Here is a 72,089-nt window from a genome sequence, read left to right on the forward strand (position 1 = left end):
CAGTACAGCTCCTCTGCACAGTGCAGACCACCATCCGTATTCACTTCATGCCAGGTAGCGCTCCCCAGGTTCATGGGCAGACTCTGCCACCTCCATCTGTCTGGCCACGGGCAATGTACTCCCTCCCCAGCTGAGGCTCTTGATCTGTAGAGCAAGGATCATACAGCTGGGAGTGTAAGGCATTCATGAAATCCTCTGTATAAAGCCCCTTAGCACCATGCCTTGTGGGTAACAAATTAGTTACTACAGGTCTGGAACCCCATAACCAAACCCTGGAGGTCAGATGTCATTCAGAATCCTGAATTTTTCAGATATAGAAATGTAGTATGTTGCCTGTACTGTGTATTATGCAATATTCTCCGCAGGGTCTGAGGTTACACCCAATAACAACACACTGGTATTTCTGCAATGCAACACAATGTATGAATATCCACGCTGACTGGGACAGGAGTTCTGGCACCGAATGTATGAAAAGACTTTTGATTTTCAGAGCTGGGGGATGGTTGGCATTGCATCTAGAGAGCCGTGAACCTGTTATTGTCACCAGCCTCTCCATCGTTTTCCTTGAAACAGACCCTTTAGGATGAAGTACAAAGAAACAGTCGGGCCTGGGGTGAGGCCAGTCAGGCAGCATGGTGGCCGGCGATTGTGGTGGCCTCACCAGACCCTTCAGCTGTCCTCAAAGCCTCTTAAGGTTGATGGGAAGGTCCTAATTCTCCATCCCCAGCTGTTTGCTTTGCTTGGCACATCCTTCTCATTCCAGAAGCAATAGCTGGGGGAGGCTTAGGGCCAGCAGCGCGTGCTGAGGCTGAGAAGGACAGAAGGTGGATGAAGTTTCAAGTTTGCAGAAAATACACAGTTTGTAGACGGAGAAGACTTTAACGAGCAAAGAGCAATGGGCAGGGAGCCAGATGCACGCGACTGTGCTTGGCTGGGGTCGGACTTTGCTCCTCCACGTTCCACAGAATTGGCCCTGCCTCATCATCCGCTCCGAATCCAAAGGGATTCGAGGAAGAGAAGCTGTTGGAGCCACTGGGCAGGGTGGTGGGAGTGCCCTTTAGTGGTGGTCCTGGGCTCAATACACGCTAGCACAATTCCGGCCTGAGTTTGAATTCTGACCCTTCCATCTATGAGCTGGGTGCCCTTGGACAAGTTACCAAACCCCTCTGTGCCTCATCTGTACAATGGAGATAATAATAATCACACCTAATCGGTAAATGGAGCTAATAATCACACCTACCCGTCGAGTCGTGGCGAGGTTAGGTGTGCCTTGATCCACATAAACCACTGTCACGGCGAGTGGTACGTAGTCATCACTCAGTAAACGTTACCAGTTACTCTAGCAGGTGCTCAATAAACACTTGTCAGTTGCTAGCCATTAAGTGGCCAAGGCCAGATCTGAACCCAGAGCTCCTGCATTCAAGTCCAGGCCTATGAAAATCAAAATAAAAAAAAAATTAAGGGTGTTAAGGGTGCATATATTTAACAAGACTTTCTGAGGTGGAAGCTAGGGACTGAAGGGGTATGTGTTGAGGAACAGCACGTTGAGAGGCCTGTGCCCCCAAGCTGGAGCCATTCTCAGCTGAGGATGGCCCAGGGGCATGGGGCCCAACCCTGGAGTTCTGTGGACTTGGGCAGAGCTGGGCTTGGAGGCTTCCCCCGCCCCCTACCATTCCGGAAGGAGGAAGAGGCCAGTGCTGAGGGGAGGGCTAGGGACGGTGTCTTGCCGAGTGGGCTAAGCTCAGAGAGCTGGGCCCTGTCCTCCGGTGCCAGGGGTGATTGACATGCACTGAGTGAGCTGGGAGGGGCCACACAGTGTCTGCTTATGCATCCACTGATCTGTGCTGAGCAGACCTATTCACATCAGGACACAAAAGTGCTTGCTGGAAGCTTGGGGCCTTGCTTACTGACAAGATTCTGAAGATTCTGGCTTGGTGTTTTCAGCCAGAAACTTCACACACACGTGTGCACACACACACACACACACACAGGCACTCACACGTCCACTCTACATATGCGTGTGGGATGCACAATTTTACAGTATCTGGAGCGGTTCATAGAATGTTCTTGAAAATATTTATTGGTGCAAGGGAGTAAACAGCCAGAGCTGAAAAGACAGAAAGGACTGTGGTAAGATTGAACACCCAACACCCACAACCACCTTCACCATCCCAAGCAGGTGACACATTCTGTGACATTCTGGCTTTTCCCATTTGTCTTCAAGTTTGGGAGCCCAGGAGAATGTGGCCAGCAGCGTGGATGCTCATCCACTCGAGTGGTGTTGTGATGCACCCCGCCAGTGAGGCAGGAGCTCTGCCTGGGCAATGCACAAGCTCACGAGTCCTCATCCTGGAAGAGTGTCAGGTTGTGCTTCCGGATGTGTTCCAGCAGCACCTGTCCTCGCCGCTCCAGGGTCTGGAGAACCTGCGTCAGTCCCAGTCTCCCGCCTTGGCTTTGCCAGAACACTGGGTCCATCTGCAGTGACTTGAGCAGCATATTCTGTAGACACCCTGATGCAAGAACCTTCACGACAGACTCAGGAAACCTGGAGGTCAGGTCCCCCGAGCCCCATAACAGAAAGGAAAAGCAAAAATGATCTCAGAAAATTTCCATGACAGGTGAAGCCAGATGGCCAGAAATCGCACAGCTGGCAAACCCTGGCAAAGTCATCCTGCAAAGTCCCAGGGCCCACCTGCTGTCTCGTTATCAGGGAACCCTCCCGTCTACCTGCTGTGACAGCAGGCAGGGGATAGAGCTTTAGGATGGATCCCACCCCACAGAGAAGCTGGGGGAGTCACCTCTGCTATCCCAGGAGAAATGCCTCCTGCTGTGCTTGGCAAATGCCAGAAAGAGTTCTAAGAAGGCTGAGCTACCTGTCATGAGTGGGCAGGAAAGGTAGGCTGCCCAGGCTAGCTCCTCCTCTGGGGCAAGGGAAGGGCTGGCCTCCCCAGGCCCTAGCAGGCTGCCAGTGTTCCGCTGGGCCAGGAGGCCCTCTGGCTATTAGGGGTGGGGGTACTGCACCAGAAGTTGAAGGGCCTGCTGGCTGTGTCCCCTCAGCTTTCCCAGGGCTCCCCACCCCCTCCTGAGGCTCAGATCCAATAGCCTTTGTCTAAAAGACTGCAGACTTCACAGGAGCCATGATTTAAGGCTCCCCAGTCTACAGCAGGGCCATCAAGCCTCAGTCTCCGAACCCCTGTCCCACCCCGCTGACCCTCACCCATCTATGCCCTCCAGCAGCCGAAAGTTCAGCTTGTCCTCGGGGTGTTGAAGGTTGCCGGCGTTATCGATGTAGACCAGATGGGATGGGTCACTGCTCCGGACCTCAGGGAAGAAGATGGGCAGAGACAGAGGTGGGTAAGGTTGCAGCCTAGCTGGCACCCTTGGGCTCTGTCAGGGTTGAGGGGCTCAGAAGGGGGGGGACCCTGAGCTGACAGTCCCACAGTCCACCCTGCTACCTCATGGCCCCCACATGCTGAGCAGTCATCTTGCCATCTCAGTGAACCCTCCCAGCAACCTTAGAAGGGGACGGCTAGCGTTAGCTCTATCTTACAGAGTCAGGGGCACAAAGAAGTTAAGTAATTTGCACACAGTCACACAGCTGAGAAGCAGCTGGCTAGTTGCAACCTGGACCAGTAGTGCCAAGCCCCAGAGGCCCCTGTGAAACCACAAGGCAGAGGGGTCGATTCCTGTTCTGGTGGCTGAAGGCGTGAGGCGTGTGGGTGAGAACCGGCAGGTGCAGAGATGGCCTACCCAGTGGGGTTGTGGCTTCAGGGCACATCGCATACGTGCATGCTCACACACGCTCACGCATCCTGAGCACCTGCACATTCCCCTGAGCATCACCAAGAACACACAACGCCTTCCATTCCCAGGCAGCATACTCTAGCCCCACAGCAGAAGAGTTTAGGGACTCCTAAACGCTTTTCAAAACTAAAACCGGCCAAAGGGAATTCTTTAACACTTCAAAAACATGGCGTGGCATGTCTTCCACTCCCTACTCCCACCCCTGTGCACACACCCCATTCCTATATATTCTCCAGGATTCCATGGTGTTTTCCCATAATCCTCTCCATTAACCTAGGCTTAACATATGAACTTTTGCCTCCAGGATCCTAGCTTTTCCTCTTCTCTGTCTCTTCTCCCTCCTCACCCCTCTCCACACATCAGGGATCATCTATTTCTTAAAGCCCAATGACTCTTCCCTCCGAAAACTGCTGTCCTAAGGGATATGTGAAATGGCTACCCCCAGGGGTAACTGATGGATATAAAAGCCTTATCTCTCCCAGAGATAACTGCCTTTTACCAGGGAACAGGAGAGAGAGCTCTGAGGGCAGGAGATGGAGAATTCCTACCACCCAGCAGCTTCACGAGACAGCCCTGGCCTCCTGGCTGGTGTGGCCTGCCTGAAGGTAGCCCAGGGCACCGTGCTGACAGCTACTCTCTCCAAAAGCAACTGGCCAAAGTAAGGCATCGTGGATATTCAGCTCACTGGGTGGGGAGAAGGCGGAGGAGCCCTTCCAGAGGGCGGCCCCTCGCTCCTTGGACAGAAGAGACTGCTCTGTCATGGCAGTCCTGTCTCTGATGGCCTCTGCACATCGCTTCCCACCCTGGGCTCTACTTTTAACAGGAGGCAGCGCAGTGTTCCTCTGGCGAGCACCGGCCTGTGAGCTGTTGGGCCCTAGGAGGGAGCCCTGTCACTGCCGCTGACCAGCCATGCGGCCGTGGAAATGCCCTTCCCCAGTCCAGGCCACAGTTTCCACAGCTGCTGGCACAATGTGGGTGGCCGACTAGACACACAGCCCTCACACCTGCTTCTGGGAGCCCTAGGGGTTCCCTGTGGACTCTCAAGGGGACAGTGGAGTTGATGAAAACCCAGCCCCCACACCATCCCCACCTCAACCACATTTGCAAAGCCCCACTTGGGTCAGTTTTCCATACTGTGGCCTCTTGGAAACACAATTCAAACAAAGGCTTCTGCTAAAAAGAATAGGATTGGGAACCCCCAGTGTCACATGATCTCTGAAACTCATAAACTGAAGGGGGAGACACGAAAACCCGAGTCTGGGTGACAAGGGGACGTACCAGGATGTGGACCAGTCGCAGCTCGCCCGGGTTCCGGCATTTCTCCCGGAGCCCCTCTTCCACGCAGGGGTCTGACGGCTCGGGCTCAAAGCCGCAGCAGTAGCGGTCCAGGCGGTCATGGACCTATGAGGACATCCAGCCTCTGAGGGGGTGTGGCTCGATGCCTGCCTCCACCGGGCCCGGCACTCGGGCCACCTGACCCCTGGGGCCTCACGCTGGGGACAGTCCTCAGTGGCTGTCGGTGCTGGTCAGCTCGTGGCTGGCCTCCAGCTAGGGAGGGAGCTTCTGGTCTGCTCCTCCAGCCAGCTCGTCCTGCTGGCCGTGGGCCTGTCTGCTCACGCCTCAGCCCCACACGGATTTCCACTGATCCCCACTGCCGAATCTGTGTCGCTGCCCCAAACTCTGGCCTAAGGCCACTGGGCCTCCCAGTGCTGACCATCTGTCAACCAGGGGAAATTCACACACAACTCCACTTTTTCCTTACGCGGCAAATGCGACAGCAGGGATTCCTCCCTTCTTTGGAGGTAAAAGCTCAGGCCCTTGTTAGGCCTGAGTCAAAGTCAGGGAAGGAGGAAGGCATTCCCCTTACAGGCTCCTTTTACACTGGAGGCCTCAAGGGGGAATCCTCAGGCATGGTGTGGGGACAGTTCTGAGGAGTTCTGCCTCCCAGCCCCTCCAGACACACATGGAGACACACATGACATTTTAGAGTGTCATAGAATTCGCACAATAATACATCCCACGCACCTGCTTCCAGTAGCTTTCTTCAGAACGAAGGAGTTACAGCCTGCAAGTCAGGAATTAAACAGAAACACGGATACAGCCCAGCCCTGACCTACGTGAGGATGTTATCTACTGTGTGCGTCCAATGCGAGGGGGTCCAGAAGGGAGAAGGCATCAAAACAGAAGTGGCAGAGTCCTCAGGATGGGAGGGCTGGTCTTGCTGTAGGGAGAAAGACAGGAAAGGGATAGGTGGAAGCAGGAGGTGGTGTGGAAAAGGTTGGGATGTGCCAGGAAGTGGATTCCAAACAGGGTGAGGTTGGGGGCAGCAGGGGGCGTCACACGGTCGGGGTCAGTGAGCTGGAGGAGATGCACCACTTTTCCTGCCGGGAAGGAAATTTGGTTGGATACAATACCTTGATGAGTGCTAACAACAGAAGGTGAGGTCTCCATAGGACTTGCTGTGCTTGGAACAAGAGGAAAAATCCATTTGTTGCTACGGAAGGGGGAGGAGAGAGAGGAGGGGAAGAGAGAAGTGAAGCAGGGAGCAGCAGGAGGCTGAGGGTGTGAGATGTGCCCTCCCTGTGAGGTATGTGAAACAAGATCAGCTGCCTGGGATTTGTCTAAATCCTGGGAAGGTTACCAGATCCTTCTGGGTTGTGGGACCTGGGGTTTGAGTCCTTGTAAATCCCCAGGTGGTGTCAGGGTCGCAGGAGAGGGAGGGCCCAGCGACCCCTGGGCTCTACCAATCAGGATGGTGACTCACACGGGTGCTAACTCTCAGGACGCAAAGGTAATGCGGTTCCTGAAAGAGCCTTGTGTGCGGCATGGAGACTCAGGCCCCCTTCTGCAGAATGGCTAGACTAATTTAGAAAGCCTGGCAACACCACTGGAGAGGAAAGGTGCCAGCCTGGGAATCTAGAAATCAGCTCCAGGTAACATACTCTGCTTGGGGCAACTGTCCAGACCAAGGCAACAGAAGGGATAGACTCAGCGTGGAGGTGAGTGAAAGTCAGGGCAAGGGAAGCAGAAAGCCAGACGGCACCACGCTGGTGAGGGGCCCCACAGAAAGAGAGGGCCTCCTCCCTCCCTCAGTCCCCGGAAGCCTTCTGTGATTCCTCTCTAGCACGCGGTTCAGCTCTGGCAGGATCAGGGCACCTCCCTCCCTGCAGTGGTGATGATGCAGAACAGCCACAGACTTACAGCAAAGGCAGCAGTGGTTTTAGTCTGATAAAGCAACGATGGTGTCTCTCCCTCAGAGATGATGATGATGTGGTGTAATAAGAAATGTATTTGGTCTCTGTGCCCTGATCCTAGCACAGAGCTCCTAAAACCTTTGGAGTTTCCTGAGTGATTTATAATGAGCCCCTTTGAGCACACCTGAGTTTGTGCTAATGAGATGACTCAGGGGAGCCCCAGATAGCTTCAGAATGGGGGTTGGTCACCAGAAGACAAGTGAACAGAGGATAGGACCTTTAGCCCCACCTCTAACCTCCAGGAAGGATAGGAGAGCTGGAGATCGGGTGATAAACACTTGAACAACGAGATTTGGAGCACTTCCTGGTCGGTGAGCACATTCGTGTCAGGAGGGTGGCACACCCCAGCTCCATCGGGACATAAGCTCCTGTGCTTGGGACCCTTCTGGGCCTCACCCCACATACCTCTTCATCTGGCTGTTCATTTGTATCCTTTAAAATAAACCAGTAAATGTAAGTAAAGTGTTTTTCCAAGCTCTGTGAGCCATTCTAGCAAATGATCAAACCTGAGGAGGGAGTCATGAGAACCCTTGGTTTGTAGCCAGTTGGTCAGAAGTGTGGGTAGCCCAGGACTTCTGACTGGCGTCTGAACTGGAACAGTCTTGTAGGACTGAACCCTTTAACTTGTAGGATATGACACTCCAGGCAGATAGTGTCAGAATGGAATTGTGGGACACCCAGTGGGCGGTGGAGAACTGGTGTCCAAATGAAACATCACCGGGGAGCCTGGATGGCTCAGTCGGTTGGGCATCTGACTCTTGGTTTTGGCTCAGGTCATGATCTCACAGTCCGTGGGAGTCCGTGTTGCGCCTTGTACCGATGGCGCGGAGCCTGCTTGGGATTCTCTCTCTCTCTGTCCCTCCCCAGCTCTCTGTCTCTAAACAAACAAACAAACATAAAAAAATAATAAAGTAACCTATTAAAAAAAAGCCAAAACACTCAGACGACCACTGCCACTGTCACTGCCACCCACCTCTAGCTCATTCACTCCTCACTGCAGCTTTGCAAGGGAGACACCGTTATCCCACTTTACACAGGGGGACGCTGACCCCAGACACAGCAAGGCCATAAATGTAAAAGTAATATAGATGGGACTTGAACCAGGTTCTGCCTGGCTTGAAGCCCAGCCCTCTGTGTTATCCTGCCCTGCCTCCCTGAAGATCAGGAAGAGTGAGCCAGTTATAGAGGTCAAATGTGGTCTCCATCATTACTTTTCATGGGATTAATTAATTTGGTCTTACCCTTGCTAGAGAACAGCTTTCAAAACTATGAAGCAGGAAGAGGAAGAACGAGGAGACACAGAGCCCACCATCCTCCATGACAACAACTGAGGCAGCAGCAGGCATGGTGGTGTTTGGATGGCCCGTGTCTCTCTTCTGTGGTTCGCTGCTCAGCCAAACAGAGCCAGCACCGCCATCCTGCGTCCCTCTGCCCATGGCAGCCGCCCCTCCCCATAAATGGGGGTAAGTGGGACAATGTCACCTCCAGGATGTAGCACTCGTCGAAGCCACCTCCCAGGCCACCCAGCCCAGCCCAGTGCCGGCCAGTAAAAGGTCCTGTGTGCGGACCTCTGATTATTTCCATATCCCTTTGTAGGAAAATTCACATATATTCTGAAGAAATACAAAATTGATCTCTTTCGACACAAACAAGAAAATAACTATGGTTCAGTAAGCCTCACAAAACCAGATGTCCAGAAACGGGAGTGTTAAACAGTCCCAACCTCTGTCCCAAAACATTGTCTGTTTTGCAATAGTTCAAGATGGAGAAGTTGCATGTCAGACCTAGACCATCGCCCCCAACAGGTTGAGGTCAATTCTGTGAGGCCAGGTTAGGTAGGATTTCCAGGGCCGGCGGGCCAAAGACACCCACAGGCACTACTGAAAGAGACAAGTTTAGCCTAGAGACCAACGCACAAAGCCCTGGTCCAGCTTGGCCAGGGTGAAAACAACCCCCACCCTGTTCGTGAAGTGAGCACATTAACAAGACCCCTGACATGGACCATCACTGCTTTGGCTGCCTGGGCTTTGGATAACAGCAGCCACAAGTAACAGAAACACCTGATTCAAAACGCCTTCAACCGTAAGGCAAGTTAGGATCATCTGTGGCAACAAGTCCCAAGATAGGGCAGGCTGGAGACTTAGCAGCAACTTATTGACATAGTAAGGACTCGGGTTTCTTTCTGCTCTCCACTCACCACCCCCAATATTTTTTTTTAAATTTTTTTTTTAACGTTTATTTATTTTTGAGACAGAGAGAGACAGAGCATGAACGGGGGAGGGTCAGAGAGAGGGAGACACAGAATCCGAAACAGGTTCCAGGCTCTGAGCTGTCAGCACAGAGCCCGACGCGGGGCTCGAACTCACGGACCGCGAGATCATGACCTGAGCCGAAGTCGGCCGCTTAACCAACTGAGCCACCCAGGCGCCCCTCACCACCCCCAATATTAAGAGCCCAGCATAGTCTTTGGAAGCCTGCAGGTGGCCACTGTGGGTATGTGTTTCCTTGTACATGTCCAGAGAGAACGAGAGGGTGGGGGAGAGGACGAATGAGAGCAACAGAGACAGAGAGACAGAGGGGAAATGAACCTCTCCTCCAGCAACCTTCCCTTCAGCCTGACTGGACCAAATCAGGTAACACGCTCACTCCCGGACCAGTGGTGGTCAGTGGAAGATGGTGACGCACTGATCCCCAAGCCCAGGACTGGGTGGGAGGTGAATCACGACAGGGCTCTGTGTGGAAATCTTTAGCTGCAGTGTCCTCACTCCAGCTGCGAGTGAAAATGTTGATCGGGACAGGGCTGAGGAAGGAGCCCTACAGCTAGCCACCAGAGGCCTCTCTGCCTTCCAACTGGTTTTAAACCCACTTGAAGCTTGTATCATGCCCTCTCCTCCACTATGCCCTAGCTATTCGACCTGAGGTAGTTATTTAACCTCGAAACCCCTGAGTTTTCTCGTCAACAAAATGGGGCGGGGATACTCCCATGGGACTGCCCTGAGGCTCACGTAGGGTAACGATACATGTAAAGCAGGGGGTGGTTGTTGTGGAAGAACCTTCTGTTGTGTCTGCCCTGGGAGCGGCAGGCCCAAAGACCCCCAGGAATCTCAGGGGTTCCCCTACCCACACACACACACCAGGAAGCCCCAGCCTCACCCAGTGGCACAGGTCAGAGACCCAGAGTTTGAAATAAAGTGCTAACGATAGGGTAGCCACTCTCGTCTTATGGGCAGGCCTAGTTTCCAGAGTGTGGACATGTCTGTGAGACAGACACCCACCTGCTTGCTTCTCTTTGGCTGGGAGAGTAAATGCCAGGGCAGTGCTGGCAAGACCGAAACATAGTAGGTGCTCTGGATTTCATAATATGCCTGAGGCACAGCCTACCAAACCCCCTTCCTCCTGGCAAACCCTCTCCGACCCCATCTCCAGGCCATTCTGTGCAGATTTTGATGTGTGGCAGTGTATGTTTCCAGAGGAAGCCACGAAGGAATATTGGCCCATACAACATTCCTGGCTTCTCAAACTCTATACTCATTAGAATGTTTAACAGCAAGGGCCTGGCCAGGCCCAGTCGCCAGTTTGACTATATTGCCACACCGTCTGGTTCTTTTTTTCCACTGAAGAGAAATTCAGTTTAAACAGCAGCAGGCTAGCAGCCACACAAGGCCAAGATTAAGTTCCATTTCCCACATTCCCTCAGGAGTTGATTCTTTTTCCCTCTTTTGAAATAATGAGGAGTTCCCAAGAAACAAGGACGAACCTTTGCAGTTGGGTTTTTCTGACCAGCCTAGCAGTGTCACCCAATCATGACGTGGATTGAAGCTTTTGTTCACTTGTACTTGAGCAGTTGTAAAGCCCTTACTTTGTGGCAGGCGCCACTCAGAGCTTGACATGTCACAACTCATTTAGTCCCTCCCACTAGCCAAGAGGTAGATGCCATTATCATCCCCATTTCAAAGATGTGGAAACTGAGTCACAGAGGCTGGGTAACATGCCTAAGACCCCCTAGCGAGGACGTGGTGGTGCTTAGGCTCAAACCGAGCAGTCTGGCTCTGACCAGTGAGTGGGACTGTGTGGCACCAGAGATCCCAAGTCCCTTGATGGCAAAGGTGAAGACATGATTCAGTCCGATCCCCAGCACCCAGCACTTGCTTAGCACAACCGGAGATTTAGTTGAGGTTTTTTTTGAGTGAAAGAATGAGTGAATGAAGTGCCTGGCTGACTGACAGCATGGGACTGTGATGACTTAAAGCCTGCCTATCACACCCTGCCTCCCCGCCCAAGATGCCAACACCAGAAGTTTTCAGGGGGAGGCCTGGCTCTGTGGCCCCTGAACAGGACAAACGGGTGGGACAAGACATGCAGTCTGCCAAGGAGGGACACCAGGTCCAGCTGTGGGAGAGGGCGGGTCTGGGGGGGAGCCAGCATAGGGTATGAAGGGTGGCCAGAGTCCTGTAATGACCTATCAAGCTCCTGAGCCAAGACAGTTTCCTCAGCCAGTGCCTGATCTGGGTCTAATGGAGTCCAGAAGAGCCACCTGCTGTCCTGATGGCCCACGCCCCCTGTTCATGGACCTTCTCCCAAGCTGGGAGTAGTCACAGGCCTGGGTCCTTCTGGGTGGAAAGGGTGGCTCTTGCCTGGGCAGGCTCGCTGCCTGGGGCTCCAACTGCCACAGGATGGCACCATCTCTCTCCGAGGAGGCCAGTGGTCTGGTCCCACCCTGCCCTGCTGGCTGGTTAGAGAATTCTTGAGGTTTCTTCGGGGAGGTCGGAGTGGGAGAGGAGTGGGTTAATGGGCACTGCTCCCACTTTTCTCTAAGGACTCACCTTGCAGGTGCTCTCCACGTGTCCTGACAAAGAGCAATCTTCCTGGAGGCTCTGGGGAGGAACATCTGGACGCCACATCTGCCCCAAGCCCGAGGCCAGAAGTTGCAGCACCAGCTTAAGATGCAGGTCAATAGACTGGCTGATGGGCTTTGAGGAGATGCACTGAGGAGAACTAGATCTTATCTAAAAAGACATCAGTGCAAAAAACCACAGCCATCAAAAGATAAATCCACTTACAGCAAATAACGTTTCCAACTGAGAAAGCTAGGAGGAGTCACTGTCAGAACACCTTACACAGAAACCCTCACATAATACGTCAGAAGGGAAATAGTGATCTCTTCCACGGATACTTCAGAGGCATTTCATAAAATTTTGCATCCTTTCCTGACAATAAAAATTCATGTTTTAAAATGTTTATTTACTTTTGAGAGAGAGACAGAGACAGAGCATAATCAGGGGAGGGGCAGAAAGAGAGGGAGACACAGAATTCGAAGCAGTCTCCAGGCTCCGAGCTGTCAGCACAGAGCCCGATGCAGGGCTGGAACCCACGAACTGCGAGATCATGACCTGAGCCGAAGTCGGACGTTCAACTGACTGAGCCACCCAGGCGCCCCTAGAAATTCTTTTTTTTTTTTTAATTTTTTTTTAACGTTTATTATCTTTGAGAGACAGAGAGAGACAGAGCATGAGCGGGGAAGGGGCAGAGAGAGGGAGACAGAAACCGAAGCAGGCTCCAGGCTCCCAGCTGTCAGCACAGAGCCCAACGTGGGGCTCAAACCCATGAACTGAGAGATCATGACCTGAGCCGATGTCAGACGCTCAACCGACTGAGCCACCCAGGCACCCCTAGAAATTCTTTTTTTTTTTTTTTTTTTCAACGTTTTTATTTATTTTTGGGACAGAGAGAGACAGAGCATGAACGGGGGAGGGGCAGAGAGAGAGGGAGACACAGAATCGGAAACAGGCTCCAGGCTCCGAGCCATCAGCCCAGAGCCTGACGCGGGGCTCGAACTCACGGACCGCGAGATCGTGACCTGGCTGAAGTCGGACGCTTAACCGACTGCGCCACCCAGGCGCCCCTAGAAATTCTTAATAAAGCAAGAGTAATGAATAGTTCCTCATCATATCTTTAGTGGAAAACTAGGATTATGTTTAATGGTGAAACCCTAGAAGGGGTCCCGGATCTGTAGCAACAACTCATGTCCATCATTCCATGATGCCCTGGAAGCACCAGCAAATGTAATGAGGTAAGTAAGAGGCAATGAGAAGACAAAGTGCATTCATTACAGATGAAACGCGGGTATACTTGGAAAAGCCAGAGGATAAGCTGAGCAACCATTAGAAGCAATACAAAGTTAGCGTGTGGCCACTAACCAAACTGATACACAGAAATAATAGCCTTCATGCAGACCTGGGGCTCCTGGCCAGAACGTATGATGGAAAAAAAGATCCTATTTTCACATGGCCACAAGAAGATGAAATGCCCAGGAATAACCCCACATGAAAGTAAAGGAAACATGCAGATGCTTCTGAGGAACATGAATAAATGGAGAGACATATCTGCTGGGGAACGTCATTGAACGTCTGCCTGTTGACTCAAGAGCTGGACCTGGGCATGCACAGGCTCCTCGTCCCCTCCCCTGCCTTTGGAATGTGGGTTCCACTTGCCTCTCTTGCTCCCAGAGGCTGCTCCAGGGACATTGCCTTGAGATGGTGACATGGTGATGAGAACACCTGCACAGTATACATGATGGAACCCAGGTAAGGCCTCTTTATGAACTTTTAAGATTCAGCAGGTGAACACCGGGATCCACTGTCTTGTTGTTGCCCAAGACAAGCCTTGTCTGTAAGGTCTCTTTGTTTATTAAACCTGCCACCTACCAACCTGGAGTAGCCTGCCTCTTTCTTTGGTCTCTCAGTGCCTTCCACATAGAGGGGCTAGTTTCAGATTCCTGAAACCCGGGAAGGTCCAAAGTGGGTTGCGAACCAACAGTATCCAATTCTTGGCTAGAATGACTCTATATTTTAATATAGATGTAATTTCCCTCTACATTAGTCCACACAAATATAATTTGATCCCAATAAAATCCCAAAAGGACTTGGGAAGGAGGAGTAACAAGCGGACTCTAAATTTCATATGACAGTAGATACCCTGCAAGGATATCAGGAGAATTCTAAGAAAGAGAAATGAGGAAGAGCAATCCCTACTGGTTATCCACACAAAATATAGAGCCCAGCAATTAGAACTGTGACTTTGGCATATAAATGGACAGAACCTTTAGTAGAACAGAACAGAGTCCAGAAATAGACCTACATACATATGGAAATTGGCTATATGGCAAAGGCAACATTTCAGGTTGGGGAGGGGGAAAGGTTGATTATTCGACAAATGTGCTGAGACATTTGGGTTGCTATCTGAAAAAAAAAATCGTTGTTTTGCATCTTATCTCTTACTCCAAAATAACTTCCAGATGGATCAAAGAGAGATGAAAACACATGGAAGACTGAAGTTAAAAATAACCCTGAAGTGAGGATGGCCTTTTAAAGCATATACTGACCTAGAAATCACAAAAGAAAAGCTTGATAATTTTAACAACATACATTTTTTAAATTTCTGCACAGCAGACTCTAAATAAAGCTTATGACAACTGAACCTGAGAGAAATGTTACAATATAACAAAAACAAAAGGCTAAATGCCTTCCTCAAGAAAAAGCTCTTGAAATCATTAAGAAAAAGACCAACAATCCAAAAGAAAATGGGGCAAAGAATATGAACAGACAATTAAAGAAAAAACAAGTTAAAAAAATCTGGACAGGGACAGGACTAGGGTGAGGCTGAAGAAACGGAGGGAGGTGCTCGCTGTCCAAGTCACGCAGCACTGGCCCTACACCCAAAATGTCTGTGCCTTGGGCTCATAAATTCATTTTCCACTGCTGCATTACAAACTACCAGGGGCTTAGTGGCTTCGAAGAACCCATTATTATGTCACAGTTCCTGTGGGTCAGGAGTCCATCACATTTTTGCCGGGTTCTCTGCTCAGGTTCTCACCAGGCTGAACTCCAGGTGTCGGCCAGGGGCCATGTCACGTTGTAGCTCAAGGCCATCTCCTAAGCTCCTTCAGGTTGTTGGCAGAAACCATTCTTTGTGGTCGTAGCACTAGGTCCCAGGGATCTCAGGGTCCTCCTAGAGGCCTCCCCTTCCACCAGACAGTTCATAGCATGGCTGTGTACTTTCGGAAATTCTCTAGATGCTTCATCTCCTTTGAAAGGCTCCCCTGATTAGGTCAGACCCACCCAGGATAATGTTCCTTTTGATCAACTCAAGGATAAATGATTGGCAACCTGGTCGTTGGAGTGCTATTCCATCATATTCATAGGTCTCACCCATACTCAAGGGCAGGGTTTAATGCCAGTGGAGTGGGGAGCCTTGGGGACCAACGTAGAATTCTGCCCCTCATACCTCACCCTGATGGAGGTCCTGCTTTTAATATATGTAAGGATCCTCAATGTCACCCTTTACACACCTTCATCCAGGCAGGTGTTTCAGTCCTCCATAGTTGGCTATGCCATCTGTGAAATGGGGAGGAACATAGCTCCCATCTGTTGGGTCTGTTGTAGGATTTAAATGAACTCATGGGTGTGGTTTGCAGTAGACATTGCCACACAGGTGTAGGCATTTCATAAATGGTAGGTACTATGATATGTCACATCTCTGGTTGGAAGCCTGAATGGTTGGCAGTGATCACAGTTCTGGGATCCTCTCTAACTGACAGAATACCTCATGTCCCAGGAGACTAAGCCAGAGGGGTACACATGAATTGAAGACATAGATTTGGACTCAGAATAAAGAATGCACACAGGATCACAAATAAATGAAAACAGGCTCCTTGGGAAGGAAATGGACCAATAAATATTGAAGAGACTCAATAAATATTTTTTTAGAGCCAGTTCGGTACAGCAAAGAGGGCAAGAACATGCACTCTGTGGCCAGACTGCCCTGGATGAAACAGGTTGTGACTGTGGGCAAGCTCCTTAGCTCTTCTAAACCTCAGTTTCCCCGTCTGTAGAATGAAGCTAAGAATATTTTCTGCCTCTAAGGGCTGTTATGCATGAACACATGCCAAGTGCTGGAACAGTGGTTGAGAGCATCAGGCAACGTTACACATTGTCATCTGTTCTGGGAGTGCAAGTTCATTAACAGCCAGAAGGCAAGATCATGGCAAATGTTGTTTTCTACCTCTGTGGTTCTATTCTGGACCCTATAAGAAATGTAGAAAGCTTTGGGCTTCCTTTCCGTCTAGAGGAAGAAGTGGTACTTGAGGAAGAAAAACACAGCAGCACCCAGACTGGAAATCATACAGAGATCTTGGGAGTTCACTCATCACTAATTCATTCATTCATTCGTTCATAGTGCTTATCTAGGACCAAACCAAGACCTTGGCTCTGTGCTAGATGCTGATGTGGTGGTGAACAAAACACAGACATATGGTAAATACATGAACAAATAAATAAAATATTTACAAACTGCGCTGGGAATCAGAAAGGGAATCGACAGGATGCCATGAAAGAGAAAGAGAATAATAATAATAAGGGGTGGTCAGGAGAGTTGAAACCTGGGGAGCAAGAGTCAGAAGCAAGTCCAAGCAAGAAGCCCTGCACCAGAAGGAGCTGGGTGTGTTTAGAAACTGACCAAGGCTCAGTGCCAAGAGATGCGGCTGGGGACAGATGCTAGGGTCCTTGAAGAACATGGGCCCTTGAAGAACCCGATACCAAGGGCATTGAGAGGCCTTACCTTATTTTAATGGGGAAGTGTGACACAATCTGATTTATGATTGTAAAAGAAGCATTCTTTCTGTGTCTGAACGGTTCTTTATGAACTTCAGAGCTCACCTTCCAAATTCCAGCTGCTGTATAGCTTTGTCTGGGGGCTTTCTCCAGATTCTAGGGAACCCGTATCTCCAGAAGCAGCCTTCAACCAAAGATTGATGGGATATTTGGCTATAAATGCCTTGAGTCCCTCACCTCTTGGTGGGCTAATTCTGAACATGTATTTCATACCATTTCTCAGAAATTTTCTGTGGAACTAAGCCCTCCCTAGTCACTCACAGTGGTGACCTACTTTATATCATGCCCTTTTTTGATTGTCTGTCCTCCCATGTCACTTCCCATCTCCCTATGGGTGTTTCTTGAGATCGTCTTGCAGATAAACTACCGCACTGGAATCCTAGACTCAGGGTCTGCCTGGGGAAGGTCTTCTGTAAGGAGACTGGATTGGAGGGGACATAAGTGAAGGGAGGGAGACAAATCAGGGAGCTGTTGTGTTAGTCCATGTAAGAAAAGATGATGGCCTGGGCCAGGACGGTGGCAGGCAAGGCTTTCTCGGATATCAACTCTTGGGGACGTGAAGACCCTTCATAAGCAGAAGTTGCAGAAAGACTTTTATGAGCCAACATCACCAATTCTCAGTCTGTCTGAGTTTTCCACAACTCACCCACCATCTAGCCAATCACACGCCCTCTCAGAGGAAGCACAGTGTGAGACGGAGGCCCTTTAAAAAAGAAAAAAAAGAAATGTGCCCAACAACCCAGCACTTCCTACCCTGACTCTGGCCACCGAGTAGAAGGCTCTTTTAGGTCCCAGGCACAACTCCTCTCAGGTTGAATTTGACTTACAGTGAATGTGATGGTCATTAGCTTTTCCTGACCATGCTTGGCTGTTCCATCATCACTGTCCCAGGAGGAGAAGGACTTTCTACCTTTTACCAGACTGAATGCAACTCTGGCTGCAGGTGGCCCCTGACATTAAGCAGAGTTTTGTGAGCCCCACCCACCAAACACACATATACACTCTCCCACCCACTTTGTCCACCTGAGTAGAAGCAGCTTCTCACTGATCTATTCAGAAGTGGTGGGCTCTCTCTTAGTCCTACTTCTTCCTATGACACAGCCCGGGGTGCAGTGGAGGGTACCTACTCACTATTAGTACTGTATCTTTCCTAGAGAGACCAGCTTATAAACTGAGAGCATCCTCCTGGTCATACTGGCTTCCAAAACATGTTCTTGATTTATTCATTAGGAGTAGCAGATGCTGTTAGTATCCCACCCCTACCCCCTGGCACTCACTATTCCTGTACATATCGATGGCTTTCTACGGAAAGTGCCGTGGCTCTCTGCCTTAGCCCCTTTCTGGCTGAAGGATCCTGTTTGTCTGGCCAGCACATGAGCCAGGCTGCTAGTGCCCCTAGGAGGTCAATGCCCTTAGGAGCAGTCTCAGCCTCTGACAGTTGGGAGCTAGGGGGTAAATAGCCCAGCTTTGGCCCTTGAGTGAGACAACTCTGGTGCACGTTCTACACACTCGCTCAAAGTTCTCCACAGGATTGAGCCCCACTTGCCCACAGCAGTGTTTGGGCGTCATATGGAGTATATGAGGGTGTATGGTTCATGTGAATGGTATGCATGTGTGGGTGGCTATGGAATATGTGGGGACATAAGGTTCATTTATAAGTGTACAATGTATGCGTTTGGGGTATGTGTAACTGATTTCATTTTTGCCCAACAAATATTTGCTCCTCTTTCCCTTCCAGTCTGGGCAGATTGTACTTCCCTTCCCTGACATTGACTTGCTTTGACCAACGGAATACTAGAGGAAGTGACGTTAGTGGAGGCCTTAAATGTGCTTTTGCAATTTGGTTGAACTCTAGGGTTTCTTCGATTTCCCAGGAGAAGGGTTTGCCCCGGGTAACTGGTGCCCCTTCAGCCGGCGCTCCAGAATGAGACACCAAGGGCAGACGTGAATCCACCCCCCACAGCTTACAGCTAAGCTCAGTTGAGCCCAACTGACCCACAGACCCTGGAGAAAGAATTAAAGAGCTGGTATTTTAAGCCATTGATTTTAGAGAAGTTTGTTAGCATTATTTCAGCAATCACTAACTAATGCAAGGTTTTAGATGGGATTTGCAACGCACAGGGTATGATTTGTGGGGAGTATAAAGAATGTGTATGTGTGCAGTGCTTGTGTATTTTGTGTCTGGGTAGATGGTATGTTGTGATACACAGACACAAAAAAGCAAGGGTTTATATTAGATAAAACAAAACAAACAAGCAAACATACCACAGAGTGGACTGTACATGGAGTTTGTGCTCAGTCCCCAGTCAGGAGGCACCTCAGGTTCCTGTGCTGGGAAACCCACATCCTGAAACCTCGCCTCCCTCTGACTTGCCAGTGGCTTCTAGGAAGGCAGCGTCAGCCAGACAGGGGTGTTTGACTTGACTGGTGTTCAGCAAACCAAGGAAGAGGTGGCACAAGGCCAGCCAGGTAGCGTCAGACCACACACCCAACCAGCGTGTGCCTTGGCTGCCAAGACTTCCGTCCCTACAACAGGACCTGGCAGCTGAGGAAGGGTCCCACACCGCAACTCCAGGAGATGGACAGAGGGGCTCTGTGTGGAGCAGAAGACTGCTGCGTGCACTTCGGCTGGGGCTCTGCGAGGAGGCGCCTCCAGTCTCACAGCTCCAAGGCATCCCTGCAAGGGTCCCCTCTTCCTGCCTCATTCGTGGCCAGCTGAATAGTGACTCTGTGATTAAGAAGGTGAGCTCTGGAGGCAGACCATTAGGCAACCATTAGGCTTTGTGTCAACTTCAGCAGCCATGACCTCGGGCAAGTAATTTAACCTCTCGGACCTTAATTGCTCAACTTTAAATAGGAATAAATGTATATCACTTGTAAGGCTGCTATGAGGATTGGATGAGTTAATTCCTATAAAGTGTTGGGGACAGTGCCTGCTTATAATTGTGCATGTGCCACCCTCCGGGCACTGTATTACATGAACCATCTTGCATGCAGAAACCACACAAGGTCAGTGTTATTGTCTGACATGGGCCAGGCTCTCCCAGAGACAGACCTCAAGACAAGGATTCAAGCGATAGCCGTTTTGTGTGTGTGTGAGCTAATCCAGAAACATAAGCAGGGAGCAGAGAAGTAAGACAGAGAGGGTGAACAATGACCACTGCAGGGAACTCTGAGACACTTATAACACACACTGAAGAGCGATCCCAGCCAGGGAGCCAGGGCTTTCTTTATACACTGGCTCCCATCAGTCCCCGGAGGCTGCTCCTAGAAGTAGCGTGACCAGTCTTCCCTGTTTGCCCCAGGCTATAAGTCCTACGTCTGAGAAATACCTCCTTCCCAACCTGGATGGTTGACCACACTATCTGGACAGCGTTAGTTCCCCAGCACCCAGCCTGTCACATGTCACCCAGAGCAAGCCCACAGATGCAGGTGCTGGCAATTAGAAGCTACCACACATTATAATGATCAGGTCCAAGGGAGTGAGGTCAGGACATCCAGTCCCATTTTAGATGTAAGAAAAGTGATGTCTAAGAGGCAAAGTAATCTGCTCAGTGTCATACAGCAGGAAGGGGTCTGGGAGTGAGGGGTTCAAGCCCAGGTCTATCTATCAGCCCATACTGATCACTGAGCTCCACACTCCTCTTTCCACAAAGCTTAGAGACACAGACTGGAGGAGCCTGAAGTACCTCAGGAGACCAGTTAGCTCTCTGACTGGAAACAAATATCCACTGACTGACAGGTAGCATTCATGGTTCTGGGGAAGGGGCAGGAGGTGGATGTCAGAAAATAAGGAGGTAGGGCCTATGGCCAAAAGGAGAGCATGGCATGACTACTCAGCTCAGGCTGATTACTGCCATATGGGAAGGGAGGCCCAATGTTACTAAACCATCCAATGTTTCAAAGGAAGCTGGATTTTTATGGGAAATCTCCAAAGTATTACATGTTGTCTAAGAATTTTCTGAAAACATATTGTGGACCAGCCCTGTGTGGACCAAATACAGCATGACATCCCCTGGCTGCCTGATTCCTGTCCTGTGGCTCATCCACTCACCCCAGTAGGTGAATCTAGGGCTCATGTTGGTGTCTTTTTTCAACAGGCATCGCTACAGAAACGGGGGCTGGCTCAGTCTGCATCTAGTACACATATTCACCCATTTTGAGCTTTTTGTCTTTCCTTTTTGTCTTTATATCCTTCTGGACACATTTCCACACGTACGTCTCAGCTGACATCCAGTGCACAGGCCCCAGAATAGCCATGCTGTTTACAGTTAGTAAATAGCCAATGCCTGCAGTCCCCCAGTTAACTCCTGTGTCCTGACTGCCCAATCCTTCCCTAGGATCCCCAGAAACTCCAGGGTTAACTTCTGGCAGAGGAAGGAGCTCAGTTGACCTTGTGGCTGGAGTCCTTTCTCATTTTTCAGTGCCCAAGTATCATCCCTTTACCTTTCTATGTCTCTCCCTCTCCCCATTACTTCCTTTCTTTTTTAAACTCGGCAACCATCTTCAATCCTAGTTGATTCAAGGATATGACGTTATCAACAGTGATGTGCAGATAAATGTTTAACAACCAGCTCTTGGAAGTAGTGGGGAGTCCATATTTGTAGCATTTGCTGACTCCCATGGTGTAAATACTCCCACCCTGGCCAATTTCAAGCTACCAACATGACCGAATGTGGAGTTGACAGGAGATGTGCAGTAGCTCACCATCATACGATATTTACTATATAAATGCAAATAACCTAAAAAGCATAGGTTGTAGTAAAATACAGTGAAATCATTAGGAATTAATGGGTTCTGAGCATTTATTACCTTTTTTTCAACAGTAACTTATCATATTGTTAGTTGATGGAATTTAATGTTTAATAATGCCTGTGTTTCTCAACCAGGTCACAAAATTCCTGAAAATTTTAGCAATCAGCTCTTGTAAGCCCACATGAGCTGGTTCCAGCATACCACTGGATGAATAAATGCAAAAGCAGAAAAATAACGAAAACAGGTGCGTGGTGGTCAAAACACAAAGATTGGAGGGGGAGTCACCAACCATCCTCAAGCGGGCAACTCCAGTGTCTCAGTTCATCCCCAATCCCCTGCTTCTGCTGCTCTCCAGCCTCACCATGCCCAGCCCCACCTACCTGCAGCAGGAAGTCGAAGAGTGCCAGGCGTGCCCACTCGGCGTGGTGGAGGCCCAGGCAGGGGGCCTGGCTTGGCCAGCTGCAGCCGCGTGCCAACAAGGCCTGGTACTGGAGCCAGCCCAAGGACAGAGAGTTCTGGTCATCGTCTGGGTCACCCAGGTGCTGCACATCGGGCGCCCACCAGATGACGGGCCTTGTGCTGCCATCTGTGTATCGGTAGGGCAGCAGGGAGCTCCGGAAGTTCCGGGCCACAGCAGGTAGGCTCCGGTGCAGCCCCAGCACACGGTCCACGTGGAAGGCCAGGACCTCCAGCAGGTCCCCAGGCCTCTTGATCAGGCCGCAGAGCCCCTGGGAGCAGAGATGGCTGAGCCCAGAAGACATGTCCCGAGAGGCACCCGCATTGGAGAAGCCAACCTGCAGCACCTGCCCATGGCCAGGCACCCTGGCTTTGCCCACCACCTCCCCCTGGGCCAACAGCCGCAGCATTTGCACATCATGCTCTGTGAGCCACGGGGGAGCCTGCCCACTGCTCCTCAAGCCAGTCAACAGACCAGGGGTCTCAGCCTCACACCAGACAGATCCTTGCAGCTCCGCAACAGAGCCAGGCCACCGACGAGCCCCTGCAGATGGTGTGGGATGCCCTGTTTGTCGCCCACCAGTCAATCCTGGAAGATTCCTGCCTTCTGCTGGGTGGGACCGGAGGGTCGGTCCAGCGGTAGCTTTCCAAGCCTGTAAAGCCATCATGCCATGTCCTGTGAGGGGGCCAACCAGGGTGCCAGTTTCATTCTGTGCCTCTCTGATGAGACCATCATGCCAGGGGGGACCCAAGTCTTTGGCTCCTGGACTGCTAACTTCATCCTCCCCCAGGAGCACAAGACGCCGGGCACTGAGTCTCAAATCTCCTAGAGATGCCAAAGTAATGTCCCTCCTGACCCTCCCTGGATGCCTGCTGTCTCCTCCCAGGGACTTCCTGCTTCTGTCCACTGGTCCTCTGTGGCCTTGCTCCCCAGCACACATGGGGCTAGGCAAGGCCCAGCCTCTCCAGAGCCCTAGGTCTCTTGCCCGCTGCCTCCAGCCGGAGCTCAGAGCCTGCCGGCTGTGGGGGCCAAGGGCACCCGTTACCTCCTGGGGCTCCATGGGACCAGGGTCTGGGCCAGTAGCAGGATGCTGTGGGGGGAAGCGAGTGACAGCCACCGCAGACAGAGTCATCAGGAGGCAGAATGCCATCACCAGCCGCCTTTTGCCACGCAGCTTTCTCCAGAGCCAAGATGCCTGGGGGACAGGATAGAAAAAGAGAGTCTGAGACCTGGGAAAACATCCGGCCCAACCCACAAAACAATAGGAGCAGTGAATGAACATCTTGGGGGCACAAAGAGGGCAGAGATGGTGGAGTACACCTAGCTGTCTTCGAGGCAGGAATGGGCAACCACAGCCAAGTGCAGTCCTGCTTCAAAGCTGAGCTCTTGCCTTGCCTTCCCGGGCGGCCTTTGCTGATGGCTGCAGGCCGCCTTGGGCTCCTCCCCCTTGAATAAAGGGCCGCTATGACACTAAGAACCAAGCACCGTAAGCGTCTTTTTTTCACATCTGTCCCTCACCACTGAGTGCTTGGACCCTCTCTCTTCATCTCCATGTGAATCCTAGGACCCACTCCGTAAACCTCTAATCGTCTCCCACAAGCAAGCTTTTTCCCTTTTCCCTTTTTAGGGCACAGACTGCCCCACTACAGGCGCCATTGCCCAGCCTCTCCTGCAGCCAGGTGTAACCATGTGACTAAGTCCTTGCCTAGGCACTTCTGCCTGCACCACCTGCTCAAAAGGAAGTCGGATGCCCTGGCCTTTCTTGGCACACCGACGTGGTAGCAACTGCTCCACATGTGTGGGCACGGACACACTCTGGGCAGTGATTTTTTTTCCAGTTTATCTACTTATTTTCATGGTGGGGGCAGGGGAAGAAGAGAGAGAGAGGGAGAGAGAATCCGAAGCAGGCTCTGCACTGTCAGCATGAAGCCTGATGCGGGGCTCAAACTCATGGGATGTGAGATCATGACCTGAACTGAAATCTAGAGTTGGATGCTTAACCGACTGAGTCACCCAGGCACCCCTGGGACAGTGATTTTTAAACACATTGTTCCTGGGCCAGTAGCATCAGTATCCCTGGGAACTTGTCAGAAAGGGAAGTTCTCAGGCCCCACCCCTCTTCTCCAAGGTACCTACACTGCTGTGAGCCAGCAGGTAGGTCTATGTCCCAGGACCATGCAGCCCCAAGGCTGAACACCCTGCTTGAGGCACGACAGGGTGGGGACCAGGAGGCTTAATCGCAGTGGGGAAATCAGATGAAAGCAGGTTTCTGATTTCTCTCCACTCCAGTCAAGGGACACAGGGCAGGGAGACAAAGCCTAGAGAAGATCTTCCTCATAAATGTGGGCTATCAAAACCTGGAGTCCATCTGGAATCTCTCTCCTCTTCATGGTCTACCATAGGCTAAAGGTTGAGGAGAGGACTTTGTGTGCTCTGTATCTCCCCACCCCCACATATGTACACATATATACACAGACACATACATGCATCCATACACACACACTTCCACCAAAATAGCTCTGTGTTCTTTCACCAGGTAGGTTTGGTCCATTTATGTTACTTGATATGCTGTGCATGTTTAGTCTTTGTTTTGTCATAAATTTTTATGGCATATCTTTGTACTTCTAATTTGGAATTCTTTCAGTAGGTTTTCAGTTACCTTTACTTTTGTTTTGTGGTATACACCTTGATGATCGTTTGCCCTTAATCATCTACCTCTTTGAACAGTAGCTCTGAATCCCTAGTATGAACAATCATAAAATTAGTACCTGCCCTCTCCTCTGTCCCCTACCACTCTGTTGTTATTCAATATTAATCACTTGCATTATCTATTTTGATGTTTGTCTTTGTACAATGTAATTTCTTACATTTCTACTACATCTGGCAGCTTTAAATGATATCCCTTGGTTCTCAGCTGTTATTAATAAACAGCATATTTTTTTCTTTCTGCCATCTTTTCTTGGATTCCCCCTTCCAAATTTGTATATTTGTATTATTTTTAAATTGTTAGAATATAAAACTTGTACCTTCTATCCCACTAGTCCAATACTCATATGTGTTCAGGTCTTAGCTCTTCAGTGAAATACATTCTTTGCATGCTCCCTTCCCCTTTGCCCTAGTTTTTCATTATTTCTTGGTTAGCTGAAGCCAAAACTCCATAATTTTCTTAAGCAGTGCGCATGTGAACAAAATTCTCTGAGTTCCTTCATGTTCAAAATCGTTTTTCTATAGCATTCATACCTGAAAGAAATCTTGACTAGAAATAAAATATTTTGTCACAGTTTCTCTGAATGGCTTGTGGGTCCTGCTCCACTGAATAGATGGATGTTATACCCTGCCTAGTTGCCATAAGAATTTTCTTTTTCTCTACATTTTTTCCAGCTTTACTGAAGTATAATTAACAAATAAAACTGTATATATTTAAAGTGTATACTTTGATATACATATACATTATGAAATGATCACCACAGCCAAGTTATTTAGCACACCTGTCACCTCACATAGTTACCTTTGTGTGCGTGTGTTGAGAATGCTTAAGATCTACTCTCCGCAAATCTGAAGTGTACAATATGGTATTCTTAACTACAGTCACCTGCTGTACATTAGGTCCTCAGAACTCAGCCACCTTATAACTGAAAGTCTCTATATTCTTTGACCAACATCTCCCCATTTCCTCCCTCTCCCAGCCCTGGCAACCATCATTCCACTCTGTTTCTATGAGTTTGACATTTTATTTTTAGGTTCCACATACAAATACCATACAGTATTTGTCTTTCTCTGTCTGGTCTATTTCACTTAGCATAATGCTCATGGTCCACCCATGTTGTCACAAATGGCAGGATTTCCTTCTTTTTTTATGGCTGAATAATATTGTGTTGTGTGTGTGTGTATGTGTGTGTGGTGTGTATATATATATATATATATATATATGTGTGTGTGTGTGTGTGTGTGTGTAATATATAATATATAAAATATATAAACATAATATATATTATATATATATTTTTTTTTCTTTATCCGTTCATCTGTCAGTGGACACTTAGGTTGTTTCCTTATCTTGATTATTCTGAATAATGCTGCAATGCGCATAGAAGTGGAGATATCTCTTCAAGACACTGATTTCATTTCCTTCAGGTATATACACACAAGTGAGATGCCTGGATTGTCTGATAGTTCCATTTTTTTTTTGGCTTTTTGAGGAGCCTCCATTCTGTTCTCCACAGTGGTTGCACCAATTTACAATCCCATCACCAGTGCAGAAGGGTTCCCTCTTCTCCACATCCTCCCAGCATTTGTTATCTCTTGTCTTTTTGACAAGAGCCATTCTGACAGGTGTGAGGTGATCTTTTGTTTTCTTTGAGGTCCAATGATGTAACTAGAATATATCTTGGTGTTGACTTTCCTGGGTCCGTTTTTCTTGGTGTGATACACTTTGTTAGAAAAGGTAGATTTAAATAGTTTTTTTCATCAAAGTTTTCTTAGACTAAGTTTGAAGTATGATTTCCATTCCACTATTTTATTTTTATTTTTTTTGCCAGGATCTTTAATTACATATATGTTGGATCTCCGTTGTCTGTCTTGTGGATCCTTCCATCTTTTCTCTCTAATCCTTTCTAACTATTTTCATTTCAGTTTGCTCATGTTTCTCATGTCTATATTCTGTCTGGCTTATTATGTTTTCTCCTCGGGTACTTTCTCTCTTTTTTTTTAATGTTTTTATTTATTTTTGAAGGAGAGAGAGAGAGAGACAGACAGAGCACGAGCAGGGGAGGAGCAGAGAGAGAGGGAGACACAGAATCCGAAGCAGGCTCCAGGCTCCGAGCTGTCAGCACAGAGCCTGATGCGGGGCTCGAACTCACGTACCACGAGACCATGACCTGAGCCGAAGTCGGACGCCCAACCAACTGAGCCACCCAGGCGCCCCTTCCTTGAGTACTTTCTAATTTCTACTTTATTCCAGTTAATTTCTAGTTTTCCCCATTTCTTCCCAGATCATATTTCACCTCTTCCTGCTATCTTACCATTTTTTTCTTGAGTTCTTGCATTTCTCTTTTGTAGTGTTCCTTCAGAGAGGATTTTTTTTTCATTGAGCTTTACAAATTCATAGTGAAGCGATTGCTCGAAATTTTCACCTGTTTCAGGGTGACTGACCTTCATCTGTTCATAAACTTTGCTGTTCATTGTTTCCTTTTTTCCTTACAGTGTCTCCGTATGGATGCCAAACTCTTCTTAGAAGTTGGATGAGTCCATCGAAAGAGGTTCCTATAGACGGGCCTGAGGTGAATCTGAAATCGCGGCCAGGCTGCTTCCTGCAAATCAGCCTTGTGAGCATGGTTCTTCGTGTGTCCTCTCCTCTGCCTCTCTCATCTTAATGGTCCAGGTGGAACTGCTGGGCAACCACAGTCACCCTCATCTTCACAGCCTCTTTTGCAGACAAGACGAGATAGAGACCTTGCTTCACAGCTATATTTGTATAGGTGCTTTCTGGGATCTGCCACCCCTGGGCTCTCTCCTCCCCTCTCTCACGTCTCCCAACACCGCTCTGCATGAAATTGACCGCTTTTTTACACAGCTCCCAAGGATTCTGGTGTCTCCTGAGTTAGCCTTAAAAGGAATTTTCATTTTGTCTTCCATTCTCTTTGTTGCTTTCAGATGGTTTCCAGGAGACAGTGGCAAGCATGCAGTTTATGCAGCCACGTTCATAGTAACAGGCCTTGGTGGCACATTTTTAAGAAGAAAGGAACATGCCCTAACAGAATGCAGTGACTAGGGCAGGCCACAGAACAATCAACTTTTTCCAATGTCTATGGTCAGGAGCCACAGTACCCAGACAGCTCTGGGAAGTCCAAGAGTTTTGCTCCCTCTGTACATTTTCACAAGATCTATTCACTAGCTTTGTGGAAACTGAATGCCTCCTGCAGGTATGCTGACCACTTAGCACCCCCAAGACACCACCCTTAAAGAGTGCCGTGGAACAGGAAGAGAGGTGGCCCACCTCTCACAGATTTCTAGGAGTCAGAGAGAGGGGAAGGGATCACTAGGTCAACCAGAAGTTCTCTGCTTTATATAATTTACTCACCATCTCCCCCACCTCTAAACATGTCCCTCCTTCAGTTTCCAACCTGCTGAAAGGTAGCACCATCCACCCAGATATCCAAGCCAGAAATGTGGCCCTGATCTCCACTCCACCCTTGCCTCTGCCTCCTATATCCAAGTCCTACAAATGTTCCCTCCTAAACATCTCTTGAATCAGTTCAGTTCTCAATGGCCACTCTGTCTCCCTAGGCCCAGACACCCTCTTCTTTACTAGGATACTTAATTGGTCTCTCCCTCCAGCTCTGCTCCTCTGCAATCCACTCTCCACACACTGGGTCACATCCTTCAAAGCCTCTTTGGAGAAGGTCTAAGTGCCTGGAGTGGTTGAGCCACACTGAATGTCTTTCATTTCCTAGACAGTGCCAGACCCTCTCTATCTACACTTTACCCATGCTGTTCCATTGCCTGGAACACTCCTCTCCCTCCATTCTCATTATTTAGGTCTCAGTTCAGACACTACCTCCCTGGGAAGCCTTCCACAGAGGCCTCTCAATGGGCTGGATGCCTTAGCTATGTGCTCCCATAATATGCTGCTCCTCCCTGAGCACACCCTTTCATTCTTTACTATATTTGATCATTTAAAGTCTACTGATCCACACAAGTGAGACATTGGCTCATGTGCTGTTGTGTCTTGGGACTATCACAGTGCCTGCCACACAGGAAGCTCTGTATGAAATGGGCCCTCAGACAAGAGGGGTTTTCAGAGAGGGACAAACACCGTTCCCTGGCCTAGGGCACTGCATGCCTGCTGGTGAGAAGGGCTCCTCCAGTTCCGGGGTTCTTCCCTGCTTGGGGCTCCAGGAGCTTTCTCTCTATGGAAGATGCTTTTGTGCCCCATGTTATGGTCCTCTTGGCCGACTGATGACTGATTCCAGCTGCCCCCTACAGTGGACAATCCCCTTGCACACTGCCAGCTTCCCACCTCAAGTGCCTGATTCACTCTCGATGTTCTTGCCTGCTCTCAGGGAGGCACAGGGGAAGTTAAGGCCTTTGGTGACAACCCTCAGCCCAAATGGGACAAAAGTCAGTGGATAAATGCTCAGTCTCCATCATTCAGAGGGACAATTCTGAGAGGCATTCTACGTGGTTCCACAGGATGTCTCCAGTGGAAATGAGCCTTTTTTCCATAAAACAAATGATTCTTGTCACCCCCTAAGATGTCTTCATCTGATAATCCTTTTGACGTGAGATTCTAAATTTTGTCCTGATTAGATATATTTTAATTTGGTCTTTATTACTATTTAAAAGACACACACACACACACACACACACACACACACACAATACATGCATAAATAAACACTGTGAAAAACCCAAGTAATATTAAGACAATCAAACAAAATGTGAACATCTTTTCACCTCCCCAGAGGGGAGCCGCAGTCAACAATCTGGATGTACCATCTTCCCAGGTCTGTTTCTTTTCTTTGCATCGAAACGTGCACATATGTCACGGTGTATTAACTTCCTGTGACTGCCATAATCAACATCCACAGACTTGATGGCTTCAAACACAGAAATGTGTTCAGTATCAGTTTTATGAAGGTGAAATCCAGGTGCCAGAGCCATGCTCCCTGTGGAGGCTCTAGGGGAGAACTCGTCCAGCTTCTGGAGGCCGCTGGCATTCTTCAGCCTGACTGATGCGCCATCACTCTGATTTGTGGCCATTGTGCTCCTCCTTTTCTGTGTGTATCAGATCTCTCTTTGCCTCCCTCTTAAAAGAACACATGCGATGTCACTGGGGGCCTGCTTGGATAATAGGCTCCAGGATAGGCTCCCCATCTCAAGATGCTTAACTGAGATATGCAGAGAGTCTTTTTTTCCAAATAAGGTAACAGTCACAGGTTCCAGGGATTAAGATATGGATGTCTTTTGGGAGATTATTTTTTCGTCCACCATATGTGATAATTATTTTGAGCATAAAAGACAAGACCGTTCCACAACTTGCCTGTTGACATAACAATATGTCCTGAAGCTTTTTCTGTATCTGTCTATATAGAGTTACTTAACTTGCTGCATAATAGTTCACAGGGAGAAGATGCCATAATTTCTTTAATCGTTCCTCCACAGGGAGAATATTTAGATCATTCCCAATTTTTATTAGAGCCAAACAGTGCTGCACCGACCACACAGGACATACAGCTCTGGGGAAACTATGAGGATTTCTATAGAGGAGACACCAAGAAATGAAGCCATTGGGTCCCACTTCTTACTGATACTAACTTTTCATCGTGTATCAGTTATTATCTCCTTTAATCCTCATGCAGATGAGGGACATGGGAATCATTTCATTCCTAATTTACAGCTGAGAAAACAGAAAGATCCAGAGTGCTAACATTTGCCCAGGGTCCCACAATTGGCAAGAATACCAATATTTTTAATTAAAACTAAAGAGAGAAATGGGCAGAGAAAAAGAAGTCTGGGTTTTTTTTTCTCTTCTAAAAAGAAAAATATGTTTTCATGTTGGATTCATAATCTGTATTCTTAAACTTTTGGATGCCGCTAGAGAAAAATAAATCATCTTTTAAAAAATGTTTGAAGAAGGCAGACTGTTTTGATCCTCTTTTCGGCCTTACTTGGCTTCCGACAACCTGGGGAAAGTTGGCAATTGTGCGGTTGTGCACAGAGAAAGTTCAAAACGGCCATGAGCAGATGTCCCCACAGGGCCACCCAAGTAAAGCTTTGGGAAAAGAAAAGCAGCTTTGATCAAACTGAAAAAACTTTCTGTGAAGAGAAATATCCAGCTGAATAACAAAGAGTACGGTAGAGAAGGGGAAAGGGGAATGAAGCAAGATATACTAGAAAGTCTGCTGATGGGACCCAATCGACGGATGCCCTTGCTACATACTTGCCAGCTGAGCCCACCCCCAAGCTCCCCATCCGAAACACACACACACCATCTTTTCTGTTCTGCAGTGATGCTGGCGGCCTGGAAGGAGGAATGGTGTGACCTTCACTGTCTATTTCTACAGCTGCTCTATTTCTCTTCCCCTCCGCAAACCTCCATTCCTCACTCTTTATTCCTTGGAGAAGATGCCCGCTGGCCTGGCAGTCATGTCCACTCACAGTTGCAGAGGAAGAGGACTGAAAAAAGGGGGTAGCTAAACAGGAGGATTTGGGGAAAACACAGCTGAGTTCTAAATCAGTTTCTGCCCTTTTGAGCTGTGTGACAATGGGCAAGTTATACAACCTCTCTGCCCTGTTTCCTCAGTCACAAAATGTCAGAGAATGAGATAATTCCTCTCTCCAAGGATGGCCATGAGAAAGAAATGAGTCAAAATATGTAAAGGGCTTTGGTACATTTATTTTTATTTATTTATTTTTTTAACGTTTATTTATTATTGAGAGACAGAGAGAGACACAGCATGAGAGTGGGAGGGGTAGAGAGAGGGGGAGACACAGAATCTGAAGCAGGCTGCAGGCTCCAGCTGTCAGCACAGAGCCCGACGTGGGGCTCGAACTCTCAAACCATGAGATCATGACCTGAGCTGAAGTCAGACGCTTAACTGACAGCCACACAGGCGCCCCTGGTACATTTATTTTTTAAATTTATTTTTTAAAAATGTTTATTTATTTATTTTTGAGAGAGAGAGAACACAAGCGGGAAAGGGTAGAGAGAGAGGGAGACATAGAATCTGAAGTAGGCTCTAGGCTCTGAGCTGTCAGCGCAGAGCCTGACGTGGGGCTCAAACCTATGAACGGTGAGATCATGACCTGAGTTGAAGTCAGATGCTCAACCAACTGAGCCACCCAGGTGCCCCAGCTTAGTACATTTAAATGAGTAGTGGGATCGATGTTTCTCCCTCCACTCTCTGAACACCCTTTACCTTTCTGGGATCTGAAAAATATACCCATCCCTTTTCCTGCACTTGGCATATTGTAATGTCAGAGTAAAAAATGGGATATTTGGGAGCACAGTTCAAGGCAGAGGCTGAAAGAGAAACTCTTTCATCATAAAACTACAAATGTAAGTTAAGAGGAGACCACCTTGGCAATGGGAAAGGTCTTGTCCATCCAAAGATATCAAGGATGGAACAGGAAGGAATTGCTTGGCTTAAAAACACGTTGGAAGGGGCACCTGGGTGACTCAGTCAGTTAAGCGTCCAACTTCGGCTAAGGTCATGATCTCACAGTTCATGGGTTCGAGCCCCACATCAGGCTCTGTGCTGACAGCTCAGAGCCTGGACCCTGCTTTGGATTCTGTGTCTCCCTCTCTCTCTGCTCCTCCCCCACTCACTCTCTGTCTCTCTCTCTCTCAAAAATAAATAAACATTAAAAAAAAAAAAAACATGTTGGAAGGTGAGGAGAGAAAGGGTAGGAGCCAGAAAGGAAATATGTGGAGGGACTAAAAGGAAAAGACTGAGATTTTGACAAGAGTGGGGTTTGGGTTCCACAGCAACTGTGGGAAGGGAAGCCAGGAGAGTAGAAAAGAGCCCAGGCCACTGAAAGCCAGGAGAGTAGAAAAGAACCCAGGCCACAGGAAAGTGCTGTGCTGGGGACAGGAGCCACCCCCAAACTCCCTAGCACTGCCTCCATAGAGGGTGGAAGATAGCCCTTCAACATGAAAGGCAGTGATATTGGTGTATTTCTTCACTATTCTTCCTTCTTCCTCACCTTGCCATGGTTTCACTGAAAAGAGAATATACCTCCCCACCCACTGTCTTTGACTTTGGCCACATGACTTGCTTAGTGGACATCACATATGCCACATCCTAATAGATGCTTCGAATGTGCTTGTGTGGTTTGACCTTCCTCCTTGCAAACTTGTCCTCCAGTATGAGAGGCATAGGCCCCAGATGAACCCCATCCCCCGCCTGGAGCTAAACCAGCCATACCCACTGGGCCTAAACTACACATAGACCTTGAACCAAGCTGTAGGTGTATATCGTAAGCCATTGAGATTGTAAGGTTGTTCGTCATGCAGCATTATCACAGCAAAACTTAACTAATACAGATTTTTTGGTGGTTTCTGTTGGGCTCCATGTGTGCCTCTGGTCAGATAACAGCAAGGCAGTTTAGTAATGAAGCGCAGTGCCTTTCCCTTGACTAATAAGGGCGTAGTGCTTTCACTACAGATGGACTCAGGCTGTGATGAAGATAACGACAGTACACCCTGGTCACAAACACATCCCAGGAACAAGTTTATTCCATAAGATGGGCAGATGGCATTGAGGGAGCCTTCTGTGAAATGGAAACCGGAGAGACCTTTTGAGAAGGACTTTTTTGAAGAAGTCCAGTACAAACTGGCGGTCTTTGCACAGAGTCAATTTCAGAAACAAGGACACTAGAGGAAAGGACTCGATTACGGTTTGTACTGTAACAGCCAGCAGGAGACTTTTTCTCATTTCTAAAGGGTCACAGAGAAAGGAATGTTCTACTTTGAGAAAATCCTGTCAGGATTTACTTTTGGGCCCTAGCCCTCTCTACCCCAGACCACTTCCCAGAATTCCCCGCTCTGAACCCTGACGTCCCCCTGTGTTTAACAACTGTGATTCCCACCGGCTGCTGCACGGGAACCAACTGACAGAGACAGAGGCAAAGCCATCTTTTCTCAACTCCCAGATGTCAGAAAAGGACGACAAAACCCTGGTCCTCCACTCAACTGCCACGGGTGATGGAATAACATGCTGAGCAGGAGAGGTGGAGAGAAGACAGAGGTCACAGGTTCCTCTCTCCATCAAAACAGATAAAATTACAAAGTATTTGTAAAGTGTTTCTTGGTGGGAGAACAGGCAGAGGGAAGCCATGTGATTGTGTGTGTGTGTGTGTGTGTGTGTGTGCATGTGCGTGTGTGTGCACACGCACCCATGCACACATTTAATAAAACTCATGTTTGGCCCTGGTTCCGGAATCATTATTAAAGGTGTGAAAGACCCCTCCATTCTGCCCCCCGACCTCTGCTCTCTTCTAAACGAAACGATCCCTACTGGCTGATCACTGATTCATCATCACTCAGGCTCTGAGTTAAGACTGGCAGAGATTTTGAATTTGGAGTTTCTGTTCCATTTTTAAAAGAACAGTTGAATAATTTTCATAACAAAACCATGAGTAGAGTGAAAGGGAATACATAAGCATATTTTCAGAGGGCCGGATTAAAACCACATGTCAGTCCTGTGAGTCATACTGCATGCTAGACCTGGTCAAATTCTGCTTTCCTTGGCTGAACCCAGAGTCAGGCTCCAGGCGGGGGAAATTGATCTGGCATAAGCCTCTGGGGGCAAAGGCGACAGGCACAGCCCATTAGAACTTCTAGGCACACAGCGTCCCTCTCCCAGTAAGATCTGCTAGGTCCTGGGGGCCTGGAGCTCTTTGTACCACTGTGGGCAGAAGCCCAGGTTGCCTGTCTCCTAAGCCACCACCTAGCCAGGCCCCCTTGCTCAGCCTCATTGGAGAGTTGTGATTTTCCTTCCACATCAGCAACTTCAAGGCAAGAAAGCACTTTTGCCCCTGTAATTTTTGGCCCAGCCAATTTCCAGGAAAAAGAAAAAAAAAAAAAAAGCAATGATGACTAACATTTATTCAGTGTTCACTGTGTGCCTGGGCCTGTGTGAGGAACTTTACTTCTCTTAACTCATTTAATCTGTATGCCAGTCTTATAAGATAGGTATTAGTATTACTGTCCCATTTTACAGGTGAGGAAAACAAGGCATAGAGAATCAGGGTGACCCAAAGGTCACAGTGCCAGCAAGGACAGCAGCAGGACATGAACCCAGGCAGTCTGGCTCCAGAGCCACTGACCTAATCACTGTGCCACCCTGGGAAGAGGCTGCCACCTAAAGCCTCTGCTCCAGCCCGGATCGTAAAAGACTGCCTTTGGGTCCCTGGGGCAGGCCCTGCGTTCGAAGGAGGCTCACCCCTTTGAGACTGCTCAGTTCATCTGTGAAATAAGGCTTGTGTGAGATCAAGGGTAGAGGGCAGCCTTTTCGCAATGGGGAAAACTGAGGGAAAATAAAAACATGTCCAGGCTACGTTTACTTTTCTTTCAAAGTGAAAATAACTTTATCTCATGTCCTACTTCATTAAATAAAAGAATATCAGTGAGAGAATGCCACCATTTGACCCACTCAGATCTGTGCATACTTGAGAGGGAACATCAGAAGCAGTTCTCTAATAATTTCTTATTCTCAGGGCACCTGGGTGACTCAGTTGGCTAAGTATCTGACTCTCGATTTCAGCTCAGGTCATGATCCCAGGGTCATGGAATCGAGCCCTGAGTCGAGCTCTGTGCTGAGGGTGGAGTCTGCTTGGGATTCTCTCTTTCTCTCCCTCTACCCCTGCTTGGCACTCTTTCTCTCTCTCTAAAATAAATGTAAAAATAATAAAAAATTTGTTTTCCTTAAATTAGGTCTATGGCTTAATCTCAAAACCAGACAGGTTCTAAGCCTCCTGCTCCTTCCAGAACCAGGTGGTGCCCACATTTCTTCCAGCTCAAGCTTTCTTAGGAGTGTAGCTAAGAATACACTTGCGGCGAGCATAAGGGATAGACTTGTTGAGGCACAATGGTGTGCACCTGAAACTAACATAACATTGTATGTCAGCTATATCTCAAGTAAAAAAATAAAAGACTATAGCCAGGAAATTGAGCATATCTGACTTGAGAGGTGAATACAGCAGATTCGATTAATAATAGCTACTCCCCACAGTGTATGTACTAATGTGATGATTTTTACAATTATAGAAATTGTACAGAACGGTAGAGAAAGATTTAGAGAAGGACCTTGCTCAAGGTCACAAAGCCAGTCAGTGGCAGACAGGATTTGAATTTTTCCCAAAACCCACGTACTTTTTCACTCTACCACACAATGATGAAGGAAGCCCTGGGAGATAGAGGTGAGTTTAGGGAGGGGATAAGCATGGCAAAGGAACCTGGGGTTTTGTGCCCCTTTCAACAACGTCCTTTGGCTTCACACAGTCTTTATTTGCAGCAGTTCGGTGGATGTGAAGTCCAAGAAGCCAGCTTAGTCTTGTAAATGGTGGTCTACACAGTGGGTTCTTAAGCACGGAGAAAAGTCCTTCTTAAAAATGAAAATCTCTTTTTATCTCCTCCCACCCTTCCTTAACCTGCCCAGGTAAATGCTCTCCTTGGCACCTTTGAAGAAAAGCATTTTGAACAGGTAAAGGCACCATAGATATTTGACCTTGGGGGGTTTATGGCTGAGATGGGGACTGAAGGTTACTTGGAGGTGACTTGAAGTTCTTGTGAGGCTCGGATTTAAATCTAGTTCGCCCCAGGCAAATGATTCCATGAATGTCTGGCCAGTTCTGCTGCTTAGCTTCCATAACATAACTTCAGGGATGCAATCACCTTGTGATGTGACAGAAACCCCCTGGTTGCACGAATAACAACAGCTTGTGCTTGGGATGGGAATGAAGACCAAATAAGTTGCAACAAGTGATGGTTCTCAGCTAGGAAAAGAACTGAAACGGAGAAGGGCCCCAGAAAACACAACTTACAAAAAAAGTAAAGAGAAGAATGTTAAATTTAGAAATGGCACACATTAGTCCTCGGTGAAGATATGCTAAGCACTAAAAGACCATCTTGGCAAGCCCAGGAAAAAAGGCCTCCGTCACTCATTCTTTCACCCCCAAACACCTCAAGGCCTACCAAAACTTCTGCCAGCCATGAGGCCGGTAGGAAAACAACAGATTCAGAATCCAGGCTCCCAGAAGTCAAGTAAATTACGGGACCAAAGCAACAGCTGCCTAGTAGATCCTCAAGAATGAATGAATGAATGAAGGAAGGAAGGAATGAATGAATGAATTGCATATATTCAAAAGAGTCACTAACACAGTGGTGGGATTCAATGTACACTAGGGGGGAAATTACCTCCTTTGGACCAGTAGTCTCAAAACCTTTTGATGATAAACACTTACTAGTAAACATTTTGAGCACATCCCTCTAATACTTCCCACATTAGTTTACCCAATATTTACAAACTCTAAGCAGGTAGTGCTAAATGAATATGTTCATTGTAAAACATGAACAAGAACTGAAAAATTAGAAAAGGATCAGGTAAAACAAATGTAAACAGAAGTTTTAATATTTTTTATACTGTAATCCAGTGAATTATCTAGTGTATCCCTGAGGCGCATAAGCCCTGCCCTGGAGACCTCTAATCTAGAAATAGTCTGTTTCTTCATACAAAAAATGACTCTGGCAAGGAATAATCTGAGTTTGACTACGCTCATCTGTTATTTTTCAAAAATGCATACTTACCCCCCAGTGTACTGAAGGTGATTTGAAGGGGATATGGGACCAAATAAAATAAATATTTTCTTGTGTAAATCAGGCGAATCACCAAGATTGAGGTCAACAATCTAGAGACTCTTGTCAGAAATAAATGAATCAGAGAACAGGTACATTTGAATGAGAAAATCAGAGTCTAATGAACACCTATAGTCCTCAAATGTTCAGAAATGAAGATCAGGGGAAACAAGGTCAGGAAACAAGAGATTGGGAATTGCTGGTTTTGACTATTAAGAATATGAGAACTGGGGCGGTTAAGCATCTGACTCTTGATTTCAGTTCAGGTCATGATCTCACCATAGTGAGTTCCAGCCCTGTGTTAGGCTCCACACTGAACATGGAGACTGCTTAACATTCTCTCTCTCTCCCTCTCCCTCTGCCCCACTTCCCCGCTCACGTACTCTTGTCCTCTCTCTCAAAACGAAAATAATGGAAGAACTGAAGAATGAGATTCTGCTATGAGCCAGTGTTTATTCAATTCAGCACTGTCTAATAAGAATATAATGCTAACTGCATATGGAATTTTAAATTTTCTAGTAGCCACATTTTAAAAAGGGGAGGGACACCTGGGTAGCTCAGGCAGTTAAGCCTCCGACTTCATCTCAGGTCATGATCTTCTGGCTGGGCTCATGAGTTTGAGCCCCGCGTCGGGCTCTGTGCTGACACCTCAGAGCCTGGGGCCTGCTTTGGATTCTGTGTCTCCCTCTCTCTGCCCCTGCCCTACTTGCTCTGTCTCTCTCTCTCTCTCTCTCTCTCTCTCTCTCTCAAAAATAAACATTAAAAAAAATTTTTTTAATAACTAAATAAAAAGGGGAAAGAGCCAGGTGATATTGACTTTAATAATATTTTTTACTTAGCCAAATACATCCGCAATATTATCATTTCAACATTGTATCAATATAAAATTGAGATGTTTTACATTTTTCGTAATACGTCTTTGAAACCCAATGTGTATTTCACACATACTGCACATCACAGTTCAGACCAGCCACATTTCAATATGTGTCTGGTGGCTACAATCCTGAACAGCACAGATCTGAACTGAGGCATAGATCCTTGGAACCCCAGGAGTCTACAGTGTTAGAGAAATGCTACACTAAAGGATAAACAGCACCGTATCACTTAGATCAACACAACTGTAAATCCAAACACAAAGGCAAGCATACAATTTGTAATAGGGTGGCATTCCAATTTCCAGGAAAGTTAGGTTCTAATAGAGCAAATTAGGCAAAAATTAAGTCTTGATCAAAATTACCCTTGAAAATCCCTTAAGAAGGAAACTAATACACATCAGTTTTTCCTTCAACATTAGAACAGATGTTGAGTGTTTTGTCTCAAGTTGGGAAATTCTTGTAGCACACTCAGCCTTGAGACACACACCAGACCATCTACAGGGGATTCTGGGAGAGGAAAGTTTGAACACAGACCTACCTCGTTCCATTAACATTTGGAAGGAGATTAGCAATAATTAACGCCAGATTTCTAATCAGCAAAGTTTCCAGTAGTAAAAAGAATCCAAAACGGAAAGGAAGGTGTGTGTAACATGAAAAAAACAGGACAGGGAGCTGCATCGAGAGCGGCAGGAAACAATTCAGGTGGGAGAGAGGGTGGCTGAGGGGAGAGGCAGCAGGCCTGATCCCTGTAGCCTCCAGGGTAAGAGGACCCAAGGTGCGGAAGCCTCCCCAGCTCTCAGAAATTCTTTCTCCAAAGCAAGTTTGACTGCCCTCTCTTTGTCACACAAAATTTAAAGCACATGTATGATTGCCCCAAAGGTCCCCAGTGCCCATGGTCTAATTACACCCCCAGAGGCCCACCTGTTCCCACCTTCGCCCCTACCTTCCTCACCTTCTCTAATTTCTCACTGAGGCTCTTGGCAAAAGTAGGTGTTCCTGGAAGTCAGTAGCTATCCACCACCACCAACCCCTCGCCTCCTGCAACTTGAATCTCAGTTCTTCTCTTGTGAAAGGGATCGGGTCGATCAATGTTTCCCCATCTGCAGCTTTGTGTTCATAAATAAATAAACAACCACTGTATCCCTGCCCATATACTTGCTAAGGGCTATGTGAGCCCTCCGAGCGCAGAGCAGTATTTCGTAACATCTGGCTCCTTTTCCTCTGTTCTGGCCTCCTGCCCTGGTCTGGTGGGGCCAAACCCATTTCGGGCTTGATGTGACCTCATGAGTTGCATCGAGTGTTAGAAGGAATGATCTCTTATCCTGGACTGTGTATCCCCACCAAGTTCCACCAAGAAGAGACACTGGAAAGGTTCTGCTCCTCTCCTGTGTCATGAAGTACAACTTCTCTCTGCATCTGACCCAGGACAGGCTTTCTGGACTGGTCCCACAATGCCAGAGCTCTGGTCAGACAGAGTTCTGTCAACGTGAATATCCAGTGCTGGGCGTTCCCAACACTGGGGCATCTGGAATGGTGTATCTGGCGGGCAGGGGAGGGGCAGAGGTGGAAAGGGGGATAAAGAGCCAAGGAGAGAGCTCTCCCAGGCAGGAAAATGTAGGCTAAACTCCATTTGTCTCCTGTGACAGGCATCTACTGGGTACCTCTACTGGTGCACCGTGGTGCTGTGGGGTCCAAAAGAATGGAAATTTCCCTGTCTTCAAAAAAAAGTAATATTCAGTTCAGGAAATGGGTCCAGAAGAAGACTTTAAAAAGTAAAACTATGAAACCAAGAGAAAGTAGTCTTCAGTGTCCTCTATGCCCCATTTTGCCCCCCAATACAACTAAAACTAAATTGTCTATAACCCCAGACATCTGTTGGATGATTATACAGTTAATCTCATGGGAGTAGCACTGTAAAACAACAAATGTTAAGAAGGGCAGTGTTTACCAAGTATTAATGTGTTTTTCCTATTTGCATTCCTGAGGACCTGTGTGAAGCTTATCCACTTACCTGGGAGTGTCAGAGCTAGCAGGAAAGCCTCCCTAGCTCTCAGAAATTCATTGTGTTACAGAAGAGATGCAAATGGTCGGACCAAAGTTCACTTTCTGACATGCAAAATAGAATTATGTGGAAATTCATGCACTTGTATGCATAGCTTCTGTCTTGAGAGATTTCCTAGGCTCCTTCACCTCCCTCTTTAGCATCAAAGGCCAAACCTGGAGAATCTAGTTGATTTGGCCCAGGGGCCACCAGTTTGAAACCCCTGGATTATACAAGCTCTAAATTATTTCCACTTCTGAGATTCTGCAGCTCCCTGTATTTCCACAGACCCGAAAAGGAACTTAATTAAAGAGCTATAATCCTAACTCTGGAAGTAGTAGAACACAGCATTTATTTGTTAAATAACGAGTAACTATTGATTTGCCTTGCTTTGGTAGATGGGAGTGGGAAAGCATCTGAAGGTCACATTGGTCTCACTTGACCCTCAGGAGCACAGAGCCCTAGCCCGACCGTGCAGGACTGGGCCAGCTGATGACAGAGAGTAACTCACGGTCCTCAAAGTGGAGGTTGGATGACTACTGTGGTAAACGTGGTAATGGCCTCCTAAGATATCCAGGACCTAATCCCTTGAAACTGCAGAGTTTGTGTTGAAAAGGGGGACTTTGAAGAAAAAGAAAGAAAGAAAAAGGGGCTTTGCAGGTGTGATTGAATTAAGGATCCTGAGATGGAGAGATTATCCTGGATTACTTGGTGGGCCCTAAATAGAACGGCAAGTGTCTTTACAAGAGGGAGGCAGAGGTAGATCTCACTACAGAAAAGAAGGCAATGTGATGAGTGAAGCAGATAGGAGTGATGCTATCTGAAGGTAGGGGAAGGGGCCACAAGCCAAAAAATGCAGTGGCTAAGCGAAGCTGGAAACGGCTTCTCCCCTAAAGCCTCCAGAAGGAAGCAGCCCCACCGACACCTTGACTTGAGCCCAGTGACACTGATTTCAGACTTCTGACCAGAACTGTAAGAGAACAAATGGACGCTGTGTTAAGCTGCCAAGTTTGTGGTAATTTGAGACAGGAGCAAGAGGAAATTAATACAACCTCCACACTGTCTGCTGTAGAGATTGGCCATATGGCCTCCCTTAAGATGTCTTCCCACTGCAGAAGTCCCTGGGCAGCCCAGTTCTAAGAAGACTAAGGGCATCTAAGACAGATGCCCACCTTGGGAATCTGTCTCTGTCAGGGTAGGCAGTTGGTGGAGGCAGCCTAGAAGACTCAAAGGACCACCTCCTACCCTACCCCAGATGGAACAGCAGGGAGGTGGCCTTGGCCCTGACAGCTGGTCCAGGTCAGGGGCTCCTGACCACCTTCACCCTGGGGTTGGCTGCAGGTGGGGGGCACTGGCCCGTGGAGAAGCATTAGTGTGCACCAGCTCCGTCCAGAATGCAGAGTAGATGTCAGCAGGGTGGCACAGTGATTTGAAAATGCAACAACAGGCACATTGCCTCCAAAATTGGCCTCATTCCTGGGAAACTAACCCAAGCTCAAGAAGGGGGGAATGGCCATATTAAAATGAGGGGGGAGTTCAATAGACTGTCACCTTGTGGGCTGAAATCCATGTAGTGTCTGGGTCACTATCAGATTTTGTTTTTAAGGAAAGGAAAGGAATAAAAGAGAAAAGAGAGAAAGAAAACATGAGTTAATGTATCTCACAGGGATAAGTATCATTTCAAAAAACCTATGAGTTATACGTATACACACATGTGGAGTCGCAATGCAAAATATATTGCTAAGCACATCAGTAAAAGAAAAGTCTGAAAGCCAATGCGTTCAATGACATAGTTGTGGCAGTCAGGACCCAGTAAGAAACCACAGGTTTTTCCCTGAGTTCATGTCCTAAGAAAGCTGACAATGACGGTAGAGTCCCCCTCCCGAAAATCTGGGCATCATCAATGGCCACAGAGACCAAATCAGGGCCAGTCATGGCCAGAGAGCTGGTATCAGGTGAATTTGCACCAGAAACCCCCAGGTTGGCACAAAAGTCATGGGGAGGGGGTGGTGAACCAGTAGAGAGGAAGAGCCATCAGTAGGAGTCACCCTACAGAGCCATGCGTAGCACATTAGCCCTCAGGCCCAGCTGGGGGAGAAGGCCAGGGTGTCCTAGCTCTTCACTTGTTTCTACAACAGTAGAGACAATGGCACCTATCTCCCAGGATTGACGAGGGTGTTTAATGAGCTAATGTGTCTAAAACTCATAAAGAAATCATAGGGACACAGCAACAGTTCAAAAGATGGTAGCTGCCATTATTATTATCCTGTGAAGAATGGACCACGTCAAAGGACAGACTGGGCTGAAGAACTCCCTACAGGTCCAACCTCTAGATGCCATGCAGCAGCCATTACCTCTCTCAGGAGGACTGGTTTCAGAACCATGCCTGTCCTGCTGGCACTGCCCCTCCTCCCCCTCCCCCCCCACCTCTTCTGCCCCTCCCCTCCCCTCCCCCTTCCCTCTCCCATCCCCACCTCTTCTCCTACAGCCTCTTCTCATTCTGGGGTTCAGGTCCCCAGGACAGTCCACAGCTGGTCCTTCATCCAACCAACTCCTGAAATTTTGAGTCTTCTAGGCATTCCTTCTACAGAATTGTGCTCACAGCCAGCGCCCTCTCACAGAGATGAACAACCAGGAGATGACCAGGACCACTTAAAGGACTTCAGAAGTGATCAGTAACAGCCCAGCAGTTCAGCACAGAGGCTCCGTTATCCCAGCAATACTGCCTACTTGCTGTGTGACCCTGGGCAAGTTACTCACCTTCTTTGCTTCTTACCAGGTCCTGACTGCCATAGCTATGTCATTTATCCGCTGGCTTTCAAACTTTTTTTTTACCAATATGCACAGAAATACATTTGACAGCGTGACCCAAAGTGTGTGTGTGTGTGTGTGTGTGTGTGTGTGTGTGTGTGTGTATAACTGAAATAAAATCTTCATGAAATGACACCCTTAAGCAATGGAATGACTCATGTTTTCTTTCTCCCTTCTCTTTCCTTCTCTTCCTTTCCCTTCTCTTAAAAAATAATCTGGTAGTGACCCACTAATATGGAACTTGCCATTTTCTCACCGGTAAAATGGGGGAAATAGACATACCTACCTATAGTGGGTGCTATCCGTTGCCTTGCCCATATCCCCTCCCACAAGCGGCTTTGACTCTGCCTTCAGGCTTGCTTTGGATGCTGGAATATGCCCACCAGGAAGTTAATACCCCCCCAGGATCAGCCGTCAACCCATGACAGACAGGAACTGGTGGGTAAAGTTCCCATCTGCTCCAGCTGTCAGGTAGGAACGACTCTGAGGCCTGTTCTACATAGTCCCCCTGAAGTCCCCAGCAGGAACAAGCTCCAGCCCACAGTGGTAACCTGCTCCTTCCAGCAACCTGCATCAGCTGCCTCCTGGTCTCACTCTCCATTCCCCACCCCCTCAGCCTCACCTGCTGCTGTCTTATACTGCCGTCTTCCAGATAAATTACTCACATTGGAATCCTTGTCTCAAGGTCTGCTTTGGGGAGAAGCCAACCTAAGACACAGCCTTATAGGGCAGTTAGGCAAATTCAATGAGACAAATGTCAAATGCATACAAGGATTTCAGGCTCCTAGTAGATGCTCAATAAATGTCAGCTGGGAGGAGGGGGAGGAGTTTTCCCTGGGCAGTGTCACGTGAGGTTCAGCTAGAGAGGGAAGAGTCTGTGCGGTGAGGGTCAGAGCAGCCCATGGACGACAAGCCCGAGGGAGTGTATTTTTGGAAAACAATGTTGTTGCTCAATCTGAAACACTTCTGTGGGTCACACACAAAACTACATTCCTGTGACCCTCTCACAGGCGGTTGCAGTTGTCATCTAAGGTATCGATCTTAGAGGGCCTCCGCCCTCTTATCGATCTTAGAGGGCCTCCGCCCCTGGACAAGAAGGAAAACTTCTGTGCCTCCTGCCCCAAGCAAAGAACCCTGGCTCACGGAGCTGCCCATCACAGGGGCCCTCAGCCCTGCCCCTGAGGGAACAGGATTCTAGCCCAAGTTCTAACCTCAGCTCTGACTCACTGCTCAGCATATGAAGGAAGCATGGAATGTGCGGTTCTACATAGGGTTGTAACACATGCAGCCGCCAGGTCTCTGCTCCAGGGACAGAGTGACCTATCTGTCATCGGAAAGACAAACAGTCTCTCAGGGTTTGTGCACATTCTCCAGGGACTCCACAAGTCCTCAGGCTCGGTACGGATGGCCCCAGACCACAGGCATAGGCTAAGAAAGGGACTGAGCAGCCCACATCCAAATGGTCCCCGAGACCCGCACTCAGCCCCTAACCGCAGGACCAGCCCCCAGAACAAATGTGCCCACCACAACCTTTCTCGAGTCCCCAAGCTGTTTGACAAGTGTCCTCTGTGGGCCCAGAGGGAGGCAACCGTTTACCAGGCTGGCCTGCCATCACCAGTCCGTTAGTAACACATGGGCTCGGAGCCAGACTGCCTGGATTTTGATTCCAGCTCCACTGTGTCATTGCTGTCACCTTGGGCCTCAAGTTCCTCATCTGTATAATGGCAATAAGAAGAGTACCTCCTTTGTAAGGTGGACTATTCATTAGCTCATTTAGCAGAACCTCCTGAGCCAAGTACTCCTCCAGGCAGAAGAGACAGGCCGTGAAGAAAACAGACAAAAGTCACTACCCTTATGATGGTGACATTCTGGTGGGAAAAGAATGTGACTTCGTAAAAATAAAAACACTCCACTGAGCACCACAAGAGTTATATGAGCTGTTGTAGGCAAAGCATTCAAAACAAAGCCTGACATAAGCTATGTTCGATCAGTGTTAACATTCTTACTATTACTAGTCTCATAATTTTCTAGCAACACCCATGGGGTTACCTCCATGGTAGGGCTTCTGGAATCTGCACGGAGAATGCATGCCCTATAGGTTGGGGTGTAAAGCCTCTGCCCACTCCTGAGTTGAGAGGGAGTTAAGCATAGTCCTTTACCTCTCCCTCCCTGCTCGCCCTTGTTCTGCTGTCTCTACATTGATTATACGATGGGGCCTTTGCAGTCCTGCTGGCCCCAGGAGTCCTCTCTGTATCCATAACTGAATTACCATTTTGTTCCAGCTCACAAGAGCACCAGTGTGGGAAACACCGCAGGCCAGATGGAATTTTGGAGACCCTGTCATTTGTTAGAAATTTTCTCTGGCTGCCCTTGTATTAACTGCCATATATTTTGCTCTCAGGCCCAGGAGTGGAGCTGGGGTGGGAAAGGAGTAGGGATTTCTTTCTTTTTTTTTTTTTTTTAATGTTTATTTTTGAGAGCAAGAGAGACAGAGTGTGAGTGGGTGAGGGGCAGAGACAGAGGGAGACACAGAATCCGAAGCAGATTCCAGGCTCTGAGCTGGCAGCACAGAGCTCGATGCTGGGCTCGAACCCACAGACCGTGAGATCATGACCTGAGCCGAAGTTGGACGCTTAACTGACTGAGCCACCCAGACGCCCGGGAGTTCTTGCTTAAAAATATACATCAATCTGTGTCTCCCTCTCTCTCTGCCCCTCCCCTGTTCATGTTCTGTCTCTCTCTGTCCCAAAAATAAATAAAAAACGTTGAAAAAAAAAATTAAAAAAAAAAATATATACATCAAGTTTTTCTTAGGCCATCCCATTCCAGCCTTCAAGAGTATTCTACTCCCTGGCTGCTCAGAGGACAGGACACAACCTCAGAGAAGGGGCAGAGGTGGGGGGTGGGGGGGAGTCGGTCTTTCAGACACACTTCTCCCTTCTCTGGCCAAACCCATGACGACAGGGGAAACTGAGCCCACAAAGACACTAAGGGAAGACTCCACCTCACTCTTGTCTTAAATCCAACCCAGTTGTAGCAGGTCAAATGGACATCTTCAGGATAAGGCGTAGAGGAGACTCTGTAAACTGGGACCATGGGCCAAATCTGGCCTACAGATGGGTTTTGCCTGGCCTGAAGTATTTTTACTAAATTCAAACCAATGTTTAAAAACCAGGATATTTCACATAAAAAATCCAGATTTGGGGCTTCCCTTGAAAAGAGGAAGTTCCGGCCACAGCTTGGGCCCATGTTCTCGCACAGATGGAGAAGAATACGGCTCGCTTTCAACAACATGCTCTCTATAGTTCGTTGCAGGCCCCGCCATTCCCTATTGTCTCCTAACACCGAGGAGGAAAGACCTTTGCCTTTGGGATCTCACTAGCTTTATTGTCTTTCATAGAAGATAAACACTTGTTTGACCGTGGCTCAATAAAACTTGAGAAAACAAAACAGATTGATTTTTTTTCCACTATACCCAGCTTACTTCATTCACTGTGCCAGCAGCCTGGGTTTTATCTGCACATCAGTTTATACTTATTGGTTCAGAGCTGTACCACTCAATATAAGAGCCATTGATCACATGTGACTGTTTACATTTAAATTAATTAAAATTTGAAATCTTCATTCCTGGTCACACTAGTCACATTTCAGGTACTCGATAGCCACCGTGGGTAGTGGCTCCCATGACGGGCAGCACAGAATAGAGGATTTTCATCACCTCCAGAATTTATATTGGACAGCTCTGGAAAGACTTAAATGTGATATATGGGAGGCTACCACCCAAGTAAAACACTTGCTGAGCACGTCCTCTGCATCCACACTGGGTGCTGCAGGAGAGCTGCTGTCTTTCCGGGGTTCACAAACTAGGCAGAAAGCCATAGGCAGGGGCAAGAGACAACAGGAAGTGCCCAGGGGTGCCTCAAGGACCCTCTCAGTGCTCCAGAACAGGAGCAAGTCTCACGATACAAAGAAACACTCTGCTTGCCCATTGCACGTGCTCTTGGTCCAGAAACAGGGATTCCCTGTGTCCTCGTGGAGAGATGCTGCTTAGATGTCGGGGGCTCGGCCCCCCATGTTTTGGAGGCTCCTCAAGCTAAACACACAGAGAGAGTCGAGTTGGGCTTAAGAGCTCCCCCTCAGTGTCTGGGCTCCTTCGCTCAGCACTGCCCTCCTTATCCCCAACACCCTGCTCTAACACACCTGTGTCTCCTGCCCCCACGCACCATTCCCCAAGGCGGTCCTGCTCCCAGGCCTTCCCAAATCCGCACCCAGCCCACCCTCAGGGCTCTCCTATATTTGAAGACGATATACCTGGGACTCAGATTCTCAGCACAACACTCTCCACAACGAACTAATTTCCAAGGATATTTCCTTTTAACAGAAAATTTCCAAAGACCAGGTATCAAGGTGAAACATCTAAATTGTGAAAATTTTCAGGCTAATCGATTGGAAACAGTGTCGCATCGGTGGTTGGAGGGCCCGCCGTGAAGTCCTTCCTATTGGTAACTGTGTGACCTGGCCATTACTCAGCATCAGTGTTCTCTAAATTACTGTATTACCGATCTCTAAAATGGGTTTAATGACACCAGCCTTAACAGTTGAAGGATTAAGGATTCAATGAGATAATCTATAAGAAAGCCACAAAGCCCAGTGCAAATATATGTTGTTATTAGTACTGAGAGGAAATTATATTTCGACACCCAGGAGAGTGCCTAGTACACACAAGAAGTTTGTTGAAAATTATTTTTTAAGTGATCCTGGAGTAGAGGCTGAGGGAAGATACTTTTAGGCAAAGGGGGCCGTTAGCACACTGCCAAGATCAGATCACACAGATGAATGCCTACACAGAAGCAGGAGTTCTGAATCTTTTTAGCACCAAAGACGCTTCTAGTCACCTAGTGAAGCCATGGATCCTTCTCAGGATGCTTCCTTTAAATGTACAAAATAAAAGACATAGGGTTCCAAAGGCAATCAATTATATTGAATACATTGTATTGAATATACTATATGCTGAAATAAAGTTAGGACAGTCACCTAAAAAATAAATGTATGGTATAATAATACACGTTCTTCTTTATCAATACATTAAATAACATATCTACCAGCACATCTCGTAACAAGTGCACTTTCAAAGCAGTCAGGAGAAAAGAATATGCTTCAAAGTCCGTGTCTCCACTGTCATGACATAAAATATCCGTGATTCCTCCTGGTGACAAGGTCGCATGTCCTGCTAACACTATTCTGGTTCGTGCCTACATTCCTTATTAAAGAAACACTGCATTTCAGTTAGGGGTTTCCTTAGTAAAAGTAAAGATGTAACTTTTCTTCAGTCAGGTGTAGGGCTCCCCTGAATTCTATGTATGGACTCCAGGTCAAGAACCCTCGAACGACGTACCCTTTTACTTCTACCACTTGATTCCATCTTTCTCTAGTTCACCACTGTAGGGATGGCTGATATAATGGAATCCCCTTTATAGCATATACCCCCCCCCCCCATTCTAGAACCCTTTATGCATTGGAGCTAGGGTCCAAGGCTACTCCCCACTCCTATTCCCCTTGAGGCACTGAGGGATCCTACTAACAGTTGTAGAGGCTCAGGCCTCTGCAGCCCTGTCTGTTGTCTAGGGACACAGCTCTCATTAATTGCACACTTGGTATATGCTGATGACCATGATATGAAATGCTTTTTCCTCATTATAGTGTCAAACACACAATCTCACAAGGGGATGGTATTATGTTCATGGGGAAACTGAGGCTGAGGTTAAAGGTCCAGTGACTTGCCCAAGGTAGTAAGCAGGGTTTGAATTTAATTCTGATTACAAATCACCTCTTGAGGATACAAAAATACAGATTTAAAGGGATACTTGCACCCCGATGTTTATAGCAGCATTATCAAGAGCCAAGCTATGGAGAGAGCCCAAATGTCCATCGTCTGATGAATGGATAAAGATGTGGTATATATAAATACAATGTAATTACTCAGCCATCAACAAGAATGAAATCTTGCCATTTGCAACAACATGGATGGAACTAGAGCATATTGTGCAAAGTGAAATAAGTCAGAGAAAGACAAATACCATATGATTTCTCTCATACATGAAATTTAAGAAACTCAACAGATGGACATATGGGAGGGGGGAAGAAAAGAGAAAGGGAAACAAACCTTGAGAGATATATTTTTTTTTGAGAAACAGAGGGCACAAGTGAGAGAGGGGCAGAGAGAGAGAGAGGGAGAGAGAGAGAGATTGAGAACCCCACAAGGGGCAGAGAGAGAGAAGCAGAGCTCACCCGAAGCGGGGCTCAAGCTCACCAGGGGGACTCAAACTCATGAACCATGAAATCATGACCTGAGCGGACATCAGATGCTTAACTGACTGAGCCACCCAGGCATCCCAACCGTGAGACTTAACAATAGAGAACAAACTGAGGATTGGTGGAGGGAGGTGGGTGGGGGATGGGCTAGATGGGGGATGGGTATTAGGAGGGCACTTGTGATGAGCACTGGGCATTGCATGTAAGTGATGGATCACTGACTTCTACTCCTGAAACCAATATTGCAGTGTATGTTAACCAACTAGAATTTAAATAAAAATCTGAGGGGGAAAAGCACCCTTTGAACCCTTCATGCTTTAAAACCGTATCAAGTAAGCTATTGCAACAATTACAGTTTAAACCCATCCACACTGGGAGTGAGCGCCACTGCAAGGGGGGTGAGTGCATGTGAACAAAGGGCCAGGAGCCTTTCCCCCCTCTCAGTGAAGTGACTAAACAGAGTGGCATTGCCCAGTCAGCCATCTGCACCCCCACCCCAAAGGGAAATGATGGGATTTTAACTAGAGTTTCAAGAGAGAATGTTCTGGGGGAAAAAAAGGAATACAATAGCGTCTTTGTAGTTGCAACAGGATCTCTAGAGTGCCAGGCGAAGCGAGGGTAGTAGGGGGAGGAGGGCGAGACAGAACTCGGTGATTGACTGCATGAGCTGACTGGGCCCGGGGCCCTGCAGACAGTGGCTGGTGCACAGGGAGGCCGGCAGGGAGTGCTCAGACTGTCTAGGAGGCCACCCCTGCCGCCAGCCAGTCCCTGAGCCGGGGTCCAGTTCCCCCAGGAGGTACACACTGAGACTCTGTATGGACAGACAACAGAGCCACTCTGTCCTAGAGAAAGAAGCGTGTGTGCCCTGCCCACCTTCCTCAGAGCACAGGGATGGACGCCCAAATGGCCCATTCACTAGCCATCCCAGCCTCGAGCCCTCACACTGCCTACAGCCTCCACCTCCAGTGCGTCCAGAATCCCAGACAACACAACCCAGAGCCCCACCCCAGCCTGGGCACAGCTTGAGACTTTTGCTCCTCCCTACCTGACCTCCCTCCCCTGCTTCCTTCCATCTGGGTGGTCATCGGTTATCGCGTTTTCCCTGGGGCTGGAATTCGCTCATCTCCTTTGGGGAAAAGAGTGACCACGCTTGGTGCCATGCTTTTTGAAATTATGACCCTCTGATATTGACTATATTTGATTTGGCTATATTTGGGTCTTCTCTTCCCACCTCAAGCATGGCACCAAGCATTTAAAAGTACTAAAGCGATCTTAAAAAGCTTTTAAATTATTGCCCTCAGTTTACAGTCCGGATGGGAAGATGGCCATAGACAACACTGTCCGCCTAAGTACTTAGCTGGATTGTAGAAATTATTGAAGGAGGTATATGCTGCTCGTTTATGTATATGAAGGAGTAGATTCACATGGACAATCTCTTTCCAGGAAATGTGGAAAATGAGATATAAGAGACAGAATGTCTTGACAATTCACCAGTGCCTGATGCATTGGGAATGAATGCCCAGCACTGGTGCAAAACCAGTCTGGACGGAGGCAAGGCCAGCCACTGGATCAGCCGGGTTTGCTCTGCTGTTAACGCCCCCGCCCCCGCCTCCCACAGCAGGAGTACGGGGCTGATACCTGGCATGTGAAGCACAGAGAGAGACGGTGTCAGTGAGACTTCGTCGGCCAGGACAGTGGAAAACATCACTGCTCTGCCAGAGGGCAACACACTGCTGAAAGCAGCCCAGGACACTGTGCCCGCTACAGCCCCAGAGCCCTGCGTCCCCTGAGCGCCAGGATCACAGGCTGTGAGGAGCTCTTGCCTGCTCCCCCATGGGGCCAGTCCTTTTTGTCTCTGAGCCTCAGTCCCCTCATCTCACATCCACACGTCTCTGGCGTTGACGCTTCTCTTTTTCTCTCCCTTTCTCTCTTCTAGTCCTCTCCCCTCTGATGTCTTCCACCAGTTCTCTGGCTGATAACATTTCTGAAAGAATCCCTATCTGACTTGGCTTTTATACATGGAGCCATGAACCTGTTGCCCGAGCCAAAATGAAAGCATTTGAATTCTCCAGATGGCTCTCTGGAAGAGGCTGTTTGCTCATTGCAAGCAAACACCCTCGAAAGCCAAACAAAAACTGCCCACAAGTAAACAGCATGTGACATAGCCCCTTCCTGCGGCCACTTAGTAGAAACCCAAAGTCAAGCCCGTGGCAGGAGGGGAAGTTGGGGACGGAGAGATGAAGGAGCCACACACTGGCCGGTAGGGAGCACTGGGGACCACAGGCAAGGTGGTGGGGACAACAGAGCCAACACCATACTCATTTATTCTTGCGACTGCCCCTACCCTACTTTGATGATTATAAGGGCAGAACCAATTTAGAAGGTTAAGGGAGAAAAGTCAAACACTTCACTGTGGGTCTTAAGAATATAACATAGTAATCTGTTTTCTAGAATTAAAATGATTGGCATCATTTTTAAGTCAGTTACTTCTACATCATGATTACTTCTGAGTGTGACTAAAGGGCACCATCAGATAAATAAAAATGAAAATGAAGAGAGAGGAAGACGGCAGACAAGAGGCCTGTATACCTACATGCCTGGACAAGAAACAAGTCACTCCTGACCTGCCCAGGCTCCCTATCTGAGGTTACCAAGGACTAGCGGTTCTCCAGCCCAAATATATCCCTCTCACCTGTTCCCTCCCGGCCAGTCACAGGGTCCATCCTCCCTCATGTCCTTCCAGATCACCTTCCTTTCCCAGACACTCCCCTCCACTCCCTGTAGCCTCCCCTCCCTCTGAAACTGCTCTCTAAAATGCAAACCCATCTCACCTCTCCATGCTCAAAATCTCTTCCATTGGCCTCGCTGCCCTCCGCTGCCCTCGGGATAATTAACACAAATCCACCCATGCCCAAGAGCCAAACTCTGTCTCCAGCCCTATTTCCAGGAGGTTCCCCCTAACTCACTTTCAGCCAACTTTTGACAGCTCACTTTTGCCTCCAGAGCTTTGCACATGCTGTTCCTTCTGCTAGACTGCCTTCCCTTCTTGTTGTTCTGTTATTTTAAGGTACAGTACAACTAAAATCTTTGTGGACAGTTCTAGGAGTTTTCACACACATGTATAGAACCACCACCACAATCAGGAGACAACAGTTCCGTCGCTCCAAAGGCCTCCCTCGTGCCTTTGCCTTTGGAGTCACAGCCTCTCCATCCCCAGCCCCTGGCAGCCATCACCTGTTCTCTACCACCTGTGGCTTCATGTCGCCCAGAATGTCAGATAAATGGAATCACACAGTAGGTAACCTTTTGAGATGGGTTTCTTCTGCGCAGCAAGTGCCTTTGAGACTCATCCCGTTGTTGTGTGTCGCAGTAGATTGCTGTCTTTACTGCACAGTATGGCTGGATCTCACCCTGTTGGTCCAACCTACAGTTGAGGACATTTGGTTTGCTTCTAGTTCGGGGAATTTATGTATAAAGCTAGTGTACGCATTTGGATCCAGGTGTTTGTGTAGACATATGTTTTTCATTCCTCTGGGGTAAATACGCAGGAAGAGGATTGCTGGGTTCTGTGGGAAGTGCGTATGTAACTGTACAGGGAACTGACAAGCTGTTTTCCGGTGTGGTTCTATCACCGTACATATCTACCTTTAACGTGTGAGCATTCCAGTTACGGCGCATCCTGGCCAGCACTTGAAATTGTTAGGGCGTTTTGCTGTTTAGCTATTCTAATAGATAATCATGGCTTCTCTTTTCTTCAGCCATCCTTAGACCCTCCCCCTGCCTCCCCACTCCTCAGAAGCGCCCTTCTCTGCCTCCGCATCAGAGCATTTAGCTCACAGGACAGAAACATTTCTTTGTGCCTCCCTCTGCCCTGAACTTACCACCTGCTGTGCCCCACATATACACCCACATGGGCACGCACACACAGATGGCATCACCAGACCACATACTCCCCAGGGACAGGGTCTCTGTTACTCATCTTTGAATTTTCTGCCCTAGCACCATGTCTGGCTTACAGCGGGTATTTTCTGAATGGATGGATGAACGGCACGGCAGCAAAGAGAGAGGGAGAACACAGATACACTCGTAACAGGAGACTGTGAATTCCTCTTTCATGGCCTCCTAGATGTGCCACTTGAGAATTCCAAAGCCACTGGGACAGACTCAAGCCCTGCCTAGAAGAGGCACATGTTCATTGAGAACCAGTCAAGGCCTAGAGAACAGTGTAAGGCTTCTGCTGTTTCCTCACCCTCCACTTCCCCTTCTCCCTCCCTTTCACTCTTAACACCCAGTCACCACTGAATTCACCAGCTGCTATCATAAGGCACCTTCCAGCTTCCACTCGGTGAGCAGTTCCAGGGCCACCTGGCTGGGCCCCCCGGGGAACACAGCCATATCCCAGGCCACCTCAAAGAATAGGGTCTGTATCTGTGGGTGTGTGTTGGGGGTGGGGGTCCACACAGAGAAGAAGGGCAGCCGGGGGCTCACCCACAAACCACTGTTTTGTCCTCACTCTCGGGCCAGATGGCCCTTCAGAGGCAGACTTGTGTAGGCCCATCCAGACAACAGGGGGAGGGCACCCCAAGCTCCCCAGATGGAAACACATCCACAATCACATCAAAAAGGGATCCAAGCAAAGACGGCCCAGGTTTCTCACAGCACCTGGGCCTTGAGGAACCCTGATGCACTCTGTTTCTACACTGGTACCCTGGGTGGGAGGGAGGGCTGGGCCTCCCAAGTCTGTTCTGAGGGGGCTGTCGCCATCTTTGAAGCCTGTTTGAAGCACATTTCTTTCTCCGGCCCTTGAAACAACTAAGGAACTCATCTCTTTGTGAAGCTTATTCCCCACCCCCACTCCCAACCCACTGCTTTGTGAACCAGCCTCTTCTTCAGCTAATTAGGGCCAGTGGATTATTTACAACCCTCTGCTCCCTGGCCAGTCCTGTGCAGAGCCTGGCTCATCTATGCAGCAGGTTACGGGGGTGCCCACAAGAGAAAGGGTATCAAATTCCCCATGGGCTCCAAGGGCTGGAATGTCACTGTTCCCAGTTCTGATTCCAAAATGAGTTTCGCCTGTTTTCTTCAGGTGAGCCTGAGAAACTTGGGCCAGGTGATTGCCTGGAGCACCCCAGCATTAGACCTCAGGGGCCTGTGGCTGAGTGGGGACCGCATGCTCATCCAGTGTTCAGCAAGGAGGCCCAGGGCACGCAAACTGGGCAAACATCTCCTGAAGGCTGGGTATTTCCTGCCTGGTGAGAAGAAAGATTTAAAGGAGCAAGAGAACTGCTTTAGAATAGAATCTGTCTGCATATGATCCATAGTTACAGAAGTGTCCCAGTAGCCCCTCTTTGACTAGTCGTGCACGAAAATGCATCAGCAACTTCCTTACCATTTGTTTTATTTAGGTTCTGACAAAAAGAAAACTATTTTGTGGGTCTTCTGTAAGGCCCTCATTCTTAAAGCACCTTTGGGGCATCAAGCGTTTTACTTTTGTTGATTCCATTTGCTCCTTGTAACAATCCATTATTTTTTTTTTTAAATTTTTTTAACATTTGCTCATTTTTTTTGATAGACAGTGAGTGGAGGAGGGGCAGAGAGAGGGAGACACAGAATCCAAAGCAGGCTCCACGCCCTGAGCTGTCAGCACAGAGCCCGACACGGGGCTCGAACTCACGGACAGCGAGATCATGACCTGAGCCGAAGTCGGACGCTTAACCGACTGAGCCACCCAGGCGTCCCTGTAACAGTCTGTTATTATAAGCCCATGCTACAGAGGGGCCTGCAGCTCAGAGTACTGGAGTGCTTACCCAGGGCCGTGTGGTAGCCTAGCCTGGCACAAACCTCATTCTGATTTTAAACCCTGTGTCCTTTCCTTTGCCACTCCAAGCTGCACCAAATGCCTCAGGTACATGAAGAGGCTATGGAGGACTAGGAGAACTGGGCTCTAACAGAGCTCTGAGTAACTCTGAGAAGGTCACATCCCTTCTCTGATCTCAGCTCCTTCACCTAGAGATTCCCTTCTAAGTCTTAACCACCAGCGATTTTAGCTCTTGGTTCCTTTGAGGAGAACTGACCCATGTGTGAGTTCTCCTGGGACCCTCTTCCCTCCATGGCTACCTGTCTGATGACATAACGCAGTGTAGAGTGAAGACAGACAAGAGGAAATGCCTCCCACACCCACACTCTGGGCCCTTGAAGGTAACTGCAGTAAGATCTTTTCTAAAGAGGCTAAAATAATTTGTTCTTGTGAGCTTGTCTGATTTCCACTTAGCCAGGCACTCAGATCCCCAAGTCCACGGATAATCAGAAGCTGGCCACGCACCACTGAAAACAGCTCCAAAGTGGGAACAACTTAAAGTCCACAAGCAGAGAGATGATTATCAAAATCACTGTGGTGCTGAGTATTGAAAGTATGGTTATGAGTATTTTTTGGAGATGCAGACATGGAATGTGTTTTGACAAAAAGTGGAGTAAAACAAATCAAACTAAAAAACTGCATGTTTGGTATAATCTCATCTCTTTAAAATAATACTCAGGGGCACCTGGGTCGCTCAGTTGGTTAAGTATCCAACTTCAGCTCCCGTCATGATCTCAGTGAGTTTGAGCCCCAAGTCCGGCTCTGTGCTGACAGCTCAGAGCCTGCAACCTGCTTTGGATTCTGTGTCTCCCTGTCTCTGTCCCCCCCCCCCCCCACACACACACACCCACACCCCCGCCACTCATGCTCTCTTTCTCAAAAATAAATAAACATTTAAAAAATAATAATAATAATCAGAGTAGGAAATATGCCAAAATGATACATGGTTACCTATAGAAATTGGCAGTATGGGCATATATATGATCAGGAAGAAAACAGTTTATTTTTATTTTTTTAATTAAAAACTGTATTTAATGTTTATTTATTTTTGAGAGAGAGCAAGACAGAGCATGAGCAGGAGAGGGGCAGAGAGAGAGGGAGACATAGAACCTGAAGCAGGCTCCAGGCTTCCAGCTATCAGCACAGAGCCCGACGTGGGGCTCAAACTCATGAACCACAAGATCATGCCCTGAGCCAAAGTCGGATGCTTAACTGATTGAGCCACCCAAGCACCCCAGGAAGAAAACATTTTTTAAAGTTGGCAATAATAATCTTAACTTCTTCTATCAATATTTTTCATCCGAGTTCTGAGTCGTGGCACACACCAAGTCACCTGCCATCATTGTAAGGAAAGATAGCAAGTGTCTCCCAATCTTAGACCCACACCCCTTCAGGATGATCAAAAAATACCCTCACAGGTCCTGCAGCTCAGTGTTCACTTTGGCAAAAAGACATCTAAGGACACCAGACTTTCAGCTTTATATTTCTAACCCGGAGTTTCTCGTTTGATGTGCCTTGGATCAGTAATATGACAGTGTTAAGGAATTACTGGATAAAGGCTACCATATTCAAACACGTTGGGGAAGTTCACATCTCGGTTTTAATGACTTACGAGAGGTTTCTCTGTGGAACGATCCTGCAAGAGGGACATATTAGATGTATCATTTGCAGATGAAGTTCACCGACACCTTCTATTTTAGGACTATCTCAAGGGATGGCAGCTCTACAGATTCAGGGATATCTGGGGAAGTGCAGTTCCTATTCCCTCAGCCTTCTAGCCCTGTGCTTTTCAGTCTTGGCTGCACACTAGGGTCACCTGGGCAGCCTTAAAAACAAATCCGTTGGTCTGGGTCCGGTCTGGATTTGGTCTGGGGAGCAGTCTGAGCCAGGGCTGAGAACCACTTCTCCCTAGCACCATCATAATTGTACATGCTGAGAAGTCAACATCAGATTGGGATCCAACCTCAAAATGATTCACGTACCATCTACTTTTGAAGCTAAATGGAACTTCAAAGGACATCTACTTCAATCTCTCATTTTACAGAAGAAGAGACTGAAGTTCCCAAAGGATCAGTCCCCCACCGCCTCCAGTGCTTGTTCTGGTCAGTGACGGGCTGTACCTTGGGCCCCCAGCCTCTGGACCACAGGACCCTTCATTCAGAGGTTGAAGCAAAAGAAACCTTCAGATCTCCAAGGCCATTTTGCTGCCAGAAGTTGCTTATCAGGCCACCCCCTCTCTCTGGCAGGTGGACCCTGACTCAAATTAAATTCAGACGCAAGTCCTCTTCCTAACTAAGGATGAGAAGCCAGGAGACTATAGGCTCGCAAGGATAGGAAGCCCACACGGGCAGTGGAGCAAACATTGATGCATCCTTAGGCTGCTAGAGCAGACAGCAGGTACTTTCTCTCTCTGCTCACCTCACCTCCATCGCAAACAGCCTGAGTGCTGTCATACACACCTTTAAAATCAAGAGACTCCTGCAGACCTGTAACAACCCTCTGAGTTGATGGCTTTGGCCCCTACCCTCTTCTGGCAATACTTTTGCCCCTGAACATGGAATTTTGCGGTAAAAAAAAATCTCCATACTTTTCAGTTTCACATCGTGTACCTCTGACTACACCCCCATTTCTCGTTTTAAGTTGATTTATTTTGAGAGATAGAGAGTGCACACATGTGAGCTGGGGAGGAGAAGAGAGAGAGGGAGAGAGAGAGAATCCCAAGCGGGCTCCACACTATCAGTGCAGACCCCAATGGTGGGATTCGAACTTACGAACCATGAGCTCATGACCTGGGCTGAAATCAAGAGTCAGATGCTTAACCAACTGAGCCACCCAGGTGCCCCAACTCCCCCCTTTCAACCTTAAGATTCCATTATTTCTCTCTCTTTAGCAGCTTGAGAAAGAAAGCTATGAGCATCGGAGAGAGTGTAGCCTCCTATTGACCAGCTCTTGGCCTCTGGTCCCCACAACTCCAGGACACCTTTGCATCCAGGGGGCTGTTCCCTCAGAGACCCTCCATCCTACAGAAGAATCTCTAGGCGCCCTTCTAAACACCAGGCCCACAGCTAAGCTCCCTGAGAAGTATCTCCAGTGAGCTCTAATCTGACCTCTGTGTGCTTACGAGCGGGAAGAGGGAGTGAGTCATAGCAGACAGAAGAGCCCTGTGGGTTCCTTCAGAGTTCAAACTCATTCCGGTGTCCGATACCCTCCCCCCCAGGCAGGTTGGCTGGGGGCTGCAGGTCGCTTCTACCTGGAAGCAGAGCTAAGCAGCAGCCGGTCCTGAGGGAAGCCCCTTTCGTAAGGCTGCACAAGTAGCGTGGGTCTCACGCTCAAAGGGTCTATCTTTTCCGCCTGTTGGTGTCTCAGTTTTATCAGCGGAAAGGTAACGGGTCACAAGTTCTTCAACTTCCTGAACAACATCCCAGATCAACCAGCACTCCCACACCTGCCCGGCGGTCCAGGAGATGGCGCCAGGAACTGGACCCTTACCAGGCCCAATCTATTTCTGCGTGGATTAAGGTTCAGCCAGGGTGTACGGGTCCATAATGAGAGCTCCCTTATTACGGGCATCCCGCCTCGGGAAGCAGCAAAGCTAATTGCCCAGCTTCTCGCCGCCGCCGCCCCCCCCCCCCCCCCCCCCCCCCCCCCCCCCCCCTCCTTCGCCCCCTTCGCTTCCTCCTAGGTGCAGAAATAAGAGCCGTTGCAGCCCCTAAGCCACCTTCCGGAACAATTCCAGCTCCGGGAGGCCACGCAGGCTCCACGCACCCAGAGCTGTGCGCACTGTCCGCGGCAACCTGCCTGGGTGCCCACCCCATCCGCCCACCCGAGGGTCCCCTCTTGAGATTCCTACCATGGCCCCCACAGTGGCTGGACCCGCTTCTGGGAGCTCTCAGCTGGCTCTCCGGCTCATCCCACCGCCCCGGGGTCGCCACTTGCTCCGTGACTCTCCAGGCTTCCCTAGACGCGGGTTTCCCGGACGGGACGTCCACAGCTTCCCAGCAGCCAAGTGGCCCCGCGACTCCTGGGTGCGCAGCGCGCTCGGGGATGCCCTGCAGGTGGGGTTGTTAGAGGAGCTCCGGGAGAATGCACGCGGAGTCTGCGTGTCATCTGAGGATCTGAGGTTCTGCAGGAGCCGTTCCACAGCCGGGAGCCTCCGCGTTCAACTAGGGGCGTTTGCAGAGTTTGCGAAGTCCCTGCTGTGCGTCCCGGCCCAGCCTCCCCACTTCCCCGAAAGCCAGGGAGGGGGAGCTCCTTTCACAATAAAAGCCCTGACCCGGGCTCTGGCAGCCACAGCTGCCTCGAGCAGGGGCCCAGGTGCTAGGAAGGATTGGGTCCCGCCCGCCCCGCGCTGATCTGAGGCAAGGCGCGCGGAGCAGGGTCTGGCAAGTCGCCTCGATTCCTCCTCCGAGGTGTGAGGGTGCTCCTCGAGCCCGGGCAGTCATGGGAGGGAGGGGGGAAAGGGGAGGACGGGGCCGGCCCATCGAGGGTCGCCAAAACTATGCTCTTCCTTGCAAAGCCAAGGAAAGATCAGTCTTTTCACTGGCGTCTCCTAACCTTATTTGGGCTCAGCCCCAAGGGCGTTTTGGAAGGAAATATGGTAGGAAAATCCTTTTATCACTTTGGACGTTTGTCACAATGAACATTTTTCCCCCTTGAGAACTAATCAGTGTTTAAGTCGCTGGAAGTAAGTGGCTGATACCGATCCCTCTGCTATGGATGCATAGAGTGTTTGTGTCCCCTGGGCCACAATCGAAGCAGGACCTAAGGGTCTGGCTAGGCTTGGAGTCCATAGTCCTGGAATTGGGGGGGGGGGGCGGTCCCTCTGTTAACAGCTGAGTGACATTTAACAGCTGAGTCACCGTTAACTGGTGCCTGGATGTCTTTGAGACCTCTGTCCCTACATAGTCCAACATTTGGATCTCAGGATTCTTAAGAGGGAAGAGTCAGCAGCAGGGTGCACTGACAGAATCTGGGAACCAGCTGGAAAAATTACCCTCTGAGATGGAAACTAACAAGAATCATCACTAGATGGTCTGAAACCGGCTTCCCAGGAGTCACCTGCCATGCTTTGAGGTTGTCACTGATGACAGTGCTTCTAAAGGAGGACAAATATTCAGAGGGTTTCCTTAAATTGTGTATGATGGTCAGCAGACTAATGGAAGGGAAAGGATTTCTTCAGTCCTTTTTATGTTCTGGATGCTTTCCACAGATTATTTCATTTCATCGTTACAAACAGTCCTAAGAGAGAAGATTTATCATCACCATTTTACAAGTGAGGAAACAGGATTAGGGAGCTGAAGTGACTTTCCTGAAGCCAGATAGCGAGTAAGTCGTTTTTCACAAACCAAAAAGCCTATTCCTTAGAGCATGAGAGGAAGAGGAAGAAATTGATAAACCAGGAACAGGAGGCAGGATGCAGTGCTAAAAACTGCAGCATTCTGGGGATTAGGGTGTAAGGGGAGCACAGAAGAACCTGAGCCCTGGATGAGGACAGTGAGGGGGGAGGAAGCAGACCCTGCAGACTGTCTCATGCAGACTGCTGAGGAAATAATGTGGTCTTTTGAGTCTCCTTTTCTGACTGCAGTGTACATTCTAGGGGCGCCTGGGTGGCTCAGTCGGTTTCAACTCAGGTCATGACCTCATGGTTCGTGAGTTCAAGCCCTGCATCAGGCTCTGCACTGTCAGTACAGAGCCTGCTTGGGATTCTCTCTTGCTCCCTCTCTCTCTGCCCCTCCCCCATGTGCTCTCTTTCTCTCTCTCTCAAAATAAATAAACATTAAAAAGAAAAAGACGTAGATTCTTGGCTGTGACTCTTTACACACATTTATGTATAAATGTCATTAAAACCAAGTTTTATAAAACATTATTACATGTGATGTCCTCTGATGTTTTCTATTCTATCCCATTTTAATTATTTGTAACAGTGGGCTCAAATAATTATGTTAATTTCAATAGTATCCACTAATAAGTACCGTATGAAAAACACTACACTAGGGAGTGGAGCAGACATATTCCTTTAAATTAACGTTTTCAAAGGGTTTTGTGGTATTCTTCAGAATTTATCTGTTATGTATCAAAAGAATTTAAGAGGGAGGGATTCTGTTGGCCAAGTTTGAGAACACTGAGCACAGCTAAACAGACTCTCTCTTTTTGGCAGTAGGACTTGTCAGAGCCTTTAATGCGACTACTATGCATTGAGATTTTCAGAGAAAAGAGGAAAGTGCCCAGTTTTTTCCAGATTTACTGGATGCTAAACTCTCTTTCTGTGGATTCATGGGACACACTTGGGCATAACGGTTCTAGGACCTGGCCTAGCCAGGTGAACTGTCAACATAAGAACAGAGAGTCAAAATCCTGCATTCTGAAGGCAGACTCCCAAGTTCGGCCTTATTTTGTTCACCTGATACTCTGCTCAGCTAAGGAGGCGCCCAGATGGTGAATGTAGGAACTCCATTTGTAAATGAACAACTGCCACTTTTGTAACCCAGACTGAATGGAAGCAGTCAGTAGTCCAGGAAGCCCCACAGCCGGGTAAGCAGATAAAACTGAGTTCTGGCCCTGCTGAACTGAGGTCACACCTGGATCTGCAGTGACTCCAGGGGCCCTTCACAGAATCCTGCCTAGAAAAAGCACCTCCCTTTCTTTATTAACTCCTAGTTCCTTCCAGCTCTGAAGTGCTGTAATTCAGACCACTGGTCCACAGTACCTTAGATGTGATCATTTACTTCCAGGATAACGTGCTCCTGCATAGGGCCATGCCCATGGCTGTGATTCTGTGACCCAACATGTCTACATGCTGACAGTCTCTGACATGCATGTTTTTGTTCCCTGTCCCCCCTGCTTCCTCACTCTCCATGCATTATTTGCCGCACACTCTGTGATTGGCGTTAATGTCAAGAACAAGTAAGAGGTACCACTGCATTAGAAAACTGGCTGTCTACTCACACTGCATATACATGAGCCCTGTGACCCAGCAAATCCTAGACCTTTACCCAACAGAAATGCCTACACATGTGCATCAAAAGCCATGTAAAGGAAAGTTCACAGCAGCATTATTTGCAATGGTCCCAAACAAGAAACAACCCAAATATCCATTAACAGTAGAAACAATATGTAGATTGTGGTGTATTCACACAACAGAGTGCTTTATAGCAATGGCAATTTGTGAACAACAGTCACACACAAACATTCTGTGGAGGGAAAGAAGCCAGCCAGGAAAACAGGCCTACGTAGGCTTTCATTTACATGAAATACACAGACAGGCAATGTTGATATCTGCTGTTAGAAGTCAGGTGACTGGTTACCTAGGGGAAAGTCAGGACTGGGAAGGAGATATGAAGAGGGCTTTTGTGGTGTTGCTAGTGTTTTTTGTTTGTCAATCTGGCTACTAATTTTGGTATCAATTACAAATGAAAATAAATCAAGCTGTAGTACTTAAGATATGTGCATCTTTCTGTATGCACATGGAACAAAAATTAGCACATACTGTCTCTAGCCTCAAAGGACTCACAATCTATCCTAGGAGGCTCCAAACTTTTAATATTATTCATCTCAGTTGCAATAAGTTTTTGAATATATCCCCCAATATGTGCATTACCTACCTACAAGTTACTTAAGTGTACCACTTTGTTTTCTACCTATTAAATGTGCGACAAAAAAAACAACAACAAAATTTTGAAAGGGTAAGGTTAATATAGCAGAAGTAGAAATCTAAATGTTTCTTTTCACACCTTAAGGGGTCTTTCTATAACATGAATGGGCTGCTCACGTCTCATTCTGAAAACCAGTGGCCAGCCTGATGGGAAAGGACAACAGGTGAATATTTCAGTGCAAGAAAAGGTAAATAGGAGAAGCTATGGAAACTGCAAAGAAGTAAGCCTTCCACCTTCTCCCCCACCTGAGGGGGACTTCCCAGACCTAAGGCCTGCGCTTGGGGACAGGGCTTTCCTGTAGAGCTGCTGGAAGTACAGACAGCATCTCATACCTTGAACTTGAGACTTAAATCAGACTCAGCCTTCTGGGCTTTGAAGATTTGATGACAGCAAAAAATAAATAAATAAATAAAAATAAAAGGGTCATTTTAAAGTTCTGAACCAAACTTAGTTTTGTGGGAGGTGGAGATTTATAACTCTGGGTCTAACTATTCTTTTCTGCCAGCCAAGAAAACAGGACTTCCCTTAAACTCCACACCCCTCAATCTCAAACACACACACACACACACACACACACACACACACACACATGCTACCCATACATATGTACCAATGGAACTCTTAGTCATGAAGCGCTCTCTATGAAAGGGTAGCTTTGGCCAATGAGATGTTAAGTAGAAGTGCCATCACTTCTGGCTGGAAGCTATAAAAGCCAGGGCATGACTGGCCATGTTCCTTCTCTTATGCAGTGACTGAAAAGTTTGTGTCAAGGTGGAGCCCCCGTCAGCCTGGGTCTCTGGGTGACTATGACAAGCAGAGCCTCCACAAGACCTCGCTGGATATGAGAGTGAGTGAGAAATAAACTTATGCGTTTAACCATTAGACCCACTAAGATGCAAAAATTGTTGCTATAGTATAACTTAATCCATCCTGGTCACATGAATAAAATGACTTTGGAGAAGAGTTGCTTGAGAGAACCATAAATCAGGTTTTGTCTCTCCTCTGCTCAAAACCTCCAGAGACTTACATCTCCCTCAGAGTACAAAAATCCCAGGTCCTACAGGAGCCTGGCAAGTCCTTCCACACTCTGCTTGTCTATCATCACCACCTGCACTCTCTCACTGCCTGTGCCCCAGGAGACACCCTCCTCATTATTGTTTCTAGCATTCTCCAGGCCCTATGCCACCTTATGATCTTTGCACTTGCTCTTCCCTCTGACCGAAATGCCCTGTATTTGCTCCTTCATCTCCTTCAGGTCTTTGCTCATGTAACCTCCTCAGCGAAGCCTTCCCTGGCTGCTGTATTTAAGACTACACATGTTGATCCCCCTTGGGTTTTATCTTGTAATTTTTTTTTTCTGAGATAGACAACTTGTTGAGTGCTATGTTAAGAGTTTTTCAATTTAGATAACCAATACACCCCTCCTTTCTAGAAGCAGCACTCCATATATTACTTTCTTTCAGAATGCAAGCTGCCTGGCAGTTGGCCCTTCCCAGGGTGCTGGTAGGGCCTCTGGTTACACAGTGGATCTTGCAAGTAGGAAACATTCAGCTGAGACAGGTAGGTGCTGGTGGGGAATATTTTTACTATTTCTACTAGAGGGCCCTTCCTACTTCATCAGGAGTGAGTGTATCTTTACCCTCACCAGTTCTAAGGAGTCAGATTTCCAGTTTGCTCTAATGATGTTTTAGGGTCCTTATAAATTTGTAACCCAGGCAGCTGCCCAAGGGGTACACTCTTTACTACGGTTCCATGTCTAGCTCCATTCCAGACTTACTAAATCAGAGTTTCCAATGCTTGAGAATCTGTATTTTTTTTAAATTCTAAAGCACACTCAGGGCTGAGAACTGCTAAGCTAAGCAATTCTTCTTCCCTGGTTCTCACATCCGAATGGAGAACCTCTCCCTCTCTCTCTCTCTTTTCTCTCTCTCTCTCGAGACACATGTCTGAAGAAGGCTCCAGGCTCTGAGCTGTCAGAGGAGAGCCTGACGTGGGGCTCGAACTCACAAGCTGTGAGATCATGACCTGACCTGAAGTCGGAGGCTTCACCACCTTGCGCCACCCAGGTGCCCCCCCAAATGGCCATTCTAAATGACTATGGAATCTCCTTCTGTCCATTCTCACTACCATTTCTTTGGCTCAAACTTTTGTCTCATTCACAACACTCCTGGAGAGACCTCAGAACTAGTGTCCCAGGCTCTGCTTTTACTCCCTCCCATCTATCCTGCACATCACAGCTGAAATGCGGACTTGCCACTGGCCTATTCCCCTGTAATTCTCAGGATTAAATGCAAATTCCTCAGCATGGCTTTCAAAGTCCTTCAAGGTCTGACTCATAATTACTTCTTCAAGGCGCTTACATTTCTAAATCTTCTTAAGTGGTTTTCTCCATCTAAAAGCCTTTTTCTCGATACACTCTTATTTCTAACTAACCCTCTCACCCATTCACTTCCACCCTGAATCTTCTCTATCCTGAAGACATGGAACAGCAGGTTCCCTGAGATTACTCTATTGCAAATATGATCTTGTTAGTGTCTCTCATGGACCCTGAACTCCCTAGAGGAAGGGACCATTCTGGGTCTTCATCCTCCATTTGCCTAGCAGCAAGTAGTTACTCAGCAAATGCTTCTGAGTAAAAGAATAAGACAGAAGACTGGGGTTCAATGCTGAATCTACTGCTCACAAAGCATAGGTACTCGGGAGAGCAACTTCTCTCCCACAGGCTTCAAAGTTCCTCATCTGACAAATCAGAACCCTTAACCCTGTCCAGTCCACCTCCTTGGGTTCCTGCAACCATGTAACATGTTCATATAAATTACATCATCAAAATAAGGCCTGTCTTGGGGCGCCTGGGTGGCTCAGTCGATTGAGCGTCTGACTTTGGCTCAGGTCATGATCTCACCCGGTCTGTGGGGTCGAGCCCTGCGTTGGGCTCTGTGCTGACAGCTCAGAGCCTGAAGCCTGCTTCAGACATGTGTCTCCCTCTCTCTCTGCCCCTCCCCTGCTCATGTTCTGTCTCTCTCTCTCTCTCTCTGTCAAAAATAAATAAACATTAAAAAAAATAAAAAATAAGAAAATAAAACAAGGCCTGTCTCATATTAAACTTTGAAAAATATTTGTTTAATTCACGAATGAGTGAGAAACTTCTCTCGCAGCAGAGAATTCTAACATCCAATTTACCTTCTCTCTTTTCTTTTCATTCATGGAAACCCTATATTTTAGGGGGGCAGCAGTGTACTCAGCCCCCCAAAATTATGTTTCACTACCTCCTTTGCAAAAAGGGATAGCCAATGAGAAATAAATGGAAGTCATTGAGTGGGGCCCACAGAAAGCTTTTAAAGGAGGTGGGATCCCTTAGGTTACAGCAAATGTTAATTCTCCTTCCTTCTGCTGTGAGCTGAGCACGTATTTTTGCTCCACTGTTGTTAGGCTTGGCCATGGACTCATTTCAACCACTACAATGTAAGCAAACAGAGGTACTGTATATACTATGCAGTATCACATGGCTTTCATTCTGGTGATTCACCATGTAAAGAAGAAGCCTTGGGTAGCCACTAGACTCCAGTCTGAGCCCGAAAGCAAGACATGTGGGATAGAACTAAGCTCAGCTCACTGCCTGGAGCCAAGCCCATTCAACCCACAGGCATGAGAATAAATGCTTATGGTTGGAAGTCACTGAGTTTTGGAGAGCTTTGTTACGAAGCATTATTGTGGCAAAAGTTGAGTGATATAGGTAGGATGGCTAAGCTTTTAGAGAGCCAACCCAGGACAAAAGTGTTGTCAGGCCAAAAAAAGGTATGTTACACCCCCAAATCCCATAGTAATATGATAGATACCAAATAATTATGTATGTATGTGTTATTACTTCAACATAAAAATATGGAAATCGGTGTTTGTTAAAAATTATGTACTATCTACTTTTGTTTCATAAATGCTATTTTGTTCCGGCATTTATTTAATGTCAGAATATGGCCCTTTTGCATATAACAACATGAAGAGACACCTCTACTTGCACAGCCAAAGTCAACTCCTGTCAACAAGCTCTTATAATCAAGACAGAATTGCTACTTTGCGAAGTTCTTTTAGAATCTTCAGTCAATGTCTTTAACATGGTGAAGAATTTCTTTGCCAAACTCAGGCGGAATAAAAATCTTGGCACTCTGGGCTCAGACAGAACATCTGTGATGCCTGGCGACACATCTGGCTTTGTTGCTTTGGTGAAGAAACATGCTCCTCATCTCAACCTGCAGCCGTGTCACCTGGTGACTCTGCCAGCCATCCTGAAAAGATTGTGTTTATTTCTACAAAGTGTTGTCAACCTCTTGAAAGCCAGGACAGCCACACTATTTCAAGAGGTTTTGTCAAAAAATGGGAGCATAAGAGTAAGTTCACGGCTGCAAAAGACGTTAACTAGCTTTCCAGAGGACCTGTCTGAAACATTTGGTTGACTTTCAAATGAAAGTTCTTCCCAAAGAAAACAAAACACTGATTCAAAAAGATATATCTATATCTATATCTATATCTATATCTATATCTATATCTATATATAGATAGATAGATATACATATACATATATATATACATATACATATATATGTATATATATGTATATGTGTATATATCTATATCTATATCTATATCTATATCTATATACACACCCCTATGTTTCCTGCAGCATTATTTATGATAGCCAAGATATGGAAGCAACCCAAGTGTCTATCTGTAGATGAAGGGATAAATAAGATGTGATGTATATACAAACAATGGAATATTACTCTGCCATACAAAAGAATGTAATCTCACCATTTGCAACAACATGGATGAACCTAGACAGTATTATGCTAAGTGAAATAAGTCAGACTAAGAAAGGCAAATATCATATTAGTTCACTCATATGTAGAATTTAAGAAACAACACGAAGAAAAAAGGAGACACAAAAACAGACTCTTATGGGTGTCTGGGTGGCTCAGTTGGTTAAGCCTCCAACTCTTGATTTCGGCTCAGGTCCTAATTTCATGGTTCATGGGATCAAGCCCCACATCAGGCTCTGCCTATTCTCAGACTCTTCCTATTCTCTCTCTCCTTCTTTCTTTGCCCCTTCTCCACTTGCTTTTTTTTCCCTCTGTCTCTTTTTCTCAAAATAAATACATAAACTTTAAAAAAAACCCTCTTAAATACAGAGAAGAAACTGGTGGTTTGTTAAAGGGGAGTTGGGTGGAGAATGGGTAAAACAGATAAAGGGGATTAAGAATATACTTATTGCAGCACACTTAGGTGGGTCAGTTGGTTAAGCGTCCAACTTTGGCTCAGGTCATGATCTCATGGTCTGTGAGTTCAAGCCCCGCATCAGGTTCTTGCTGACAGCTCAGAGCTTAGAGTCTGCTTTGGATTCTGTGTCTCCCTCTCTCTCTCTGCCCCTCCCCCACTCTCTCTCTCTCTCTCTGTCTCTCCCAAAATTAAATAAACATTAAAAATTTTATAAAATAAAAATAAAAATTACTGCTCCAGAAAGCAGTAACTATGGGAAAGCCATTTACATTTATTATAAAAGCAAATATGAAATGATGCCTTCCCTCTCTATCCCATAGTCTTTGTGAGAAATGAGAGGAAATAATTTACATAAGACATATTCTTTTTTTTTAATTTTTTAATGTTTTATTTATTTTTAAGACAGAGAGAGACAGAGCATGAGTGGGGATGGGGCAGAGAGAGAGAGGGAGACACAGAATCTGAAACAGGCTCCAAGCTGTCAGTGCAGAGCCCAACGCGGGGCTCGAACTCACAAACTGTGAGATCGTGACCTGAGCCGAAGTCAGACGCTCAATCGACTGAGCCACCCAGGCACCCCTATGTAAGACATATTCTTTAAGCTTATAAGTATTTAGGTAGCCAAGGATCCATACTTAGTTTACTGTTATGAGTAAATGAACAGTGTTAATAATTATATTTATTTAAAAATTTTTTAAATTCCAGCATAATTAACACAGGCGTTATATTAGTTTCAGGTGTACAGTACAGTGACTCAACAATTCTATACATTACTCAGTGCTCATCAGGATAAGTATACTTTTAATTCCTTTCACCTATTTCACCTATCCCCTCACCCACCTCCCCTCTGGTAACCATGTTTGTTCCCTATAATTAAGAGTCTGTTTTTTCGTTTGTCTCTTTCTTTTCTTTAGAAAATATTTGCAAATGATATATCTGATAAGGGGTTAATATCCAAAAAGCATAAAGAACTTATACAACTACACACACACACACACACACACACACACACACACACTCCAATTTAAAAATGGGCAGAAGACATGAATGGACATTTCTCCAAAGAAGACATATAGATGGCAACAGACAGATGAAAAGATGCTCAACAACACCTATCATCAGGGTAATGTAAATCATAACCACAATGAGATATTACCTCACACATGTCAGAATGACTAAAATCAAAAACACAAGAGAACAAGTGTTGGTGAGTATGTAAAGCAAAAGGAACCCTCTTGCACTGTTGGTGGGAATGCAAACTGGTGCAGCCACTGTGGAAAACAGTATGGAGGTTCCTCAAAAAACTAAAAATAGAATTATGACATGACCTAGTAATTCCACTACTGGTTATCTACCCAAAGAATATGAAAACATTAATTTGAAAAGATATATGCATCCCTAGGTTTATTGCAGTATTATTTACAATAGCCAAGATATGCAAGCAACCAAAGTGTCCGTCCACAGATGAACAGATAAAGAAGATGTGGTATATCCAATGGAGTATTACTCAGTCATAAAAAAGAATGTAATCTCACCATTTGCAACAACATGGCTGGACCTAGAGGATATATGCTAACTGAAATAACTTCAATCAGAGAAAGACAAATACCATATGATTGCATTCATATGTGGAATTTAAGAAACAAAACAAAGAAAAAATAATTGTATTTTTCTCTGGAATTCTAACTCTAGTTTTCACTCATAAAACAGTCATAGTACAACCAAGCAGAACATAATCACACTTAAAGGTTAATTCCCTGGACTAACCTAAAGAGTGAAGAACACCAGTATCTTGTTTTTGTACTTATTTATCTAGTGTTCCAAGTGCATGCAACAAGGTAAGTATTGATTATTTCTGTGAATATTAAGGTTTATGATCTTCTCACCATTACACACTTTAGAGACATTGTAATAAAGAGTGTCATTCCATTAATGATGTTTGATTTGCTGATAGCTTTCAAACATGGGATCAGCCCCATCCCTCCCTCTTCTCTTATTGATCCGCAGCTGGACAGGCCTATAAGAAACCCTGCAGGCTCTCTTCCAGACGACAGTGAGAAGTTCAAACTATGCAAGCCCCTGAGGCATAGTAGGACCCCTCACCCCAACTCTACTCCCCACACAAAAAAGAGTATCCAAATGGCCAATAAGCAGATGAAAATGGTACTCAGCCTCATTAGACATTAGGGAAATATAAATTAAAACCACTAAGCTACCTCTGTACTGACACCAGATAGTTACTATTTAAAAAAAAACTAAGTAAAGGGAGAAGGTAGAGAAACAAAGACTCTCAGACATTGCTGGAAGCAATATAAATCATTACAACTATTTTGTAAACTTTTGGCAGTATCTGCTAAAGCTAAACATATGTCCAACTTATGAAGCAACAATTCCACCCATATAGTAATTAATTAGTTAATACAAATTTATATAAATGTAGATAGATAGATAGATAGATAGATAGATGAGCAAATAGTTCAGCCAAAGGCATGTAACATAATGTTCGTAGTAGGTTTATTCACAATAGCACCAAATCTGAAACCACCTAAATATCCATCAACCGGTGGTATAGTCAGTTAATTGAATAGTACTCAGCAATTTTAAAAGCCTCTGTTAACTTCTTACTTGACATGTCTCTGGAGGCAAAGAAAACAAAAGCAAAAATGAACTACCAGGACCTCATGAAGATAAAAATCTGCACAGCGAAGGAAACAATCAGCAAAACGAAAAGGCAACTGATAGAATGGGAGAAGATATTTGCAAATGACATATAAGATAAAGGGTTAGTATCCAAAATCTATAAAGAACTTATCAAACTCAACACCCAAAAAATAAATAATCCAGTGAAGAAATGGGCAAAAGACATGAATAGACACTTTTCCAAAGAAGACATCCAGATGGCTAACAGACACATGAAAAGATGCTCAACAGCACTCAACATCAGGAAAATACAAGTCAAAACCATAATGGGATACCACCTCACACCTGTCAGAATGGCTAAAATTAACAACGCAGACAACAGATGCTGGCGAGGATGCAAAGAAAGAGGAACCCTCTTGTACTGCTGGTGGGAATGCAAACTGGTGCAGCCACTCTGGAAAACAGTATGGAGGTTCCTCAAAAAATTAAAAATATAACTACCCTATGATGCAGCGATTGCGCTACTAGGAATTTATTCAGAGAATACAGGAGTGCTGATTCGAAGTGGCACATACATCCCCAATGTACACAGCAGCACTATCAACAACAGGAATATTGTGGAAAGAGCCCAAATGTCATTCCACTGATGAATGGATAAAGAAGATGTAAGATATATATATATCTGGCTACTATATAAATGCCATATATGTCCTTTATATGTATATGTATAATGGAATATTACTCAAAAAGGATGGAATCTTGCCATTTGCAACAACGTAGATGGAACTAGAGGTTATTATGCTAAGCGAAATAAGTCAATCAGAGAAAGATAAATATATGATTTCACTCATATGGGGAACTTAAGAAACAAAACAGATAAACATAGGGAAAGGGTATCAAAAATAAGATAGAAACAGAGAGGGAGACAAACCATAAGAGACTCTCAAATACAGAGAACAAACAGGGTTGCTGCAGAGTGTTGGGTGGAGGGATGGGCTAAATGGACAATGGATATTAAGGAGGGCACTTGTTGAGATGAGCACTGGATGTTATATGTAAGTGATGAATCACTAAATTCTATTCCTGAAATCATTATTACACTATATGTTAACTAACTTGGATTTAAATTTAAAAAGTAAAATTAAAAAAGTAAAAAACAATTAATAAAAAATAAAAGCCTCTGCTATACACAACATGGATAAACCTCACAGACTAAATGTGGTGAGGGCATTTAAACATTAAAAAGTACATATTAAATGATTTTATTTGTATGTAGAACAGATGACACTAACTTATAATGATAGCAATAATTAGCATAATTAACCCTTGGGAGGAGG

General features: G+C 47.1%; 1 protein-coding gene across 1 annotated transcript; it reads right to left on the reverse strand.

Annotated features, from left to right (window-relative positions):
* Window positions 1-2,062: 2,062 nt before the first annotated feature.
* Window positions 2,063-57,621, reverse strand: GASK1A (golgi associated kinase 1A). Its single transcript, XM_049629226.1, has 5 exons — window positions 57,616-57,621; window positions 21,862-23,133; window positions 5,083-5,205; window positions 3,218-3,321; window positions 2,063-2,545 (listed from the first exon to the last, which is right to left on the reverse strand). The coding sequence occupies exons 1-5, from the start codon at window positions 57,619-57,621 to the stop codon at window positions 2,335-2,337; spliced, it is 1,716 nt and encodes a 571-aa protein (XP_049485183.1). The 3' UTR covers window positions 2,063-2,334.
* Between the last annotated feature and the right edge of the window lie 14,468 nt (window positions 57,622-72,089).

This window comes from Panthera uncia, chromosome C2 (genome assembly GCF_023721935.1).
Source record: "Panthera uncia isolate 11264 chromosome C2, Puncia_PCG_1.0, whole genome shotgun sequence".
NCBI classification, from domain to species: domain Eukaryota; kingdom Metazoa; phylum Chordata; class Mammalia; order Carnivora; family Felidae; genus Panthera; species Panthera uncia.

Bases quoted from the DNA above. Each gene is read 5' to 3' on its own strand.
- GASK1A (XM_049629226.1), bottom strand. The intron at 5,206-21,861 runs GTAGGTGGGGCT...ATGTCCTCATAG, and splicing joins TCTTCGACTTCCTGCTGCAG to GTCCATGACCGCCTGGACCG. The intron at 3,322-5,082 runs GTACGTCCCCTT...TTCTTCCCTGAG, and splicing joins TGCGACTGGTCCACATCCTG to GTCCGGAGCAGTGACCCATC.